Below are 67,362 nucleotides of genomic sequence, written 5' to 3' on the forward strand. Positions count from 1 at the left end.
TGGGGTATTTTAAACATAAGTTTACTGATCACTTCTGGCCGTGGGCAGGTCTTTGTCGCTGCGTGGGCTTTTCCCCGGGGGGAAGGGATACTCCTTGCTTGCAGTGCTGGGCTTCTCATCGGGCGGCCTCTCTTGTTGCAGAGCCCGGCTCTAGGGCACGTGGCTTCAGTTGCGGCTCACGGGCTCCAGAGCACAGGTTCAGTGGCTGTGATACTCGGGCTGAGCTGCTCCTCAGCACTCGGGATCTTCCTGGGTCAGGGGTCCATGAACAGTTTCAGACAGTCTCCTGCATTGGCAGGCAGACCCTTTAGCACCGGGCCGCCAGGGAAGTCCCTGCCTTGGGGTGTGACTGATGCTTTGCTCATGGCTAGCCTGGGGTCCGGGTCTGGGGGAGGAAAACCACGGAAGTAAAATGCCAATCTCCTCGCCTCCCATCCAGGCTGCAGCCTATCAACAGGACTGTTGATGCTGACCTTGAATTCCTGGCGGAGGCAGGGCTTGTCAGGTTTCTTGGCTACAAACTTACTCTTTTCTCTCACTTTCATACTGTTCCTTTTAGAAGGATGTCATCGTGCTGAACCCACACTTAAGGAGTAGGGAGTTGTGCCCCACCCTTGAGGGTAGAGTATCCACATCAGTTATCTAGAATTCTTCTGCACGCAGAATTTGCTCCTTCTCTCTCATCTATATCTTACTTTATTCGATCAATTATTTATATCATTCTGGAATCACAGCCATTTATTTCTTATTTGGGTTATGATCCAATACTACTTTATTGTGTTGCTCTAATTACAGCCCTGGGCTTCTCAGGTGGCGCGCATTAAAGAATACACTTGCCAATGCAGGAGATATGGGTTCACTCCCTGGGTTGGGGAGATCCCCTGGAGGAAGGCATGGCAACCCACTGCAGTATTCTGGCCTGGAGAATCCTGTGGGCAGAGGAGCCTGGTGGGCTAAAATACATGGGGTCGCAAAGAGTCAAACAGGACTGAGCAACTATGCATAATTATGGCCTTGCCCTTTTCTTTTTGCAACATTTTATTAAGAAAAGTTTCAAATAGGCAAAAAAGTTGAAAGAATGTTACAGTGGGAAAAAAAACCCCACAAATAATCTAATTATAAAATGAGCAAAGGACCTGAACAGACAAGTTTCCAAAGAACCCTATACAGTATTATATATCAATAATATCTCAATAAAGATGAAACATTAAAGAATGTTAAACTGAATAGATAGATACCCACGACCTAGATGCTACCATGAGTATTTTGCTTTATTACCTGTCTATCCCCCTGTCAATCCACCTTATTTATTTTTTTATCCATTTCTGATCCATTTCAGGCTTCCCTGGTGGCTCAGAGGGTAAAGAATCTGCCTGCAATGCAGGAGACCTGGGTTCGATCCCTGGATCGGGAAGATCCTCTGAAGAAGGAAATGGAAACCCACTCCAGTATTCTTGCCTGGAGAATCCCACAGACAGAGGAGCCTGGCAGCCATGGAGTCGCAGAGAGTCAGACACGACTGAGTGACTAACATGCACACTGATCCATTTCAAAGGAAACTGTAGACACCTCTAAACTTGCCCCCATACTGAAGCGTGCGTATCATTAAATGGTTCTTTTTTTTTTCCCGTTGGGGTAAAATTTGCAGTGAAATGCAAAATTTGCCCAAATCTCAAGTGCATTGCAAAAGAGAAGCAACCCTTGTGCAACTCAAAACCTTACCAAGGTATGGAGCGATGGCGTCATCCTCAGAACCCATCCGCCCTCCCACCAGGCAGCCCTGTCCCCGCTGTTCTGATGGCTGTTACCCCCAAAGGCTAAGTCTGCCTGTTCTTGAGCATCATCTAAATGGACTCGTAACCATATGTACTCACAATCAGTCCATGAAACAGAAGGTTCTCCCAGAGTGTAAGTCACAGGGAGCACAGGCTACACTCTTTAGCCAGGACCTGCCCTTGTCTTTCATCAAGAGAGACTGATCAGGAGGCCTTCCTGGAGGAGGTGGCGGTGTTGCCTCCCCAGGCTTCCTGCCTGCCTCTTGGGACTGCTCCTTCTCAGCCTCTTTGCAGGCCCATTTCCCTCTGCTTGCCCCTTCCACAGCGATGCTGCTCAGTGTCTGGCTAGACCAGAGCTTACAAAAACCAGCCAGCTCCAACCCACGGACAGGTTTTATTTGGCCCACACAGTATTTTTTTGTATTTGAATTAGCTTTAACATTTAAAAGCTGAGGGATTTTGCTTTTAAAAATATCCGCATTTCTGTAGTCTCTTGAAAATTTGGAACATCTGGCGATGCGGTGTCCCGCTCCCCGCACGGCAAGAATTGGCTGGGACAAAGTAGCAATGACCTATGCTCTGAGCCCTCCCCCCATGGCGGGGGTGGGGGGCAGTCCTCATGCACCCAAGCCCTGAATTAGACGCCTATAGAGTCTGAGATTGTACTGGGATGCTTTTTCAGCCTAGGAATGCTCGGGGACCACCCTGGAATAACCATAGTCTTCTGCAGGAGAAGCAGACCTGGAGAGCAATGGCAGAAGGTCAAGGAGAACAAGTCTCTATCAGAGGGCATCTCAGATTGCCCATTCATCAACATGATCACCATCCTCACCTTCATCACCATCACCTTCATCCTCACCTTCATCATCATCACCACCTTCACCATCACCATCTTCACCATCACCACCTTCACCATCACCTTCACCATCACCTTCACCATCACCATCTTCACCATCACCACCTTCACCATCACCTTCACCATCACCACCTTCACCATCACCATCTTCATCATCACCACCTTCACCATCACCTTCACCATCACCTTCACCACCTTCACCATCACCTTCACCATCACCATCTTCACCATCACCACCTTCACAATCACCTTCACCATCACCTTCACCATCACCATCTTCATCATCACCATCTTCACCATCACTACCTTCATCATTATCCTCACCATCACCTTCATCCTCAGCTTCATCATCACCACCTTCACCATCATCACCACCTTCACCATCATCACCACCTTCACCATCACCACCTTCATCCTCACCCTCACCATCATCAGCAGTCACTATTATTACCATCCTCCTCACCCTCACCATCCTCATTGCAGCATCACCATGGGCAGCCCCATAATTATCACCATTGTCATTACCATCCTGACCCCCCCAACCACCACCATCACCACCACCGTTATCTTCCTCCCTGGTCATGAGATGGATAACTGCCCCCCCCCCCAGGCCTTTCTCACCAATCTGAAGCAAAATATTGGGGCCATATGGGTGGAGCACCACCTCCCCTTTCTCCAACCCCCCCACCCCAGCCCATCCCATCTCCCCACTTCAAGAGAGACCGTGTATGGGGACCCAGGTAGCAAAACCTAGCTAGCCCAGCTAAGGTCTGGGGGAACCCCTAGGACAGTTTCCTGGGAACTTAACTTCAGCAGTGACTGGCTGGGTGGTGGTGTTGAGGTGGTCGGGTCATCTCTGCTTCCGCCTGTATCAGTGTGACATCGGTGGTTTCCTGTTAAGACTCAGCAGACATAGTGGCTGGAAAAATACTCCATAAACTGTAAAATGAATGACAAAGGGCAGGGCGATCCTCACACACATGGAAGTAATGGTTAATCAGTTTAGAGAGGTTCTTTAACACATGGGAGGCATCCTTATAAAGATGGGAGGGGTCCCCAAATGGGTGAGCAGGGTTGTTGTTTGAGTGGGAAGAATCCTTCTACACTTACACAGACATGTGGGTGCACATGCCAGACCCCTAGCTCCAGAGTGGTCTGTACACAGTCACGTGGGTGCGCACTCCGGAGGGGTCTGTACACAGTCACGTGGGTGCGCACTCTGGAGTGGTCTGTACACAGACCTGTCGGTTCGCACTCTGGAGTGGTCTGTACACATAGGGAGGTTTGTGTAGAGAAGCTGTGCCCTTATACAGACTTGAGTGGGAGAAGGCTTTTAACCCAAATGGGTTGCAGGTGAGAATACGCTCATAGCAGTGAGGAATTTTACTGATGCAATTGACCATTCTTGGTAACTGATTTGTAAAATGCTGTGCAAATACTGGCGACCCAGATCCGAGGGTTCTTCCTGAAGATAAAGGGATCGTGGAGCTGTAGGGTGATACGACAGTACGCGCGGCCCTCTGCTGGATGTCGCTTTTCAGCCCAGCCCTGCTGGGCGCCTCCGGGAGCGAAGCGGTGCCGGAGCGCGGGCCGCAGGTGGCGGTGGCCCCCCGAGGCGGGGGGCGCGGGGAGCCGGGCTCGCGCTGCCGCAGTGCGCCCCGCGGCCGCCAGGGGCAGCACCGGCCCCGCCCGGCCGCGCCGCCCCCCTCCTCCCCCAATCTCCGCCCCCCACCCCCTCCCTCCCCCCGCGCGCTCCCCCGAGCCCGGAGCCCCGGCAGACCCCGCTCAGCCCGCGCCCCGCTCCGCAGCCCAGGCGCCCGCAGCCCCGGCGTCGGCCCCGCGGAGCCTTCCCCGGGGGCCATGGGGGCGCCCCCGGGCTACCGACCCTCGGCTTGGGTCCATTTGCTCCATCAGCTGCCCCGCGCCGACTTCCAGCTCCGGCCGGTGCCCAGCGCCTTCGCGCCCCAAGAACGAGAATACCAGCAGGTGGGAGCGGTCAGGGGGTCTGTGGGAGGGGGGTCGCCAGAGCTTCTGGGTCCCGCGGGAGAAGGGGCTGGGGGCCGATTCCTGTGTTCTCTGGGGGTGGGGGCCGGGCCCGGACTTTGGGACCCGAGGGAGCAGGAGGGTGGTTACCCGTAGCTGGAGGTTCCCCTGGGATGAGCGCAGGGAGCCAGACCCCTAGCTCCTTAAATAAGGTGGGGGCTGGGGCCTGGGCCCCAGGGTCCCAGAGGAGGGAGGGGACAGGGGACCGTGGATTCCCGGGTCTCAGAGAGGATGCCTGGGAAGGTCGTCATCAGAGGGGTAGGTCCACCGCGTCCTAAAGGATGACCCTTCCCTCCTGGGATCGGGGCAGTCCAGTTAAACACGTCCCAGTTCAGGCGGGACCCAGGAGACAGGCGCTGGCATGGTGGAGGGGAAGAGGCTGGGGGTTGCCGCGCTTCTGGGACCGAATCGAAACCTGAAATGGGGCTGGGGGTGTGAGGGGTCTTAGGGCCAGAGCTGGGAAAATCACTTGGAGATTCTGGGAGAGGAGACCTCCAGCCAGTCCCGGGACGGGAGGGGCGGGCTGGGGACGAGGTTCGGTTTGGGGTCTGGAGGGAGACAGAAACGCGGCCAGAGGGTGGGGCCGGGTGGGAGCCTTCAGGAAACCGGGGTGCCTGGGGAAGGGGGCCCAGCCTGGGTCACGCTCCACTCGGAGCGAAAGAACGGGGTCCCCTGACCCAGTTTAATTCAAGTCCTTGACTTTGAGATTAATGAGCAAGGCTTGGCTGAGCTGGGGGCGGGGCGGGGGTGGGGAGGATGGTGGAGCCTCGGGGTGGGTCCCGGGCTCTGCCTGTGAGGTCTGGACCTCTCCGATCCGTCCTGGGAAGCTCCCGGGACAGGGGGCTGGGGCTTGGCCGGCTTCGGAGGAGGGGGGTCCCAGGAAAGCAGAGCGGGGATGAGTGCTGTGTTCTGAGCTATTTGGGTCATGGCTGGACTGAGCCGGCCGTAAGCAGCTCCTCCCCGCCCGCTCCCCGCCACCCTCTCCCCCCAACGCGGCGACCGCCAGCCCCGCGCCCACGGCCTCCTGCTTGCCCAGCCCGGCCCACGGACACCTGCTCACGGCCAAGCAGACCTTCCCGCGCCGGTGCCCACTCGGCCACCGCCAGAAGCACTCGGGGAAACCCACTGCGCCCCGTTGTCGACAGCACTGGAACCCGCGGGCAGGAGGGGACATCGCCCCCTAGGGAGAGCACCCTGAGGAGACAGCCGGGAAGATAATCAGGGGCTGGGCGCCACTGTGCTGGGGGCACACACTCACACCCAGCCAGACACGCATTCGCACACATGCATGCACACAGACATACACACTCACATATGCACACATATACACCCATATACAGGCCTCCCAGGTGGCGCTAGTGGTAAAGAACCCGCCTGCAATGCAGGAGACATAAGAGACCTGGGCTCGGTCCCTGGGTCGGGAAGACCCCCTGGAGGAGGGCACAGCAACCCACTCCAGTATTCCTGCCTGGAGAACCCCAGGGACAGAGGAGCCTGGCGGGCTACAGTCCCTGGGGTCACAGAGAGCGGGACACGACTGAGCGACTTAGCAAGCCAGCAAGCACACCCATAAACAGATAGATATTCTTGCAACACTCACCCATGCACACACATGTACCACTCACGTATGCACACATTCACACACTCGTGTGTTCACACAGACACACTGATGCCTGCATTCACATACTACCTCTCTCTCACATACACACACCCCATCACCACCAGAGACTACTCACAGATTCAAGGAATTGTGCTCAGAACCGCACAAGTGCACACAGATCACCCCCTCACGCCTGCAGACGCAGGCGCTCCCATAAAAACACACATGCACACTCACCGACATGCCCAGAACGCACACCCCAGCATGAGGACAAGGCAGAGCCAGGACTCAGCGCTCGAGAGTCCAGAAGTCTGAGCGTGCTGCCGCTCTTGTCCCCGCGTGCTGTGTGGCTGAAGGGAAAGCGCGGCCCCTCTCTGGGCTTCTGGGCAGAGCCCAGAACTGCGGTGGAAAAGCCTGCCTCCGACAGGAGAGACCCGTCTGTGCAAGGCTCCTCTCCCCACCCCTGTCCTCCCGCCTTTGGATCTGTCTCCGTCTCCATCTCTCTCATTCCCTGAGTCTCTCCTTCCCGCCCCCCGCACTCCGTGTGAGTCTCCCCCATCCTGTCTTTCTCTCCCCTCCCCCTGCTGGCCCTCACCCTCAGCCTCCCTTCCCCATCTCTGAGGCATGTGCACACGCACACTGTCAGGGAGGCTGTCATGCCCTCCCCCTGAGGCCCTGGGTGACAGACTCACTGCGGTGGGTGTGCAGAGCTCAGCCTCGGGGGAGAGTGGGGAGAACCAGCGGGAGGAGGGAGGAGGAAGCCTGCCACCCCCAGCCTCAGACACACCACCGGGAGTCCGCAGCGCCCCCACCAGCCCCCTGAGCCACCACGGTTCCGGGGTCCAGGTCTCTCCATGTCCTCACATGGAGCTTCGTTCCAACTACCTGATTTGGCTGGGGAGGAAACCGAGGCTCAGAGAGGGGACGGGCCCTCTGAAGGTCACACAGCCTTTGGAGGGCAGAGCAGAACTGGAACCCAAGACCTGGGTCTTCCAGCTGGAAGCTCCCTCCAACCCTAGGTTGCACAGCCCCAGCACAGACCTGAAAACCACGGGGTGGGCTTGCCCCTCATCTCACCAGGATGCCCGCCACCTGCACTGAGGTCTCAGACCCAGCATGTCCGGCCACTCGGGGAGGGCGCACAGAGCCCCTCTGACGCCCTGTCACCCACCTCCTTCCCCAGGCCCTGCTGCTGGTGGCGGCCTTGGCAGGCCTGGGCTTGGGCCTGAGCCTCATCTTTATCGCTGTCTACCTCATCCGCTTCTGTTGCTGCCGGCCTCCCGAGCCCCCCGGGGCCAAGAGCCCCCCGCCGGGGGGAGGGTGCGTCACCTGGAACTGCATCGCTGCCCTTCTCGTCGGCTGGTAATGGGGCCCCAGGGTGGGCGGGCAGGGGGACAGGGCCCCCCAAGCTCTCTATCGTCAGACTGCCTGGTGGTGTCCCAGCAGGGACACTTGCTCTCCCATTTGATGGATGGAGAAACTGAGGCCAGGAGAGGAGATGTGACTTCCCTGGCAGGATGGGGTAGGGGCTGAAGGCTGGGCAGTGAGACCGCTGGGGTTGATGTCTCTGAGTGGACTAGCTGTGTGACCTGCGGGAGTGATGTAACTCCTCCAGGCCTCAGTTTCCACATCTCTAGAATGGGCACTATTGTCATACCCACCTCCCAGTTGTGGTGAGGGTGAGTGACATGTCTGGTGCCTGGTCCCCAGCTGGGCTCTGGAAATGTGAACTAGTGATGTCATTTGTTAACTCATTGACCCTCATTCAGCAGTTATTTCCTGAGTATCTACAACAGTCCCAGGGGAGCCTGACCAAGCCAGACAAGGGCCCTGCCCTCATGGAGCCAGTGATGGCCCCGTCAGGGACGGTAGGGGATGCCTGTGACCCCAGAGCAGACCCGAGCTGGCCTGACTCCTCCCCACGGTGACCTGGCTGGACTCAGAGTTGTCATGACCGATTCTGAAGAGGGAGGCTCAGAGAGAAGCAACTTTTCAAGGTCGCCTGGGCCAGGTGGCAGACTGAAGTTTCAGACCCAAAAGCTCCTAGGAGCCCAGGGCCGCCTCCTGGGGTACCACCAGAGCGGAGAGGGACAGGGCACCTGAGGACACACTGGGTACCCAGGGCTAGCCTTGAGGGCGGCCGCCTCCCAGCAGGGCACCCCCCACCACTCAGGACAGACCAGGGCGCTCAAGACCTGACCCTCGAGTGGGGGCTGGGGGTCAGCAGGGCGGACAGTGGCAGAGAGCTGGCACCCACTTCTCCCCGCAACAAGCTGGGTTCTGCCACCCTGCAGGGAGCCCCCGTGTGGGGCTTTAGGGGTGCGGGCGGGGGCGAGGGCTTCTCCTTGGGATCTCTCGAGTCGGGGTGGACTGGGGAGGCGGACAAAGGCCCTGCGGGGGAGCGGCACAGCCAGCCCCGCAGCCTGGGAACAAGAGCAGCTTTGTGGGACCGTGGACAATGGGTAGCGGCCGGTGTCCGATCCCAGGGCTGGGGGCGGGGCGGCGGGGCCCGCGCTGGGAGCCGTGAGGGCGTGCGTCCGGGCCTCCTCCACCCCAGCGCGGCCCTGGCTCCCCTCCGCAGAGGGACACAGCACGTTGGGGGTGAGGGGAGATTGGAGACCGTATTCATGCCCCACAATGGAGCTCTGTCTGCTGGCAACTGAGGTGGGGGGGGAGCGCCCGGCTTCTGGCCCATCGGCCCACATTCCCTTGCTTCCCTCCCAGCTGTCCAGACACTTGGGTCCCCAGGGGAGGGGGAAGGCTGGGAGCTCCAGGCTCCGGGACCCCCAGGAGGTGGTGGCCCCGTGGAACCCCCAGGAGGCGGGGCAGAGGATGGCTGGAGCCTGAAGGGACAGGTGCTGAGGGCCCTGGATGTTTGGGTGAAAGAAGAGAGGGGCTGTGTGTGGGGCTGGCAGACCCCAGAGCTGAGAACTTCCCACTCTGGGGCTGGGCACGACAGGGGTTCACTCCGGGGAGGTGCGAGTTAAATCTGGGGGGCCCCCCTCCCCGCCACCTCTCCACCCACCATTAGCATCACAATGACGTCCCTGGGCTGGGGGAGTGAGACCTTCTCGGTTACCTTGGCAACCAGTGGGGGCCAGGCTGGAGACGTTCCTTTCCCACGAAGGGCTGGACCAATGGGATGGGGTGGGAGGCGTGATTGGGTGTGTGAGGAGGTTGGGGGGGCGGCCCCCAGGGTCCCAGGACCGGTTGTGATTTCCCTTCCCTCCTCCTCTTAGCGCTGGCATTGGCATCGGTTTCTATGGCAACAGTGAGACCAGCGATGGGGTGTCCCAGCTCAGCTCTGCACTACTGCATGCCAACCACACGCTCACCGCCATTGACCACCTGGTGAGGAGACCAGGCACGGGCCAGACCCCAGACCCACACCCAGACTGCTTCCCCACACCTGGCCAAAGGAACCCCCACCCCGCCCCCCAGGAGACAGGATCTGAACTCAGAGCTGAGATCCCAGGTTCAGAATGTCAGGTTCCAACATGCAGATCTCAGACTGTCCACCCAACCCCCCAACCCTGACAGCCAGTCAGGACTCCACGCATGGCACCCTCAGAACCTCAGCCCAGATCTGGGACTAGAGACTTAAACCCAGGCCCCCAGCCCCATTGCATCCAGCCCTGGACTTCAATTCAGACCTTTCAGAGACCAAACACCAAGACCCTGCCCTCAGGGCAGATCCAGGGCCAGAGACCTGGCCCCTGGCCAAGTGCGAGGCGGGAGACCTGAACGCTGAGACCCAGGACTCAGCCAGGAAGCCTCGCTCTGACCCCCACGATTCCAGATGCCAGGCCGAGACCCAGCCCAACCTCAGACGTTAGACTTCATGTCCAGTTGCAGCCCTGGGCCGCGGAACCCAGACTTGCGGCCCCAGCCTCAGTCCTAGGATGCCAGGCTTCATCTCAGCCCTGGGGCTCACCCGCTCACCTCTCCAACTCCTGGAAGAAGCCACAGAAGCGCACGTGCCAGGCAGGGTCCCCTCCTTCGCTTCCTGCATCCTCAGATGCCCTAGTGCCCAATCCCAGGGAGCCGGCCTGGCTCACTCCTGCTTCACCCCCACCACCCTGGCCCTGCCCTCCTGCCCAGAGGACACCCTCCCCTGACTCCAGATGCCCCCCTCCTTCTGTCCCTGCGCCCAGGTGCTGGAGATGGTGGAGAGGCTGGATGAGGCTGTGAGGACTGAGCTGACCACGCTGGAGGAGGTGCTGACTCAGCGCATGGAGCTGGTGGCTGCCGCCCGGGGCGCCCGGCGGCAGGCGGAAACCGTGGCCCAGCAGCTCCAGGGGCTGGCCTTCTGGCGGGGGGTGCCCCTGAGCCCCCTGCAGGTGGCCGAGGATGTGTCCTTTGTAGAGGAATACAGGTGGGTGGGCTCTCTTCCTGTCCTGGGTGGAAAAATTAGGTAGGAGATGAGAACAGGAAGGTCTGGGGACAGAGACTGGCAGTTTTTGGATTGGGGGGTGGGGGACGGGGACCGGTCATTCCAGGAAGGCCACAAGGAGAAGGTAACATTTGAAGGAAGGGAGGGAACGAGTTATTTGGACATCAGACAGTCACCCATCCCAGTGGCCAACACGGCGGAGTCCTCGTCGCTTCGTCCGCTAGGAATGATTTCTTTTGTTCATCCAACACCTGGGGCCCCGACCAGACTTAGGGGCAGAGAGACAGGGAAGACTTTTGACCTGGATTCTGTGCTCCAGAGGGGGAGGCATACTTGGGTTGAAGCAGCCCATAGTGCGGACGCCCACGATGGGCATCAGACAGGCCTGTGTCCCAGTGAGTTCAAGTTCTGGGTTATGACCAAGTCCAGAGGCCACAGCTCCATTTCAGGGAGGCTGGGTGTAGGAGTGTAGGCTTTGCCAGGGTGAGCCAGACCCACCATCTACAAGAAATAGCTGCTGGATATACCCAAGAATCAACCTGCAATGCCGGAGACGCAGGGGATGTGGGTTGGATCCCTGCATGGGGAAGATTTCCTGGAGGAGGGCATGGCAACCCTCTCCAGTGTTCTTGCGTGGAGAATCTCTTGAAGCCTGGGGGACTACAGTCCACTGGGTCGCAAAGAGTCTTACATGACTGAGCAACTACGCATGCGTGCACGCGTAGTCATGCATGCATGTGAGACTGTCCGGCACTCCGGAGTCCTTCAGGGGGTATGGCTGGTTCTCCCAGAGAGAAAATTTTGCTGGAGTTCACGGAGGGTTAGGACAGAAGTGCCGCCTGCCCCTTACAGAAACCAGAGTGAGGCTGGAGCACGTTAAGTGGCAATGTAAGGAACCTGGCGGTCAGCTGGAGCCACTGGGCCCAGCTTCCCCCTCCTGGAGACAGCCTGACCCTCCCACGGTCCGGGGAAGGAGCACAGTCAGTCCCCACGGGGGTCTGAGCAGAGGCTGCCATGGAGAAGGTGGGGGCTCCCTTGCTACCCTGCCCACGTGGGGACCGCTGAGAATGCTGCTATTTATTGAGCGTCTCCCATGGGCCAGCACTGTGCTGTAGGCTCACCGGCTTTGTCCTCTGCAGTCAGCGTGTCGATCATTAACTAATACTGAATTCTTCAGTACCCTGATTCGCGTTCAAGCCAATGTTTAGGCGCGCCCACGTGCTCGGCATGCTCCTCGGTGCTTTCTGGGTTCTCGGCCTTACGACAGCCTTAGGAAGTAGGCGCTGCTCTTCTCCCCAAGAGCTACCGGTGGGGAAACCGAGGTACAGAAGTCGCAGGCAGGCAGGAAGCAGAGGGGTGGCGTTGCGGCCCAGCCCACCGGCCTGCAGACACCAAGCCCTTGGGTTGTGCCCTGGGATGCTGGATGCAGGCCTGGGAACAAGTCCCGCTAAGACTCTCCAGCCTGGGGTGAAGGGGCTGGGGCTCCGAGAGGCCAAATCATGGGTGCCAGTCATGGGGCTGTGCGTGGCTTCGTGTGGGTGCGGTTACAATGATCTGCCTCAGGCCCTGTGCTCTAAATGGCGATAGTGACCGGCCCCCCGTGCACCCGTTTCACAGATGAGCTTGGCTGAGGCCTGGAGACTGGGCATCAGGGAGATCACAGAGATCCAGGCAGACGTGGGCCATCGTGAGGGTGCTGTCACCTTCTGCGTGTCCCAGTCCAGGAGCCTGGACGCCCGAAAGGCTGGGTTGACTGCTTCTGCCTCCCCCCTGTCGCCCCCTCCCCAGGTGGCTTGCCTACGTCCTCCTGCTGCTCCTGGAGCTACTGGTCTGTCTCTTCACCCTCCTGGGCCTGGCGAGGCAGAGCAAGTGGCTGGTGATCGTGTAAGTCCAGGTGGCCTTCCTGGCGGTGGCGCACGTCACAGGGCGAGATCCCACGGCACTCTTGTGAGAGGGGCCGCCGTCTTTCCGAGGCTCACGCTGGTTTCATTCCCTTGTCCCACAAACCTCCAGAGAGTTCCTGGGTGGGCAGGCATGTAGGGGCCCAGAGTGGCCCAGGAGGGGCTGGGGCAGCAGACTGTCCTTGTCACAGGGAGTGCACCAAAGTCCCAGAAAAGCAATAATAGTAATAATGCTTCTGCTGAGGACGGGGGTGATCACTGCCCCCTTTGGTTGCCATGAGAACACTGTGACCCAAGGTGCTGTCAGAGGTCTGTCTGGCAGGCAGATGAGGGCCGCGAGGCAGAAGCCTGTCTCGTGGTGCATGGAATTAAGGACCACACTCTTACTGAAATGTTCGTTCTGTATGCCTGATGCTCTTCTGGAACCCTCGCGTTGACCTTACAAAGAGGTCCTTCCCATTTCCCCATTTAACAGAAAGGTAGACTGGTGATCAGAGAGGTTAGGTAACTTGCCCAGGATTGCACAGCCAGAAAGTGCTGGAGCTGAGATTCCACCCAGGCCAGCCTATCCCACTCAGAGGAGCCCTTGTATCCTCTCTGGCCCTGAGGGGGCCCACACTGGTGCCCACCACCACCCCCACGCTCCCCCCTGGGGTGAGCGGGCCTGCTATCCCATCCAGGCCCTCCTCTGAAGCTTGGGGATGGTAAGCATGGCGGGTGGTCTGGGACTTGGGGCTGGGCCTTCAGTGTGACCCCCTACAGGCTCCCTTCTCGCTCACGGACCACCTTCCAATGCTGATCCATTCCCCTACAAAGAGAAAAACCAGGAGGTGTTTTCAGCCCTGAGCTGAGTCCACTCCTGGGCTGAGCTGGAGTCTGATCAATGGGTGAAGCTGGGAGCGAGCTCCTGCGGAATTCAGAGCTGGGCACCGGGGCCCAGGGCCAGGAAGTCGCCCTCCCATGGTCCCACAGTCCGGAGCAACCCCCACCTCCCAGAAGGGCCAGATGTTCAGTTTGACGTCAACACCTACAGGCCCACCCTCCCCCTGCCCACTGCTCTGCCCCTAACTGTTATCCCCTTGGCTCCAGAGATTGGTGGGGAGGGGTGGGGCTGTGATGTGATCTGGGGTGGGAAGTGGTGAGGTGGGAGATTAGGAACCCCAGAACTCCAATCCCACCCCTCCTCCCCCACTAGGATGACGGTGATGAGTCTCCTGGTTCTGGTCCTGAGCTGGGGCTCCATGGGCCTGGAGGCAGCCACAGCCGTGGTGAGCACCAGGGGGTGGGGGTGGGGGTGGGGTGGGGACAGGCCCCTGGGCTCCAAGACTCCAGGGGCTGAAGGCCCGTGACTCCCAGACCTGGGGAGGAGGGGGACAGAGGCCTCAGACCCTGAGAGACAAGACTTGGGAGACAGGCTCACAGGTTCTGCGGTTTGAAGCCAGTGTTCTAGGTGCTGAGGGGCTGGAGTCCTGGACCCCCAGGTCTGAGGGAGGAGGGGCTGGGGGCCTGGATCCTGGGTCTGAGGGAGGAGGGGCTGGGGGGTCTGGACCCCCGGGTCTGAGGGAGGAGGGGATGGGGTCTGAGGGAGGAGGGGATGGGGTCTGGACCCCCGGGTCTGAGGGAGGAGGGGCTGGGGTCTGGACCCCCGGGTCTGAGGGAGGAGGGGCAGGGGTCTGGACCCCCGGGTCTGAGGGAGGAGGGGATGGGGTCTGGACCCCCGGGTCTGAGGGAGGAGGGGCTGGGGTCTGGACCCCCGGGTCTGAGGGAGGAGGGGCTGGGGGCCTGGATCCTGGGTCTGAGGGAGGAGGGGCTGGGGGGTCTGGACCCCCGGGTCAGAGGAGGAGGGGCTGGGGACCTGGATCCTGGGTCTGAGGGAGGAGGGGCGGGGGGGGTCTGGACCCCCGTGTCTGAGGGAGGAGGGGCCGGGGTCTGGACCCCTGGGTCTGAGGAGGGACTGGGGGCCTGGACCCGGTGGCGTGTGGGGCGGGGGCGTGTCTGTCCGAGCCCCTTCTGTGCCGCTCTCAGGGCCTCAGTGACTTCTGCTCCAGTCCAGACAGCTACATCCTGAACCTGACCCAGGAGGAGACCGGCCTTGGCTCAGGTGATCACACCTCCGGGGGCGCGCCCTGCATCCTCAGGCCTCTACGCCTGGGGTGGGGTGGGGGTGCCAGCCCTGCCCAGTTCTGCCCAGCAGAAGCTCTCAGCACATGCCCTGGCGGGCTGGAAACGAGGGAAGGGATAAAGACGCTGAGAAAAAGGGTCAGGGAGAGGGGCGGGCTGGGCCACTTGAAGAAAGTGGGGGAGCACAGTTGGGTCAGGGCAGGTGCAGAAGCAGCACTGTGGGGTGTTCAGATCAGCGCATTCGGGCTGTGGCTGCAGCAGAAGGGAGTCCGCTGGAGCAGAGTGGGGGCGCGGAGGGCGAGGCCAGCGGGACCACAGGAGGGCCCTCCCTGAGCGGGGAGGGTGGAAAGTGTGGCCCCGCCCCGCCGCCTGTCCGCGGGGTGGATCCCGGGGCTCACGGCCTCCCTTCTCGTCCTTCCCGCTTCAGACATCCTGAACTACTATTTCCTCTGCAACCAGGCCGTCTCCAACCCCTTTCAACAGGTTAGGGCTGCGGGCGAGGCAGCCGGGGGAGGAGGGCGCGGCTGAGGCCTGGATTTAGGGGCCCGGGTGTGGGAGGAGAGGGGACGGGGGAGGGTCAACCGCTGGGCCTTCCTCCCTCCCTCCGTCTTCTCGCAGAGGCTGACTCTGTCCCAGCGAGCTCTGGCCAACATCCACTCCCAGCTGCAGGGCCTGGAGCGGGAAGCTGTGCCCCAGTTCCCTTCTGCGCAGGTCGGCGGGCCGGGTGCTACCCCTGCACCCCGACTCCCAGGCGGAGGAGGGGGCGGGGCCTGGAGCGGTGGGCGGAGTCTTAGGAAGGGGCGGGTCAGCGATCGTGGGCGGGGCCCACGAAGGGGCAGGCCGAGGCTGTGGGTGGGGCCCCGGGGCGTGGGGCGGGCGGAGAGGGCGGGGCCTAGATGTATGGGCGGAGTCTTAGGAAGGGGCGGGCCGGCGTCTGTGGGCGGGGCCCAGGGCGTGGGGCGGGTATAAGGGGCGGGACCTGGCGCGGTGGGCGGAGCCCGGGGAGTTCCTGGTATAACCACCCCCCTTCCCTCCGCAGAAGCCTGTGCTGTCCTTGGAGGAGACGCTGAATGTGACAGAAGGAAGCTTCCACCAGTTGGTGGCACTGCTACATTGTCGTGGCCTGCACAAGGTGACCCCTGTCCCCCTCCCCAAGTTATGCTGCCAGGGGAGCCTCTGCCTGGACCCGGAAACCTAGGCCTCTTCTTGTGGCTTCCTGCCCCTACCCTCCACAACCCTTCCTCCAGCAAGTCCTTCTGGACTCCAAGCACAGCCCACGCCGGCACCTCTGCTCCTGACGGCCGCAGAGCCTCTTCCCTCTCCCCATAGCAGCCGGGAGCTCAGCGAGTCTTTTAAACGCAATCTGGTCTTCTTCCTCCGCTTAGAAGCCTCCAGCAGTTCCCCCAGCCTGCAGATTAAAGTCCTGGTTTCTCGCCTGACCTCCGGGGGCCCGTGTGGTTAGCCCTGGCTGGTTTCCGGCCTCAGCCCTTTGCACCCCCATCCTCCCGGCCCCCTCCCCCTCGGGGAGCGGTCAGGGACATCCCACCGCAGGGTTCCTTCCTGCCTGTACCATCTCTGCTTTAGCGGGGAGGGGAGGGGCGCCCAGTACTACTCTCCAAACCGCCGCTCTCATCAGCTCCTCGTGGTCTGAAGTGACCTTCTGGGGCTTGGTTACCGAAGTCACCCCGGCGCTTGGAGCAGCGCCTGGCTCCGAGCAGGCCGTCTGTCATTCAGGCCAGTTCCTGCTGAATGACTGAGAGCCTGGCATTCAGGAATCGCTGGTTTCTAGAGATGACGGCCGTATCAGCCAGTGTTTACTGAGCAGGCATTACCGTGCAGGGGGGCAGGTCTACGCCAGTTGTTTTGCTAAAGCCTTCTTCTCAGTGTTGTTCTAAACCAGGGATTTTTGCCCTGGGGGACAGTTGGCAGTGTGTGGAGACATCCTTGGGGGTCTCAGCCCCGAGAGAGGGTGCTGTGGGCGGAGGCCAGGGATGCATCCCGCCCCCCCAAAAAAAAACACACAGTGTGGGAAGTGTCCGGGACGAGAAGCCCGGCACTCAATCAGGGCCAAGCTGCGGCGGCGGCTGGGCGTGGGATGGTGGGTTCTCAGTGATGGACGCATGACTGCGGTCATGCCTGCAGGTGTGATAAACGACAGTGACCACAGCACCTACCGTGCGCTGAGCGCTTCCCGTGACAGGAGAGAAAACTGTGGCAGAGAGAGGCTGAGGGGTTTTCTCAGTGAGGCACAGCTGGGTGGATGGCCTGGGCCGTGGGCACTGCCCGCTGACCCCTCCCATCTCTCCCGTCCCAGGACTATGGCGCAGCCCTGCGCGGCCTGTGTGAAGACACCCTGGAAGGACTGCTCTTTCTGCTGCTCTTCTCCCTCCTGTCTGCCGGGGCCCTGGCCACCGTCCTCTGCAGCCTGCCCCGCGCCTGGGCCCTCTTCCCGCCCAGGTCAGGGGGGAGGGGGCTGAGGTCCTGGGGGAGGGGATGGGGAGCACCATCGAGCCACTGCTGGGGACCACGCCCTCACGGGTCCCCCTTCCTGCTTCTCTGCTACTCCCCTTGTTGCACCCCAGTGACGACTACGAGGACACAGACGATGATGACCCTTTCAACCCTCAGGTACCGGACCCCCGGGGTCTGAGGGAGCAGGGGCTGGGGGCCTGAAGTCCTGGTCTGAGGGCCCACATCGCCAAGCCCAGTTCCCTAGTCATGCCCTCCCCTACCCACATCTCCCTGGCAGGAATCCAAGCGCTTCGTGCAGTGGCAGTCATCAATCTGAGCCCTTTCTCCAGTCCAGACTGGAGCCTGGTCTCCGTTTCTGGTGAGCGTCTAGGCTGACACCGGCCTCCAGCCCCTGACCGCACCTCCTTCGCTCATTCCTTCCCTCCCTCCCACCTGCATCTGGTCCGTTTTTGCCTCTCTCTGCAGTTCCTTCCCCGGCTGCCGGAGAAGACCCCACTAACCCAGCTCACTGCGCTCCCACCACTAACAATGCCCTGGCCACGGACACCTTAAACAGGACTGCCTCCCTGCCCTGCCCCTCTCCATGTACTTAGCCCTGGAAGTAAGCCCAGGGGGCAGGCCAGGGCCTGGAGGCTTGGTGGGGAGAGAGGAGAAAGCCAGCCCCATCACCCCTCATCCCTGAAGGGATGAGAGTGCCCTCCAGCCCCCCGCCACACCCCAGAGGACTTAGGGCCCCTGCTCTCCACTTGCAGCACCCAACTTGGGAATGGGCTGATTTGAAATAAAAGGGAAGACTTTATTTTACAAGCAGCTGGGTCCTTATTTCTCCCTGATCTGGCCTCACAGTTGGGGGTGGGGGTGGGCAGAGCCCACCACCTCTGCTTCCAGCTGGCTTCCTGGCCCCCAGGTGTTTCTGCTCCTGTCCCAATGCTGCACCACTTTCTTTACAAAAAATATCCCCCCTCCCCTGGCCCCCGATCTAAAGCAGCACACATGTCCTGACACAGGAAGAGACAAAGATCCCTGGAACAGAAGACAGTCTAGAAATAGATCTCAGAGTGTGTGTGTGTATGACAGAAGACAGATTTCAAGTCAGGGCAAAAATACTGGTTTCAAAGGAATGCTGATATGATTAGCTTTCCATCTGGAAGAAAACAGTCTGCATACAATATGGGCAAAAAAATCCAAATGCAGACGAGTAAGGGGCTTCCCTGGTGGCTCAGATGGTGAAGAATCCGCCTGCAGTGCGGGAGACCTGAGTTCCATCCTTGGATCTGGAAGATCCCCTGGAGGAGGGCATGGCAACCCACTCCAGTATTCTTGCCTGGAGAATCCCATGGACAGAGGAGCCTGGCGGGCTACAGTCCATGGGGTTGCAGAGTTAGGCACGACTGAGTGACTAAGCAGAGCACAGCACAAGGGGACAGAAGTATTTCAAGAAAAAGGAGGAGACTCTTGTATCTCTTGGTTGGAGGGGGAGGGCTTTCAGTGAGATATCCTGAAGACAGAAATGAAAAAGTAACTTATTTGACAAATTGTGGAATGAGAAAAACACCATAAAATCCAGGGGGAAAATTAAAACAGCAACAACAATGAAATAGATAATTTTTAATACATACATATAAGCTGCAAAGTTACATCCACAGATCAAGAAAAAGACCACCCAACATAAAAATAAGCAAAGGAGACCATTCAACGAAATGAAAATCCCAACACCAGGGGACAGACTAAAAGGCATTCAAACCCTGATGATTACGAAGTGCACTTTGAAACTGGGCGTCTCCGGTGGCTCAGTGGTAAAGAATCTGCCTGCAGTGCAGGAGACCTGGGTTTGATCCCTGTGTCAGGAAGATCCCCTGGAGAAGGGCATGGCTACCTGCTCCAGTATTCTTGCCTGGAGAATCCCATGGACAGAGGAGCCTGGACTATACAGTCCATGGGGTCGCAAAAGAGTTGGACACAACTGAGCAACTAAACAAGAAGTTGCCTGTCTGGTGTGAATGTCCATCTATGTCTCTGTGGGAACACTGATGGGGTTACTCCTGATGCTGAGCAGGGTACTGAGGGTCATGTCCTCTGTGGAAAATAAACCAAATGTTCTCTCTTGGCAAAAGCCCGAAGGGTTTCAGATCAAGGCCTGCTGGCGCAGAGCACCAGATGCCCAATGTGGGGCCTGCCATGGGGGGACTGCTCAATGCTTGCTAATCATTTCCATCTTGTGCACTGCAAGGAATGGTCAAGAAAGCCCTTGACGTGTGGGCCTGAAGCTGGGAAAGAGAAATGGACCATGGTTTCCAAAGAGGGACACCAGGGCCAACCCGCAGGTCACTCTCATGACTGCGAGCTGTTTGGTGCCCTGTTGAGGGGTTGGCCTGGAGGCTCTTCTAGCCGCTTTGCTCTCAAATGCTGCCCTCTAGTGCCTCTGAGTCTGTGTTCAGAAGCCGATGCCCCTGGATGTGTTGGACATTCACAGAGCACTCTGAGATTCACGCTGCTTGATTTCCTGGGAGTCATAATTAACTGGGAAGCCTGGTGGCTCAGATGGTTAAGAGACTCCCTGTAATGCAGGAGACCCAGGTTTGATCTCCCCTGGAGAAGGGAATGGCTACTCACTCTGGTATTTGTGCCTGGAGAATTCCATGGATAGAGGAGCCTGCAGGATGCAGTCCTAATCAAGGAAAAAAACCATTTTGGCTAACTTTAACAAAAGTTAAATCTATTTTCATTTTCTGGGCAAAGTGGTGAAATTCAAACAAAGTCTGCAGTTAACAATATTGTGCCAACGTTGGTGTCTTAAACAAACATACTACAGCATTGCAGGGAAACTGTAGGGTAGTCAGGACTGTGAATTATCTTTGCAACATTTATTGTAAGCCTATAAATTGCTCTAACACGAAAATTTTAATTTAAAAAGTGAAGGGATAAAAAAAAAGATCAACTGTGCTAGTACTAACAAAATGACACGCAATTATCAACAGAAAAGTTTTTAAGAATAGAAAATCGGAAAGAAATCGCTGCTTCGTAAATACCACCTACTGCAACTACAGTGACCCGACCGTGAACTGCAGTGGATAATTCTATCATTCAGAATCGTGGGTGGGAACAGGATTACTGAAAAGATTACTTGCAAGGAATCTAGACGGGCCTTTTTAAATTGTGCGTGTGTGTGTCAAGTCGTTTCAGTCGTGTCCGACTCTTTGAAACAGTCTACCATGGACTGCAGCTCTCTGGCGTCCTCTGTCCATGGGATTCTCCAGGCAAGACTACTGGAGTGGGTTACCATGCCTTCCTCCAGGGAATCTTCCCTGACCCAGGAATCAAACCTGTGTCTCTTGTGTATCCTGCATTGGCAGACAGGTTCTTTACCAGTAGCGCCACCGGGAAAGCCCTCTTTAAACGGGAGGGTCCCAATTCTTCAGCCGGACAAGGATGGCCTTTCAGGACCTGCTACCTGCAAACATCTACAGACCTTTCTTTTCTTTTATATATATAATTTATTTTTATTAGTTGGAGGCTAATTACAATATTGTAGTGGTTTTTGTCATACATTGACATGAATCAGCCATGGATTTACATGTATTCCCCATCCCGATCCCCCCCTCCCTACGGACCTTTCTTGACGCCAGGACCCCTCACTTCTGTTCCAGAGCCACCGCCGCAATCCCCAAGCTACGCATGCTTCCCGCCCCTGTGTTTGCACACTTCATAGTCTCGGCCGGGTGCACCCTTCCAGTTTCATTTCCTAGGAAGTTCCTCTTTCCGGCCGGAGGCTGTTCTCAGGCCTTCTTTGGGTCCATCGTCCCACATCACTGCGCGGTGAGGACTCTCAGAACTACTCAGCACACCGATTAACACCTAGAAATAGTAATGGCTGCCACCAGCTGGGCCAAAACGAGGATGCACGGGAGGGCACGGGGCCCGAGCCCTCTACCGAGCGTGTCCCCTCAGGGCCACCGTCCACAGCCCTGCTTCCGCCTTGTCTTAAAACGCTCACCCCCTCCCCGTGGTTGCGTCACAGGAGGGCAGGTTCTAACCAAGTTCGCGGCGTCTATTGGCTCCCTGCGGTGACGGGAGGCGGGGCGAAGCATCGGCGTGACGTCAAGACGCCGCGGTCCGGACGTCGAAACTTAAAGACAGGAGCCAGCCCGGTCGAGGGCAGTCGCGGAGCCCTGTTGCCGTCGCCCGGAACCGCCGCTGACGAGTCCCGGGGTCGTACGGCTGAGGTGGGTGTGCCGAGTGGGGACGGCCGGGCGGGCGGGCGGAGACGGCGTTTCCTTCTGGCCTTCCGCCCCGCGGCCCCCGAGGCCTTGGCGGCCGTCGCACCAACGGACGCCGCGCGCGAGCGACGACAGGGTGTGGCGGGGGCGCGGGCCGTCAGTGCGCCTGCGCATGGGGAGCGGGGCGGGCGGCCGCGCACCCTCGCGCCTGCGCCCTTGGGCGCCGCTCCCCGCCCCCGCGCTCGGAATTCCTGGGCCCCGAGCACCCCTTCAACTCCCATTGACCCGGCGATTCCACCGGAGGACCGCGTTGCCCCGGGCGACGGGCCCCCTTGCTCTTTCTTCGCCGCCTCGCCGCGCTCCCCGGGACGTGGTGCGCAGGCGCGGCGCTGCCAGGGCGGTGGCTCTGGGGCCAATGGCTGGGATCGGGATCTGGGCTGGCTGTTCCTCCGCCCGGCGTCCTCGTTTGCTTTCCCTGGGCTCGTGGGACGGCCAGGTGCCCCGCTCGCATCCGCGTCTCCTTCCTTCCCTTCAGACCTGCCCGGAAACCTCCCTCCCGAGTTGCACCAGACCTTACCCTAAGTCTTCCTGTGTGGGGTCCCCCTCAACCCTCCACAACCTCTCGGGACCGCTGACCTCCACGCCCCCCACCCTTTCGCTCACCCCCGTTCCGTCTCTTCTCTGAGACCCTTTCTTCTTTAGGACTTTTCCCGGTTCCAGACTCCTGTTCCTGTCACCCCACTTGTAGGACTTCCGGGTTCCCCAGCGGGACCTGGTTTGAGGCACACCCATCCTCAGTTATCCCCTCGAGTCTGGGTCCCTCCCACCCAGTCTTCGCCCCCAGGGCGCTCCTTCACTTTCTTGCAGTCCTCCCCCTCCCGCTCTTAAGTCCCTAACAATGTTAGGGGTCTTTTCGGGCACCCGCAAAACTTTCTGTCCAGACCCCCAGCCAAGAGGATTTGATGGCTCTTTTCCCGACCTACTGCTGTTTCTAGGAACCTCCCGTGTAAGAGTTTTCTCTGTCCTTAGAGGACCTTCCGGAAATTAGTCTCTTTAAGAGTTTTCTAAGAACTCATTTCTTTACTTCAGGGCTCTTCTCTTTGCCTTCTTCTGGCTCCAGGAGTAACTTGCAGAAATCCCCATTTCCTTCCAGGTTTCTCCGTTCTCCAGTGTTTTCTCCTCTTCTCTCAAGACTCCCTCAAACATTTCCCTCTTTACAGGGTTTTTTTCAGAAGCCTTTCCCAGCCTTAAGCTTCACTCAGACCTTGTTCATTAGCGCTTCCTCCGTATCCCTTGCCTGAGGTCCCCCCACCCGCCCTCCGACCCTCCTCCAATCTGTCTCATGGTTTCCCTTGAACCTTTCCCTTTCTTCATTTGGGTTTCAGATCCTTCTTTTTCTCTTTGGGAAATTTCTTTCAACATCTTTGCTTTCAGATCCTTCATTTTCATCTAGAGTGCTGCAGGGGGCGGCCAGGGTCTTTCCTTGGGACTGTAGCCCATTTATTTATTCTCTTCAGGCTGTTTACCCCACTGGCTCCTTCCTTCTCTGGCTTCTTGTGAGTCATCTGCTTCTCTTTGCTGGTTTGTGACATGTTTCTTGCTCCTCCTTGATTCTCCCTAATTTGTTTTTTGCCTTACAGACAGTGAAAAAGCATTCTGGCTCCCGAGGTCCACCCCTTACACCCCAGGGTGCAGATGGCGGCCAACGTGGGTGATCAGCGCAGCACAGATTGGTTAGTGGGGCTGGAGGGATGGCATGGGTGTGGGGGCCGGTGAGAGGGAGCAAGGCCCAGTGTTGGGCTCTGGGTGGGCCCTCACGCAGCATGGGGGTCATGACGCTGTGGTCCCTGTGCTTGGGCTGGGGGTGAGGCACTTGTGTGAGCTTTCATCATTCACAGTACAGTGCTTGAGTCACAAAACACTGATGACTCGGTCTATCAACTGTGATTAAAGGGGCAGCCTCTAACACTTCACACTCAGTTTATTTTTTTTTTTGTTCCTTATTTTTTCCAAAACAGTGTGGTGATTAACTTTCTGACTGAGGTGGTATCAGACACCACTTGTGGATTCCTAAAACATTTAGGCCTGCTTGGCCCCAGGTCTTACGTTCTGTGGACACTGGGCATCTTTTTGTTTGACTGTTAACAGCTGTGTGTAGCAGGCGTCTGGTGAAGTACCTTAGGTAGGCAGTCGCCTTCATGGCTCGCGGAGAGCTGTGAGCAGGCACTGTCAGCACATCTCAGCTTAGACTCTGAGGCTGTGGGATTCCAGCCCTGGCGTTTGCTGGTCTCCATCCTGCCCAGTGTCCGTGGTGGGAGCGGGAGCTGACTCCACGTGCTCTTCCTGCAGGTCCTCTCAGTACAGCATGGTGGCCGGGGCAGGCAGAGAGAACGGCATGGAGACTCCCATGCACGAGAACCCAGAGTGGGAGAAAGCCCGCCAGGCCCTGGCCAGCATCAGCAAAGCGGGAGCCGCCGGCAGCTCTGCCAAGGCCAGCAGCAATGGGCCTGTGGCCAGTGCACAGGTGAGAGAAGTCCCCGCAGGACTGGGAACCCTGAGCGGGGCGGGAGCACAGTGGTGTCCTCTGGGATCACCAGGGCAGGGCGCTCTGAGGATGCTCCCGGAGCCCTTGAGTGGGGATGCTCGGTCTGTCTCCTGGAGGAGTCTAGGGCCAGCCTGAGGAGGGAGAGGGGCCTGGGTGGGGTGGCTGAGGGGGTGGCTCTCCGTGGAGAGGTGCGGGCCTGGCTCCGTCCGGGAAGCGGGGCTCCCGCCTGCAGCCCTGAGGTCCGCCCCCTCTGCCCGCAGTACGTGTCGCAGGCAGAGGCCTCGGCCCTGCAGCAGCAGCAGTACTACCAGTGGTACCAGCAGTACAGCTATGCCTACCCCTACGGCTACTACTACCCAGTGGTGAGTGCCGGCCGGGGCGGGCTCCGGGGGCTGGGGACTGACCGCAGCGGGGTGAGGGCCCGGACCCACCCTGGGCTCGGGGCCAGCCCCCCCAGACAGTGCTCACACTGCCACAGAGCCGCCTCCGTCTCCGCGCACCGCACTCCCTGCCCTCTTCCTTGTCCCCACGCTCCTTGCCGGGGGGCTGCCCAGAACAGGTCTCCTTAGAGCAGCAGGCCCGCCGCCCACCCTGCCTGCCGCTCTGCTCTCTGCTTGGCCTCCTTTCTTCGCTTACTGGGGGGAGTGTTACGTGTCTGCAGCTGACTTCATCGGCACTGGGTTTCTGTGTGTATGGTTGTTCTGTTGTAGTGTTTAGACGGGGTAGCGCTCAGTAGATAGCTGTTGAACACGGTGAGATGTGGGACAGAGGGAGCTTTTCATCTTACCTCCTCACCTGTAGCATGAGTCAGTTTGGTGCATTTATGAGGTAGAGAGGGGAGGGCTGAGAGGTCAGTGGCGGATTGCCGCTGAGGGCTGGGAGAGAGCAGGCCAGGGCCAGGCCCCCCTCCCTGGAAGGAGCGGGCCTGCGGCTGACCCCTTCCTTCCTGCCCCGGCAGAGCGTGTACCAGAGCTACGGCTCCCCCTCCCAGTACAGCATGGCCAGCTCCTATGGCTCAGCCGCGCCGCAGCACCAAGGGCCTCTGAGCCAGGTAACGCCTTGCCCAGCCCCGGGCCGGCCAGGCCGGGTGTGGTGGGAGGGAGGCGGAGCCTGGGCTGGGGTGGTGGGTGGGCCTCGGTTTCCGTCTGGTGGGAGGGCTCCTACATGTGTGTGCACCAAGCGTGCGTCTTGACAGCATGTGACCTGTGCCCAGGCAGTCACCGCTGGGGGAGGTGCTCCCCAGGGTGGGGATGGTTTATGCCGTCCACACTCGCTGAAGTTGAGCGGGTAGACTGGGAAGCAGGACTTAGGATTACTTCATGTGGAATAGTCTTGCTGAAAAGATTTTAAACCCCATTATTCCTTTCTGGAAACTTATCTGGTACCTGGAACAGCAAAGCAATCATATTCTTTATTTTTAACGTGACCGACATAAAAAGAAAGATGTAACATATTTTTAAAATATGTAAAATAATAGGTAATTTTTTAAAATAAAACGAATGGACTTCCATCTGTCACCCAGCTTGAGAAACAAACAGAGAGCATTAATGTGTTTAAGGTCACCTGCCACCGGGGCAGCTCTCAGAGAGAGGGGACTGCAGTGTAGTACGTGCGGGCAGCTCGGAGCCTTGGGCAAGCAGCCCGGGGCGGAGCCCGGGCCCCCTGGCGGTCAGCAGAGTGGCTGTGGTAGCTGAGTCCGCACCAGAGGGTCGCTCTGAGGTCGGTGTGGGGAGAGTTGCATACTGAGGGATGCGACGGTGAAAACCGGAGCGAGGGCCGGCCAGGAGCGCCCTCTCCGCCCTCAGCGCCCGCTTCCCCCACAGCCCCCTGTCCCTGGCATGGATGAAGGCATGCCCTACCAGGCGCCCCCTCAGCAGCTGCCTGCGGCCCAGCCCCCCCAGCCCGCCAACCCCCCACACGGTGCCCATCCTCTGAGCAGTGGCCCCCAGCCTGGGACAGCCCCCGCCACCCAGCACAGCCAGACGGGACCCACGTCGGGTCAGGCCTACGGGCAGCACACCTACAGTGAGCCTGCCAAGCCCAAGAAGGGCCAGCAGCTGTGGAATCGCATGAAACGTGAGCGCCTCGGGGTGGGGAGCGGGGGCACAGGGCGGGGTCCTCACTGATGGGAGGCACGCAGGGCTCTGACCTCACTTCTGCTGTTGGGACCGCCCAGGCTGTGGGTGTGGCTGCTCGGGAAGGGGGCGGGATTCCCGAGCTCAGGTGCCCTGTTCCGAGGGGCGGGGCCAGCTGACCCCAGCTTTTCCTGCCCTCACAGCAGCCCCTGGGACTGGGGGACTCAAGTTCAACATCCAGAAACGGCCCTTTCCCGTCACAAACCAGAACTTCAGCTCCACCACGGAGGGCCAGCACAGCGGCTTCGGCCCCCAGCCCAACCCCGAGAAAGCCCAGAACCACAGGTGACCACCCGCCCCATCCCTGAGAAAGTGGACGGTGCTCCCTCTCTCCTGTAGGCTCCCTGGGTGTTACGAGGGGGGCTGACGAAGTCCTGGCCCAGGTGTGGGGGCTGCTCCCCAACCGGCTGTGCATGCCCGCCCTCCGCCAGGGGGAACCTGTCTGGGAAGCCGGACGACTGGCCGCAGGACATGAAGGAGTACGTGGAGCGCTGCTTCACGGCCTGCGAGTCGGAGGAGGACAAGGACCGCACGGAGAAGCTGCTCAAGGAGGTGCTGCAGGCGCGGCTACAGGATGGCTCGGCCTACACCATCGACTGGAGCCGCGAGCCCCTGCCCGGGTGAGTCAGGGGAGGACACAGGGGGCCTGGGGCTGAAGGGAGCCCCGCAGAGAAGTAGGCAGGAGGGTTGGGTCCCGGAGGGGCAGTTGGCTGGGGCCAGAATCCCTGGGGGTGCGAGCTGGGGACGTGTTATTCAGCAGTCCGGAGTACCTCCCCTTTCTGCACTGCGTTAGCCGCGTCTGATGCTTGGGGAGGTGCCTCCTCTCCTGAGCGCGTCCCCGGGGCGGGGGATGCCAGGCTGTGACGCTCTTCTCTGCTGTGTCCTCAGGCTGACTCGGGAGCCTGTGGCCGAGAGCCCAAAGAAGAAGCGGTGGGAGGCGCCCAGCACCCTCCATCCTCCCAGGGGGGCAGCCTCCGCGACCAGGGGTGGGGGTGCCCAGTCCCAGCGAGGGACGCCGGGGGCTGGAGGTGCCGGCCGAGCCCGGGGCAGCAGCTTCGCCAAGTTCGGCAACCGCAACGTCTTCATGAAGGACCACAGCTCCTCCTCCAGCACCGACTCCCGCTCCCGCTCCTCCTCCCGCTCCCCCACCCGCCACTTCCGCCGCAGGTGCGGGGGTCCCTGGGGCGGGGGACGGGGGGGCCCCCCGGGTGCCGGGCCAGCCCTCACCTTCCCGCCCCTCCCTCCGGCAGCGACTCGCACTCAGATTCCGAGAGTTCCTGCTCAGGCAACGAGTGTCACCCTGTGGGCCGCAGGAACCCACCCCCGAAGGGCCGGGGAGGCCGGGGGGCCCACATGGACCGGGGCCGGGGCCGGGCACAGCGGGGCAAGAGGTGAGCCTTGGGCTGACAGCGGGAGGGGCCGGTTCAGGGGTCCTGGGAGGAAGAGGGCTGTGTCTCGGGAGCGTCGGAGAGGGCAGTGCCACGCCCCCTCACACCCCCCACCGCGTCCCCCAGGCACGACCTCGCGCCCACCAAGCGCAGCCGCAAGAAGTTGGCGGCCCTGGAGTGCGAGGAGCCGGAGCGTGAGCTGAAGAAACAGAAGCGGGCGGCGCGCTTCCAGCACGGACACTCGCGCCGCCTGCGCCTGGAGCCCCTGGTGCTGCAGGTGGGGAGCCTGGAGGGCGGCGCGGCCGACCCCGACTGGCAGGAGCTGCAGATCGTGGGCACCTGCCTGGACGTCACCAAGCACTACCTGCGCCTCACCTGTGCTCCCGACCCGTCCACCGTGCGCCCGGTGCCGGTGAGCGCCCGGCGTGGGGGCGGCGCCTCAGGGAGGCTGGGCCGGGGAGGGCCGGTGATGGGCAGGGGGCTGGCGCACGCAGGAGTGCCAACCCAGAGCTTGCATTCGAGAGACAGCCTGGGAGGCGGGGCCGGCCCCGAGCCTCTGTCCCTACTGAGGCAGTGGTCCGTGTCTCAGGCCGGTGCCTGTGAGACCTGGTGCATCCCCGAGGCCCTCCCAGGGCACGGGTGCGGGAGGCTGAGGCTGGGAGCGCTCTTACTGTTTGCGGTCCTCGTTTCTAATGTTGACAGGCAGTCACTGAGGGTCTGATGTTGGAGCCCCCACTTTGGGACTCAAATCCGTGGGCCCCCGGTGGGTTTTAGCCCTTCCGGCTGGTTCTGCCCAGGTCACACTGAGCCTTACTTCACCTGTCCCAGGTTCTGAAGAAGTCGCTGTGCATGGTCAAGTCCCACTGGAAAGAGAAGCAGGACTACGCCTTTGCCTGCGAACAGATGAAGTCCATCCGGCAGGACCTCACGGTGAGGCGGGGGCCGGGGAGGGGACCGGGGAGGGGGCCGATGCGTGATGCCAGCTCTGCTGTGACGCCCGCTCCCTCACCACCAGGTGCAGGGTGTGCGCACCGAGTTCACGGTGGAGGTGTACGAGACCCACGCGCGCATCGCTCTGGAGAAGGTGAGGGGCGCGCAGGGCACCACCCCGCCCCGGGCTTCCAGCCGTCCCCTCGCCCAGCCTTGCGGGCCTCACTCTGCCCTCTCACGCCCTGCCCTCCAGGGGGACCACGAAGAGTTCAACCAGTGCCAGACGCAGCTCAAGTCGCTATACGCCGAGAACCTGCCGGGCAACGTGGGCGAGTTCACCGCCTACCGGATCCTCTATTACATCTTCACTAAGAACTCGGGAGGTGAGGCGCCGCCCCGCGGGACCGCCACCCCGCTCCCCTGACGCGGCCCCCCACCCCCTGACCCCGTGTCTCTGGCCGCAGACATCACCACGGAGCTGGCGTACCTGACCCGGGAGCTGAAGGCGGACCCTTGCGTGGCCCACGCGCTGGCGCTCAGGGCCGCCTGGGCTCTGGGCAACTACCACCGCTTCTTCCGGCTCTACGCTCACGCGCCCTGCATGTCTGGCTACCTCGTGGACAAGTTTGCAGACCGGGAGCGCAAGGCTGCGCTCAAGGCAATGATCAAAACGTATGTAAAGCTGAGCTCCGCCCCGGCCCTCCGCCCCTCCGCCCCGCCCCGGCCTCAGGCCCCGCCCAGGCTGCGGCCACCATGTCTCCTCCCCCACCTGTGCGCTCCGCCCTCGTCTGGACCCGCCCCCTCTGCACAGCCGTCCCCTGCCCTCCTGCCGCTCTCTGCTCAGGGCAGCCTGCACCCCCCGCATCGACCCCTTGTCCAGGCCCCCTTCCTCCGAGGCCTCCCACCTCCCCGGCCCTCATGAGGCTGAGCACCCCCGTGGGGCAGCCTTCAGAGCCGTCTCCGCCCTCGGCGCCTGTGGGCTCAGGGACTGGGCCTCGCCCCCTCGTGAGGGCTCAGATGAGTGTAGGGCCGGGTGTCACGGGAAAGCGAGACCTGACGGCCCCCAAAGAGGGTGCGCTCTGCCCTGAGTGACGGTGTGCTCGCATCTGTCAGGAGGGAGGCGCCCCAGGTGGGCTCAGGACACCCCTTCTTTTGTCACAGCCGGGGTCGCCCGGCTTCTAGGGCTGGAGGCCGGCGATGCGCTGAGCGTCCCGCGGTGCCCAGATCACCCCCGGCAGGGCCATCTCCTGAGGTGACAGGCTGCCAAGCCCTGCTTAGAGGTCCCGGGGCGCGGTCTGGGTGGGGACGGACACCCACTAGAGGTTAGGAGGCTCCTTGTGGGCTGCAGTGTGGGTCAAGAGCGTTGATGGGTGAAGTAGAGGGTGGGGCCACGGAAAGACAGGCAGTGGGGCGGACTCTGCGGAGGGGGCAGGGCGTGGCTGCTGCCCGCCCAGAGCACCGAGGGGCCTGTGTCTGAAGGGGCCTGCGTCTTTGGCAGAGACCGTCCCCAGTCCCAGGGCCAGTCCCGCAGACGGCCAGGCAGGAGGGGTCCCATGTGCCCCACCAGTGCGCCCTCAGTGGCCGTGCCCTGGAGCCGTGCTCCTAGGTGCGTTCAACTGGGAGGGCCCGCTGCTGAGAGGGCGCACGCACAGGGCTGCTGGCCCGTACAGGCCCAGCCTCCTCTGACCAGGGTGAGGCAAGCAGGAAGGGTGGTCCCCAGATAGGGTCAGCAATCACCCCCCGCCCTCCCCCCGGCCGCGGTGGACCCTCTTGTGAGGGTCTGCGCAGGCCCCCAGCCAGCAGAGGAGCCAGCTGGCCCTTCCCTCCCACCCCTTCCTCCTGTCCCCCGCTCAGGTAAGTGAGGGCGAGGGGGGGCGCAGCCGGGGCTGGGGTCCCGACCCCACCCCGGGCCCCCCCGAGCCGCTGAGGTGGGGAGGCTGCGGGTGGGAGCGGGGCTGGCAGGTAACGCGCTGAGGAAGCCTCTCGGGCGCCCGAACGGGGGCGCTCCCTCCCTGCCTGTGGGGCCCTCCCACGTCCACCGCCGCCTCATCACCTTCTCCTCTTGTCTCCGTAGCTTCCGCCCAGCGCTGCCCGTCTCCTACCTGCAGGCCGAGCTGGCCTTCGAGGGCGAGGCCGCCTGCCGGGCCTTCCTGGAGCCCCTGGGCCTGGCCTACACGGGCCCGGACAACTCCAGCATCGACTGCCGCCTCAGCTTGGCGCAGCTGCCGGCCTTCTGAGCACCAGCGCCGCGGGGGCGGGGGGCCGGGCTGCAGATCTTGTCTTTGAGCCATGGACTTGGGGTGTAAATTAATTCATGGGGAGAGGGCTCCAGGAAGAGCCCTCGTCCCTGCCCCCGTTTTCCCACCGGGGAGTCTGTACAGAGATTTTTCTACGTTTTTATTTTTGGCCTCAGAGGGTCGGGCTGGGGAAGGAGGGGATGGGTAGCGGAGGGCCGGGGGCATGGTCTGTAGGCTGGTCTGTCCGTCTGGCCCTCCACTAATGCTGTCTCAGTGTTTTTTCTCTCTCTCTCTCGAGCTCGTACTCCGGTACCAACCCAGCACCCTGGCCCGTCCCATGCCGGGGGGGCAGGGCAAGAAGACAGGCCGCTCCGCCCGCGCCCGCCCACGGCGGGGGCACGCCCGCCGCCCGCCGCCCGCCCGCCGCTCCACAGACTCTTGTTGCCAGCCCTCCGGGGCCTCAGTTTTTTGGGCGAGGGGAGCCGCGTAGAGACTGTGCCCTGCCCTCGGCCCCCGAGCCCAGAAGCCGCCGCCGCCGCCACCCGCCACGCCGCCGCCACACTGAGGACCCCGGAGGCCGCCGCGGGACCTCGCCGGCCGGGCTGCCTCGTCTGCAGTTGTATTGAGTTGTCTCCGTGTCCCCCTCCCCCGTGTCTCCCCTGCCCCGTCCTCCCCCTCCTCGCACTCTTCCCTCGGTTCAGCACAGGTAAAGCGGTTACCCTCCCTCCCCGCCTCATGGATCACCAGCTCACGTCATGTTTCCTTCTCTTTTCTTTTTGTGTGTGTTTATTTAAGTTATTTTTCTTCCTCCCCTTTTCTTTTCCGTCTCCCTCCCTCTTCTGCCATGTAACTGGAGGGCGCGATGAGTTGCGAACAGCTGGACTGTCAGGCTGCTTCTCTTGCAGATGTCCTCCTCTGCCTCCCTCTCCCCCTCCCCCCCTTTCCTTCCTTCATTCTTTCCTTGGAGCGCTGAGCACCACTTGGAAGCTTGAGAGAAACCAAAATTAAAGAGAGAGAGAGAGAAGCCGAGTGCCCGTTTTGTCTTTGTCTGGGGCCGGGCCCTTATTTCTGGGGTTGACCTCCCAGGGGGAGCTCGGCCTCGGCCTGGTAGGTGGCCCCGGCCCTGCCCACGCGGCACAGCCACAGTGTCCCCAGGGGCTGGCTCCCCAGCTCCTGCCGCGGGCTGACCTCGGGGAGGCAGACTTCGGCGCCCTGGGGCACCTTGGCCAGGGTGAGGTGGGGGCGTATCCCCCCAAGGGGCTGCAGCACTGTGAACCCCTCGGCCTCCAGCCTCTGGCTCAGCCTTTGGGCCAGGCTCTCCAGCGGTGGGGACGGGGGAGCGCAGAGCACGTGGGAGCCCAGGCGCACCAGGCGACTGAACCTCAGCCTCGGAGGGATCGCAAGCCCAGGGTCCGAGAGCGCGTCTCGGAGCGCAGTGACAGCGGCCGCTGCCTCCCCAGGGCCCGCCAGCCTCAGCAGGGCCAGGGTCAGGTGCAGGGCCTCAGCCGGCACGGTGAAGGCCGCGCAGGCTGGTGCGTCCCGTACCAGGTCTTCCTGGACCTTGGCCACCTGGGCCCGCAGCTCAGGCTCCGTAACCATGAGCGCCACAAAGTGCGTGGGGCGGGGGTGGCGAGGGCCCACAGCCCTGGCCGCTCCTCGGTCCACAGGCCAGACCCCGGGACCCCACTCCGTTCCCATCTCAGAGAGTTCTTCCGAGGGCTCCCCTCCCCGGGTCTCCACGGCCCTGGCGGTGGCGGCAGCTGGCTGCAGCGCCCTTCCTGGCGCCATCCACGGGGAAGCTTGGCCTCCAGGGTCCGCCGACTCCCGCTCCTGAGTCCTCGCTAATGCGCCTGCCAGCGTCAGGCACCCAGCTTCGGGACTTCCCCCGTCCGAGGCCAAGGCTGCCCGGAGTCGCGTCTGGGCTGGCTGTACGGGCCCCCCTGCATCGGTGCCAAGGCGGGTGGCAGCTGCGCCGTCCAGTGCGCCTCCGGTCCCGTCTGTATCCTCACCGCCGAGCGCATCTCCGACTGAGTTGGCATCTTCGCCGTCACTCGCATCCCCGTTCCCGTGCGCGTCCCCGCCCCGGTCTCTGCCGTCGTGCACGTCCCCGGGCCGGTGCACGTCCACGCCGTCGCTCTCACCTCCGACTCCGTGCGCGTCCCCGTGCCGGCGCGCGTCCTCGCTGTCGCTCTCACCTCGGACTCCGTGCGCGTCCCCACCGTCGTGCGCGTCCCCGTGTCGGGGCGCGTCCTCGCCGTCGCTCTCACCTCCGGCTTCGTGCGCGTCCTCGCCGTCGAGCGCGTCCAGGATGGTGGGCCCACGGCCGGCCGCCAAGCCGGAGCCAAAGACGAGGTCGGTGCGTGAGGCGCGGTCCCAAACCAGGCGGCCGCGGAAGCGGAAGTAGCGCAGCCGGTGCTGCGGCACGGCCAGAACGCCCGGCCCGAGCGCCGCTAGCGGCTCGTCCCAGCAGAAGGAAAGGAAGGGCTCCTCGCGCACGCCCAGGAAGCGGTCCACGTAGCCCACGGAGAAGTCGGCCGGGTCGAGGCGCGGGTCCCAGCGGATGCGCTGGATGACGGCCTCAGCCGTGCGCAGCGGCGGCTTCTTGGCTTTGGCCTGTTCTTCGGCCTCGCTTCTAGGCTGCGGCGGCGCCGGCGCCCCGGGGTGGGGCTGGCGGCAGCGGGCGCCGAAGCGGCAGCGGCCCTCCAGAAAGAAGCGGCAGGCCGGCGGGGGCGCGGGTTCCGCGACCAGGACCCCCGCGGGCGGCTCCGGCCCTCCGGCCGCTTCCATAGGCTCCTCGCGGGGTCAGCCCTGCCCGGCCCGCCGTGACGTCACGGGCGCGGCTTCGGCCCCGGCCCGACCTGGAAAGCACCCCGCGCGCGGGCCCGCCCGGCGCCGAGCCTGGGGAAGTCCGACACCTGCGGGCGGTCGAGTTGTTGTGGCCCCGCCCCGGCCCACGCCCCTACCGCGTGTGGCCCCGCCTCTCCCGGGCGCGTAGCCAGCGCCGCTCGTCTCCCGTAGGGTTCGCAGGCGCCGCTCGGCTCCCCTAGGGTTAGCAAGCGCCGCTCGGCACTCGTGCGCCCCGGAGAACCTGGCTGCCCCCCCCACCCCCCGCCAAGGATCTGCGCTGCTGCCACGCCCCTCCAGGCCCCGCTCGGGCCTCGCCTTCCGCGGGAGAACCGGACACCTGCGGGCTCAGCATGAACTTCGCAGCCCGAACTCCGGGCACCCCTGTCGGCCTCGGGGCGTCCCTTTCCTAGGGGTCCACGCCTCCTCCCGGCCACTTTTCCTGCGCGGCCGCTCCCGGGGTAAAGGGCAGCCAGCCTGGGCGGGATCCACCGGCGGTGCGGAGCTCCCGGGTTCACAGCCCTCGGCCGGCCTCCAGGAGGCGTCGGGCCGAGCCCGGGACCGCGTCCGGCTGGCAGCGGCGCGCGGCCCACTTTGCTGAAGGAACCTGGCGGTGGGAGCGATCACGTCGGGGCCCCGCCCCTGGCCCTCTTAAAGGGGCCGCATCCCATTACACCAGGATCACCGAGTTTCTACCTTCATCCACCCGGCGGGTACCAGAACCTCCCCGCGACACTCCTGGCTCTTAGGGGCGCCGGGACCCCGTCACCCCGTCCCATTACCGCTCCCCACGTGCAAAGTGAACAGACGAAACCCGGGACACAGACCTTGTCGGTTTATGTAGAAAGAAGTGGGGCGCTGGGCGGTAAGAGCGCAGGGAATGGGGGTCCCTACAGGCCGATGACGTCGTCCGGCTCGATGTCCGCGTTGGCGAGGCAGCGGGCCCGGGGGTGCTGCGCCCCGGGACCGGGGTCCACGTCGGGCTTGGCGGCAGCGGCGCCCGGGCGCTCCGCGTCCATGACACCCAGCACTGCGTCCAGCATGGAGGGGCCCAAATCCAGGTGGAAGGACAGCAGCGGGTCAGCGGGCGCAGGCGCGCGGAGGGCGGGCGGCGAGGCCTGCGGCACTGCGGGCGGCGGGGCGGAGCGCGGGGCCCCCGCGGGCGGCGACCGGGGCTCGGGGGGCGGCCCGCCGCCGTGGCGGCTCAGGAACGAGGTGTCCCCGAAGGCGTCGCCGCCGCGTCCCACGTGCAGCGTGTGCCGGAAGTCGCCGAGCGGCGCGGAGATGGACAAGGCGCCGCGCTCCGGCCGCTTCTTGGGCTGCGCGGGGCCCAACTGCTTCAGCACCGGCATCTGCGGGGTAGCGGGCGGTTAGCACGACCTCCCCCAGGGGCTGCTGCCGCGTTCCCAGCCCTGACCTAGCCCGCGGTGCAAAGGATGCTCTAGACACGCACAGCACGACCGTGGTGGGGGTACGGGGGTTACTCCAATTTTACAGCTGGGGAAACTGAGGCCCGAGGTCACAGCTGCTTGATTCAAAACTCAGACTCAAATTTAGGTCTGCCTGTATGTTAACTGCGCTTAGAACTAACGTTTGAGGATTTCATACTCCAGAGAAGGAGCAAAACACGCTTCACCAAGCCTGCAGACTGCTTCCCAAACTTGGCAGAAACTCCTCCCTGAAGACCGGCTCCCCCGGTGGCTCAGACAGTAAAGAATCCGCCTGCAATGCAGCAGACCCGCGTTCGATTCCTGGGTCGGGAAGATCGCCTGGAGAAGGGACTGGCAACCCACTCCAGTATTCTTGCCTGGAGAATTCCCTGGACAGGGGAGCCTGGCGGGCTAAGGTCCATGGGGTCACAAAGAGCTGGACATGACTGAGCTACTATCACTCCACCCTTAAGACAGAGCTGCCCCTGTCCTTTAGGGGAAGAGACACGGTGCCCAGTGCCTGCCACACTTCTAGAGGCCCGCACACAGTTTTAATATATTGTTATTACCTTTCTGCACTGCTGGTCTTTAACTGAGGCCGCTGGCCGCCAGATCGCGCAGGGCGGGTACAGGCGCGGGTCTTCTCCGATGCCACCTTCCGGGCCCACAGAGCTCACACAGCCCAGAGGATGGCAAAGGAGACCCTCTCAGACGAGGGGAGCCCCCCACCCTGTCAATACACAAGGTACAGAAGCCCCTTCTGAGCCGAGGGATGCTGTGTTTTGATTTATTTCAAAATGTCTGGATTGTGTTTGTCTTTATACCAACGCGGTCATAAAATATAATTATAACATATATAATTATGTCCATGAAAGCTTTGCCTGGGACACACAAAAGTCATAATGTAGGCTGGCCTGAGGATTCTAATTTGGGAGGTTTAGGGTGGGCCTGGGAAATCTGTATACTTGCACATGTATGTGTGTGTGCGTGTGTGTGTGTCCACATGCACGCTCAGTCGTGTCCGACTCTTTACAACCCCATGGACTGCAGTCAGCCAGGCTCCTCTGTCCATGGGATTCTCCAGGCAAGAACCCTGGAGTGGGTTGCCATTTCCTCCTCCAGGGGATCGTCTCCAACCAGGGATCAAACCTGCATCTCCTGTATTTGTAGGTGGACTCTTTACCCCTGAGACCATCCCCCCCACGCCCACAGCGTTTTACACAGTGTTTTACAGTCGAATTATCTGGTTTTGAAATAAGCCACATAATATCTTACTTCTTGCTAAGAGTAACAGTAATAATAATGCAAAATTTCCTGTGTCAAAACATGGCAAGAATGGTATAAATTCCAATCTGGCAGCTCATGAACTATAAACCAGGTGCCCTGTGGCCACATGACTGCATGCAGACTTGATGGTAAATAGATATGTCCACCAACCTTTGCCCATATCCTGGAACTTGACTGTTTTTATCGAGCTTCTGGGAGGGACTTTGATGACCTTGTACTTTTGTTTTAACAGTCACTGTTATAATAATAATAAACATTATTTCTATTTGAATTGAAGCCCCACCTTTGCCAACTGTAAGAACTGAGATAAATGATGTGATCACTTGGCTTGTTTTCTATCTGAAAATGGGTAAAATAACACTACCTTCCTTGTAGAGCACACAGAAACACTCAAAGAAAACTATATTTGTAATATCACCAGTCAATTGATAGTGATAGCACTGGGGGTGAGGGTGGGGGGAGAGGTATCCCCAAACAAAAGTGTGGAACAAAATTTAGATTTGATAAAATCCTCTGAAGCAGGCAAAGCATTGCCCTTTTAGTAACCACCACCCTCAGAAATGCTGTCGATAATGTGGAGAAAAATTAAAGCCAAAGGATTTGAAATAATTATAGATGGCTGTGGTCTAAGGGCTGTCCACTCCCCTACTCAAACACACACACACACTTTACATTTATTTCTCTTGAAAAACCAGTCTTGCTTGACCACCTCTATAGTGCTTCTCAAAACTCCCTAACCTCCACCCAGGTGAATAAATATATTGTACTGCAATCTGAAACACAATCACCATTCCTTCCCCACCCCACCCAGTATATAAGGGAAACAACATTTTATTAAATGAGACTACTCAGCACATGCTAGGCACTTAGATAGTTTCAATTCTAATCTATATTATTATTATTATTTTGGCCATGCTATGCAGGACCTTAGTTCCCCAACCAGGCATCGAACCCACACCCCCTGCAGTGGGAGCCCAGAGTCCTAACCACTGGACCACCAGGGAATTCCCTGTCTTTTTTAATGCTGACCTCTGCTCATTAACGAATCTCAATCCACAGTTTAAAAAAAAAAAAATCTGTCTCAGAGCTAGCAGCACCCCCGTCTCACTGAGCTGCCTTGAATTATATAGGTGAAAAAAGCAGAACTCAGAAAGCCAGCTGCCCAGACTTGGATCTGACTGTGCACATTGCTGGCTGGCTTGGGCAAATTACTTACCCTTTCTGACCTCACTTGCTCATCTCAAAAATGGAATGGTACTCATAGGATAGTTCATAGTCGCTTTGCAAGGAGTGAGGGGGAATTCCTTGGCAGTCTGGTGGTGAGGACTATGAGCTTTCACTGCCAAGGGCACTGGTTCAGTCCCTGTTTAGGGAACTAAGACCCTGTTAGCCAATCAGTGCAACCAAAAAAAAAAAAAAAAAAATGGTGAGATATTGCCCCTGGGAAAGTCTTGGCATGGTAGCCAGTACACAGAAAATGCTGTGTGCTCCATGGTCCAACCTTAGATTATCCTCGCCTGTCCCAGAGAAGGAAACAGATGCTCAGAGAGGGTACGTGACTTGCCCGAGGTCACAAAGCAGCTCTGCGGGCCTCCAGAGCCCAGAGGTACACCTTCGGCTGACAGCAGCCCCAGGCACTGGCCCTCCCTGGTATCACTGCTTCCTCTCCCTGCCCACCCCCCACCTTACCCTCATCCCGTCCTCCCACCACTCTACAGGGTGATAGCTCTGCCATTTTCCAGCACTTAGCAGCTCCTTAAGATCTTGGTCTCTGGAAATTCCCTGGTAGTCCAGTCATTCGGACTCTGCACTTGCACTGTGGACGACCTGGGTCCCATCCTGGATCCAGGGAACTAAGATCCCATAAGCCATGCAGCCAGAAGGAGGGGGGAAAAAAAAAAAAAAACCAACTTGTTTTTTGACGCCGAACACACCTGGAACTAACTTCCTCAACCTCACACCTCAGTTTGCTCCCCTGAAAACTGGGAAATCGGAATGCCTGTTTGCAAGGGGCTGTCCTAGAGCGTGTTCATGGTGCTGACATTGTTTCCCAAGCACTTATCCTGGGCCAGGCAGGGGTCCAAGCGCTTCAGGCACATGAAGGAACTCATGTAGTCATGGTAAGAGCCCTTTGCGGGGAGCACTCTGCTATTCTGTTCGTTTTAGAGATGTGGGTGACAGCTTGAGGCACAGAGAGGTGAGGTAACTGGCCGTGGGTCACACAGCACAAATACTGCTTGAATCTGGATCGCAGGCAGATGAACTCCGGAGTAAGGGTAGGGCGTGCAGACCCGTGGGAAAATAATAATAATGCTTTCATATCAAGGCCAGGGACCCACACCCTTGACCCTGTTTGTTTGCTTTTCTTTTTTTACGTTCCAGGTAAGAACAACCAGTTAGAAATTGTTTTTGAAAGCCACCGCTCCTCCTGACTAGTTCTGAGAACTCGGGGTGACCCGGGGTGGGCTGGGATGGGGTGGAGGGGGTGTGGGGAGCAGTCTGTCCACTTCCCTGAGCCTCAGTGTCCCCTGAAGTAGAAGGCTCGAATCTCTCTTGTGTGTCTGATGCAATGAGGTCATGCTCGGAAAAAGCCAGTGGCGGGCCAACTCAGCACAGAGGGGCTGTTGTGTGTGACGACCTCGGGCCGGGCAGAGAGCAGGAGCCGGGACCCTGGATCCGCGCGCCCTGCCTCCCGCCTCCACGCGCCCCCCCTTTCCTGCCGAGGCTCCAGCTGCAGGGGGGGTGGGGATGCACAGCTGGCTCTGCTCCGTCCTCTCCGGGCCCCAGCCCGCCCCACATCCAGCCTGGCTGGTTCTCAGCCCCATGGGAGAGGCGACCAGGCGGGCGGCACCCGGACGGCGCAGGGGGACCGGGTACCGGGACCCCACACCGACCCCCTTGGGGCTCCAGAGCGCGCTTCCTGAGGCCACGTGGCTGCGGCCCGGGCTTCAGCGGCCGCGGTCCCTTCTGCCGTCTGTCTGCCCCGCTCCTCTCTGGACCTGCCTGGGGACCCCGGGGCCGCCAGTTCCCCCCTTACCTCGCGGTCCTCGCCGAACCGGGCGGGCGCGCTCTCAGGCTCCTGCACCGCCCGGGACCCGCTCCTCTCGGTTCGGGCCCGCCTCCGCCTCCTGGTCCCAGGCCCGCGCCTCTCTCCGCCTTCCTCCGGGCGGGATCTCACCTGCGAAGGGCCCGTCAGGCGGAACCTGGAGGGGCACTCACGACCCGGGCGGCCGGCCCGCAGCGCCCCCTCCTTCTCTTCTGGGTCCCGGGAGCCCTGGCTCCTAGTTCAGTTCCTCCTCAGCCTCAGGACGCGAGGGGGTCCCAGACCCACCCCCCCGCACCCCGCCGGCCTCCCCTCCACCAGCCCCGGGAGTCTGAGCCCCACGCCCGCCGCCAGACCCTGCCACCGGGTCCCCTCTTTACCTGCACCGGGAACGGAAGCGTCAGCCCCTCTCGGGGGCCATGATGGGAGCCCAGAGGGGCGCAGAGTCCCCGCCCAGTCCAGCTCGCCCGTCTGGGGCCGAGAGGGTTAAGGCAGTAGGCCCCTCCCAGGCCTCCCTTATTCCCCCCCTGCCCCCCACCCCCCCAAAAAAGTTGGCCTCTAGGATTTAAGGACTAAGAAGCCGCGGCGGGAAAGCAGAGGCCCCGCCAGGCTGAGTGTGGGGGCGGGAAGTGGCCGGGACTGGATGTGCGCGGGGAAGGACCGCGGAGGGGGTGGGGGATTGGATGGACTGGGCGGCCCCCCAGCCCGGCCCCTCCCCTGCCAGCCTGGAATTTCCTGCAAGTGGGGAAGTCTGGCTGTTTGGAAAGAGTAATTTCTTCCAGATTGCAGCGGTTGGGGGAGCGAGTGTGGGGCCTGGAAGAGAGAGAAACCCACAAGGTCAGGCAGTGAGACCGGCGGTAGGAGGGCGGCTCCCTGCCTGCGTTGCGGAGTTGAAGGTCCGGGCCTGGGCGTCACCTCGCTGGGGGCCCGCGCCGAGCGGTGACCGGGGGTGGGGGGGGGGGGTGGGGGGGGGAGACGATCCCCCAGGGTGTGAGTGCGGGGAGAACCCCACCCGGGGAGAAGGCCGGCTCGGTTGTGAGCTGGGATGGCGGGCCTGGAGAGGAGGGAAAGAAAGAGAAGGCGCTCAGTCGTGTCCGACTCTTTGCGACCCCATGGACTGTAGCCCACCCGCCTTCTCTGTCCTTGGGGATCCTCCAGGCAAGCATACTGGAGAGGGATCTTCCCCATCCAGGGCTCGAACCCAGGTCTCCGACATTGCAGGCACACGCTTTACCGTTTGAGCCACCTTTGCAGCCAAGAGCAAGGAGGGTCCTGGATACGGAGGTGTGGCTTGACCTGAATCTTCCGAAGCAGGAGGAGTGCGTGTTTACAGGGCCGAGGACCGGAGGGAGCGGGCCAGGCAGCCAGGTGGAGCCCAGGGCCCCGAGGCCGCGGGTGGAGCCTGGTTTGCCTGGAGAGATCGGGATTGGAAGCCACTGGGAGCTTCTGATTTGTCCTGAGACGGGTATTAAGCGGGAAAAACAGGGTCAGAACTTGAAGGAGCAGAGAATCCACTTCACAGTCCAGAAGGGGGATGGGCTGGAACAGGCTGGGACGGTGGCTCAAATGGTAAAGAATCCGCCTGCGATGCGGGAGACCCGGGTTCCATGCCCGGGTGGGGAAGATCCCCTGGAGGAGGGCACGGCAACCCACTCCAGTATTCTTGCCTGGAAAATCCCACGGAGAGAGGAGCTTGGCGGGCTACAGTCCATGGAGTCGCAAAGAGGCGGACACGACTGAGCGACTAACACTTTTTTCTTTCACATCCAAGGCAAAATTTAACGTGGGGGTGGGAGAGCAGTCACCCAAGATAAATGTTTAAATAACTACAGCATTTCAGTTAGTTATTTTCTATTGTTTGGACTCACGTTACAATGCATCATTTTAAAGGGATTTAGTATATTCTCATGGAGAAGGAAATAGCAACCCACTCTTGTGTTCTTGCCTAGAGAATCCCAGGGATGGCGGAGCCTGGTGAGCCGCCATCTATGGGGTCGCACAGAGCCAGACACGACTGAAGCGACTTAGCAGCAGCAGCAGCAGTATATTCTCAATGTCGTACAAATATCACCTCTATCTGATTCCAAAACACTCATCACCTCAAGCAGACAAACAAAAGACAAACTCCCCCACCTATTACGCTGTCGTCGGGGGCTGGCCTGCTGCGACAGGCTGCCTGTGTCCTTCTGCATTCACTGTCTCTCCGTCTGAGTCCCTCTTAGGCGTCAAACTACCTGATTCGCAGGCCTGCACCATTGTCCTCCTGCCTCTGGCCAGAGAAGGTCCTCTGCTTTCAGGGCTCACGTGATTACGTGAGGGCCACCTGGACAACAGGGTAATGGCAGACCTAATGCGTCACTCCGGCATCAGCACAGGTTCCATGCTGCTGAGCTGTCTGTGCCTTCCCAGGGGCTCAGTGGTCGTGAACCCGCCTGCCAGTGCCAGGGACAGGGGTTCGGTTCCTGATGCAGAAGATCCCACGTGCTGCAGAGCAACTAAGCCTGGAGCCACAGCCACTGCGGCTGCGCTCTAGAGGCCGTCGGCCACAGGCACTGCGCCCTCACACGGCAACCACTGGGGACCACGAGCCGCAGCCCCTGCTCTGCAAGAGCACCCGCCGCGACGGGAGGCCCGGCAGCTGAACCAGAGAGTAGCCCTGCTCACAGAAACTAGAGAAAGTCCGCATGCTGCAACAAAGGCCTAATGTAGCTAAAAATAAATAAATAAACAGAATTCAGCTGCAGTACAGGAGACACGGGTTCGTTCCCTGGGGTGGGAAGATCCCCTGGGGGAGGAAATGGCAACCACTCCAGTATTCTTACCTGGGAAATTGAACGGACAGAGGAGCCTGCCGGGCTGCAATCCATGGGGTTGCAAAGAGTCACGACTACATAGGTTTCAGGGACTCGTGCCTGGGCATCTTTAGACGTGCGTTCTGTCTACCCCAGGGACCTTCAGACGGCAGGTCCCAGGGGATGCTGGGGCGACCACCAAGCTGGAGAGCCTGGGAGGCGGAGCAGGTGGACCAGAGACCCAGGAGACCCTGACCCAGAGCAGAGGGAAGGGCAGTCAGCCCCACCAGAGCAGACGGGAGTGCCTGTACAGTCCCTGGCGGCTCCATGCCCAGCAGGGCCCGGTACTTGTTTAATGGTTTGCTCTATCTTGAAACTATTGATTCTTTTGAACAAGGGACCCCGCCATCTTCCTTTGCCACGCACCCTGAAAACTATGTAGCCGGTTCTGATTGAAGTGGGAAGAACAGAGGCCTAAGATGAAGCGGCAGTGAAGGGTGACACTGAGAGATAAAAAGGGGAGGAACTTGGACCGGAACCGGGAAGCATCAGACAAGGAGGAGGCGGATGGGTCGTGGAAGGCCTGGGAGGACACACACGCCCCCTCCCTGCAGGCTCAGAAGCAGACCAAGTCTGATCTAAAAAATAAAATTCCACTGGATTTGATAACAAGCCAGAGGCCACCAGTGGCCTGAGTGAGAACCGCCCGTGGGGGTTGGGTGGGTGGGAGCAAGTTTGCTGTGGGGGAGGGGAGGGAGACAGGGAGGCGAATTTGGGAATCCAAGGAAGAAGTAGGAAACAGCGTATCCAGAGGAAGAGGTAGGGCTCGGAGAAAGATTTTTGTTTCTTTGCTTGGTTTGGATACATTTGCTATTTTGTTTCTTTTTTCAAAGAAGTAATTTTTAGTTACATAAAGGATACCTGAACACATCCTCCTTGAAAAAGAGAAAAACGCTAGCTAGTAAGGTTTGGGGAGAAGGCAATGGCAACCCACTCCAGTATTCTTGCCTGGAAAAGTCCATGGATGGAGGAGCCTGATAGGCTGCAGTCCATGGAGTTGCTAAGAGTCAGACACAACTGAGCAACTTCACATTCACTTTTCATTATCATGCATTGGAGAAGGAAATGGCAACCCACTCCAGTGTTCTTGCCTGGAGAATCCCATGGACAGAGGAGTCTGGTGGGTTGCAGTCCATGGGGTCGCTAAGAGTCGGACATGACTGAAGTGACTTAGCAGCAGCAGCAGCAGCAGTAAGGTTTTGATGATCTTGTCCAGTCCAAGGCCATGAAATTAGTTTGAGGTATATACCTTCCAGGGGCTTCCCTGGTGGCTCAGACAGTTAAGAGTCTGCTGCAGTGCAGGAGATCCCTGGGTTCCATCCCTGGGTTGGAAGATCCCCTGGAGAAGGAAATAAGAACCCACTCCAGTATTCTTGCCTAGACAATCCGATGGATGGAGAAGCCTGGCAGGCTACAGTTCATGGGGTGGCAAAGAGTTGGACACGACTTAGGGACTTCACTTTATACACCTTTCAAGGGGCTTCCCTGTTGGCTTAGTGGTAAAGAACCCACCTGCCAATTCAGGAGACGCAGGTTCGATCCCTGGGTCGGGAAGATCCCCTGGAGAAGGAAGTTGCAATTCAACTCCAGTATTCTTGCCGGGGAAATTGAATGGTCAGAGGAGCCTGGCGGGCCACAGCCCATGGAGTTGCAAAGAGTCACACATGACTGAGCAACTAAGCAGCAACAATGCGCCATTCAGCTGGGTTGAGCTCTTACGCGTAGACCGGTGTTTTGGCACTGGGAGCTACTGGCATCTGGGGCTGGGTCACTGCTGGTGGTGGGGGCGGCCTGTGCACTGCGGGATGCTTGGCAGGGTCCCAGGGCTCCACGCACCAATGCTAGTAGCTCTCCCTCCCCGTGATTTAGACTCCTCACTGTTATCCCCCGGTATAACGCCCCTGGTTGAGAACAGCCGATCAACGTGTTGCTCTAAGAAAATACATTTTAAATACACGAAGGAGGGGCTTCCCTGGTGGTCCAGGGGCTAAGACTCTGTGCTCCCAATGCAGGGGCCCCAGGTTCAATTCCTGGTCAGGGAACTAGATTGCACATGCTACAGCTAAGACCCTGTGCCGCCAAAGAAACAGATGTTAAACACACACAGAGGAACTTTCACTGCATGACTTGGGGCTACCACTTCTTTCCCGCTTGGCAGATTCTTTTGGAACTCATTCATGCAGATTTTGAAAGGGGGCTATGAACTTATTTCAGCATCTTGAAGAAAGTGCATAACAACAACAATAGCAGCTAATGCTCATGGAAGGGTTGGAATCATTTGGGAGTGGTTCTAAGCTCTCTCCTTACATAATCTTAATCTTTGAAATAACTCTATGGGTGAGAGGAGGGTGGTATTACTATTCCCATTGGGTTTTCCACTTTGTTTTGTCTTAGGAAACTTAGCTCATGCAGCTGTAAAGCTGTGTGGGTGGGATTTGAACTCAGGCAGGCTGACCCTGAGGAGAAACAGAAAATACAGGAGAGGAAGGTTCTATTATGGACAAGACCTCGGAGTGGGGTAGGGGCGGGGTGGGGGTGAGATCTGTCCCACAGAACCTTCAGCACAAGGTGGAATCAAGATTGCTGGGAGAAATATCAATAACCTCAGGTATGCAGATGACACAACCTTTATGGCAGAAAGTGAAGAAGAACTAAAGAGCCTCTTGATGTGAAAGAGGAGAGTGGAAAAGTTGGCTTCAAACTCAACATTCAGAAAACTAAGATCATGGCATCCAGTCCCATCATTTCATGGCAAATAGATGGGGAAACAGTGGAAACAGTGGCTGAATTTATTTTGGGGGCTCCAAAAATCACTGCAGATGGTGATTGCGGCCATGAAATTAAAAGACGCTTGCTTCTTGAAAGAAAAGTTATGACCAAACTAGACAGCATATTAAAAAGCAGAGACATTACTTTGTCAACAAAGGTCCATCTAGTCAAGGCTATGGTTTTTCCAGTAATCATGTATGGATGTGAGAGTTGGACTATAAAGAAAGCTGAATGCAGAAGAATTGATGCTTATGAACTGTGGTGTTGGAGAAGACTCTTGAGAGTCTCTTGGACAGCAAGGAGATCCAACCAGTCCATCCTAAAGATCAGTCCTGGGTGTTCATTGGAAGGACTGATGTTGAAGCTGAAACTCCAATATTTTGGCCACCTGATGTGAAGAGCTGACTCATTTGAAAAGACCCTGATGTTGGGAAAGATTGAAAGCAGGAGGAGAAGGGGACAACAGAGGATGAGATGGTTGGATGGCATCACCAAGTCAATGGACATGAGTTTGGGTGGACTCCAGGAGTTGGTGATGGACAGGGAGGCCTGGCGTACTGCAGTTCATGGGGTCAAAGAGTCGGACACGACTGAGCGACTGAACTGAACTGAACCTTCTGGAATGATGGGCATGTCCGGTACAGTAGCCACATGTGGCTGTCGGCACTTGAACTGTAGCTAGTGGGGCCAGAACTAAAATTTTAATGGTATTTCATATTCATTCTACAAGGAAATCGCCACTGGGCCAGTGGTCCAGGTATCGGGTAGCTCCGTCTAGAGCAGCTGAGGAGCGTTTAGCTCCCCAGTGCGGGCTCTGCTTGGAAAGCAGGAGGGAGGGCGGAGGGGCGGCTGCAGTCTGGACTGGTAGGCGGGGGTGCTTGTGGGGCTCTGCCCTGCTGGCCCGGGCTTGGGTGAGGAGGTTCAGCTGTGCTGGGAAGGGAAGGGAAGCTGGTTCAGATGTGAAAGTGTCAGTCGCTCAGTCGTGTCCGACTCTTTGTGACCCCGTGGACTGCAGCCCGCCAGGCTCCTCTGTCCGTGGGATTTTCCAGGCAGGAATACCGGAGAGGGTAGTCATTCCCTTCTCCAGGGGATCTTCCCGACCCGGGGGTCGAACTGCAGGACAACATCTACGGAACACCTTGCGGTGTGCAGGCTCTGTTCCAAGCCCTGCTCCCATGTTCTCTCATTTAGGCCTTGTACCAACCTACGAGGCAGGAGCTGTGCATTAGGTCCGCTGAACGGATGAGGAAACTGACTCAGCGTGGCGGGCCCTCTACCAAGGGCCCGGGAGAGTCAGAGGCCGGAAGTGCTGTGACCTGCACCGGAAGTGCGCTGCCCTACACCGGAAGTGTGGGATTTCCCCTGCCGTTCAGGGATGCGAGCAGAGGCTGCTGATGGTCGGGGGGAATGACCCAGGGTTCGCCGTTTGCCATCAGGAAGTATTTACGAGAACCAAAAGGACTTTGAAAGAGCCTCCTTCTAGAGGCAGAGCGGGAAGGGAGGGATCCCGGGAGGGTAGGGACAGACCGGGTGAGACTGAGAGCAAGGGAGGGAGGGAGGGACAGAAAGAGACAGAAACCCGGAGAGAGGCGGAAGATCGCGTCCGCGGTCCACAGGTGGAGCCCTAGGGCTGCGGGCAGCCTCCGGAGCTCCCCCCTCCTTCCAGCTGCTCGCTCTCAGGGCCGCCTGCAATCCCCCAACACCACCCGCCTACCCCCTCCCTACAGTTCAGATGCAGTTTTCTTTCTTTGGTTTGGATACACCCACTGCTATTTTTGTTTCTTTTTTGTAAATGTGCTTTTCAGTTACATAAACGATACTCTTTCCTTGTAAAGACAGAAAGGAAGGATTTTGGGGGGGTGGTGGGGAACCGCACCACACAGATTGTGAGATCTTAGTTCCCCACCAGGGACTGAACCCAGACCCTCAGCAGTGACACTGCAGAGCCCTACCCACTGGACCGCTTGGGAAACCTTCCCCCCCCCCCGCCCCCCGCCCCGCCCCCGGTCCCTGTAAAGGGGGAAAGGAAAAATAACCCTAACCAATAAGGTTTTGATGACCGCATCCAGTCCAATTCTTGTGAAACTGGTGTGAGGTATACACCTTCCTATTCTGTGTTGGTCTCTTACAAACACACAGACCAGCCTTTCCACACCCAGAGCTATTGGTATCTGGGGCCGGGTCGTTCTTTGTGGGGTATAGGGTCTTGTGCACTGTGGGTGTGGGATGCTCAGCTCCGCCCTAGGGCTCCGCCCACTGGATGCCAGAGCTCCTCCTCCCCGTGGTTTGGATAACCGACAATATTTCCAAATGACTGTCTGCAGTTCCCGCCTCCTAGTTGCAACGCCAGCATGAAAAGCTCCTGGGATCCATTGCAGGTTCCATGAAGGAAGGGCGTATCCGGGCACAATTGGCAATGGTGAGGAAATAGAGACGGGCCGATAGATAATTTGTGCAAACTTCTGGCCAAAGTGCCATGAGCCCTGGTCTTCCATCTGGGGGTGGGGGTGGGGGATTCCTAAGGTTCTTCCTGCCTTGCTGCTAAATGCTGGCAGGTGGGACAATGCATTGCTGTCAGACGGCCTTGATCGGAGCTCCAGTTTCCTAGGCAAGTCACTTTTCAGCTTGTAGCTTTAGTTTCTTCATCAACGTCAGAAGTTTAAGGACCCTCACAAAAATCCTAAGAATAATTCATAAAAGCAGCACTCATTACCAAACAGAAGCAGTTTATCAGACTGTGTCTAGGTGCTTGGTGTTGATGGTAATGGTAATAGCAGTAATAACAGCCCACTTTCTTGAATGAGTGCTAAGTAACTGCCAGACATTTTACTCCACGCATCACATGTAAACCATTTAGTTTCTCACAAAAACCCTATAGAGCAGGTCCTGGCATTATCTTCATTTGATAGATGACAAAGTAGTGGCATGACTTTGTCTAAGTCACAAAGTTAATAAAAGGCAGTTGTTGTTCAGTTGCTAAGTCGTTTCTGACTCGTTGTGACTCCATGGACAGCAGCATGCCAGGCTTCCCTGTGCTTCACTTCTCCCAGAGTTTACTCAAACTCATGTCCATTGAGTCGGTGATGCCATCCAACCATCTCATCCTCTGTCGCCCCCTTCTCCTCCTGCCTTCAATCTTTCCCAGCATCAGGGTCTTTTCCAGTGAGTCAGCTGTTTGCATCAGGTGGTCAAAGTATTGGAGTTTCAGCATCAGTCAGAACTCTGATACAATCCCAGGATGCCTGCCTCCAGATCGTGCCTGTTAGCTAAACTGCTCGCCTCCTATGAGAAACAGAATATAATAGTCTCTGACCATCTGCTTCCCATGAAGCAGACACCATTGTTATTGCCATTTCACAGAAAAGCAAAGTGAGCCTCAGGGAAGCATAACGACGGTCTCAAGGACACAGAGCTAGCGAGAGGCAGATCTAGGTTTTGAAACCTACTTTGGTGTGAGCCCAGTCTGTTATCTTTGGGCCATACCTAGATATCTGGTATGCTGACCCTGGTCTGGTAGAAGACAGTTCTGAAGGGGAAAATGAACATCATATGACCCCCCACCCCGGCTGCTCCAGCAGTGGTGATACTGAGCGCGGCACCAGCACCATGAGCTTCTGCACTGGATTCCTCTTCAGGGTGCATGGATCACGAGCGGAATTTGAGTCACTGTCAACTACTACAGCCCTCCTGGTGTTTGTCCAGTTTACCCGCATGCTCTGGTTGGATGTTTTGTTTGACTCCTGCGTGGAGAACACACAAGAGGACCACGGATGGGGCTCAGCTGATGAAAACTGGCCAACGGAGACAGCAGGAAATGGTGGAGGCTGCCTTGTCTTCATAGACTCTGACCGTGGTGCTGAAACCAGACAACCGTCGAATCCCGGTCAGCACCGCGGACAGCAGCCGCAGAGCCTGCCTCCCTGGAGTTGGGTCCCGGCAGGTCAAAGAGAGACGGTGTCCAGATACAGGTCGGAGGGTACGGGGGCCACCCAGAGGAGGCGCCAGAACTGTTCAGGAGGGAGGGAAGCTCAATAATGCAGGATATGAGGATCAGACTGACCACATAGTACCGCCATCAGAAGACAATTCCTTGGACTTTCTGCTGGTCCCGTGGATAAGAATTCGCCTGCCAGTGCAGGGGACATGGGTTCGGTCCCTGGCCCTGAGAGACATTCTACATGACACGGAGCAAATAAAGCCTGTACGCCACAACTACTGAGCCCACGCACCCTAGAGCTTGTGCTCCACAATGAGAGAAGCCGCTGCAGTGAGAAGTCCACGCAATGCGACGAAGAGCAGCCCCCACCTCCACGCCTGGCTCAGCTCCCTGAGCCTGGTCTCAGCTGAACATCACGGGGGCCTGGACGCTGAACCCCAGCATCGGTGGGGAGGCGCACAGACCCGACCCTGCTGGGCTGCTGGGGAGTGGGCGTCCGGAGATGGGGGAGACAGGCCCCTTCAGGGGAACCTGTGTCTTGTCCCCCAGACAAGGGTCAGACTGTGTGGCTCCTCCAGGCCGAGTGTCCCCGTGTTGAGATCCACCCTTCACTGGGCAAGTCACAAGGTCCAGGGGACCCCTGACCAGGTCTGGATGGCGCTTCAGGGCACCTTTGGGGTGAGGCCGTCCGTGTCCTGTGTGTGGTCAGCCCCCAGGGTGTCCTGGAGTCGGGGTCCGTCCAGCACACTCTGACCACCCCCCTCAGAGGAGGTCACCATGAAGAGTCTGGGCAGTGATACGGGGCACAGCTCCGGGAGGTGCAGAGGGTGTGACCCCAGCGCGATGGAGCAGGGGGGCTCCGCCTTGCCTGGCCCCGGCCCCATTTTCTCAGGAGTCTCGGGGTGTTGTCCGGGGTTGAGTGAAGGCCGTGGGTGGCCGGCGGTCGGATGCTCAGGATGGAGAGGCGCCAGGCTGAGTGGGACAGACCCTGGGCAGCCCACACACAGCACCAGCCTTTCTCCTGTCCCCCCACCGTCACAGGACCCCCTGGAGGCGGCAGCTCCTCCACCGCTCAGTGCTGCTCCTCCGCTGGTGAGTAGCTGACCCCCGCCTGGAGGGGTGTCTGGCGGGGCGGGATCTGTGCTGGGATCAGGGCGCAGCCCTCTCCCGGGCTTGGCTCAGGGACTGTGGGAGCTCAGCACGGGCTGGCAGGCGCAGGGCACCGGGGTGTCTCTGACTCCTAAGCACCCCGGGAACAGCACCCACGAGGCTGGATGACCCTGCACCGGGCCCCTGATGGAGTCATACCAGGACGGCCCATCGTGGGCGGCACTTCCCGGACCTTCTCAGAGCCTCCGCCCCTTTTCCGAAAGGAGCTTGCAGGTTCTTGTCCAAAGGCCCAGGGATTGGAAGGGAGGAACCAGCCCAGGGCAGCCAGACTGGACCCCAGACTCGGGGGTTTGGCTGCCGCTCCGCACCGCCCCCTTGTGGTCAGGTCCACGGCGGGCCCGGCTCCGCGCTGAGAGGGAGGGAGGCTGGGAGCCAAAGGAAGGGACCGCTGATGGTTATGCCTGAGCAGCCCAGAAGGGAAGTCACTCTTGCAAAAGTCTAAAGTGGACCCTGGGAGGGTTTCCCTGTGGAATCATTCCTTTCTGGAAAGTCATCTAGTCAATTCTGCTGCAGGCAAGAACTAGAGGCCTGAGACCCGCAGTCAACTTCTAGGAGATTCAGTATCCTGTGGTCCCTCTCCCGCAGTCAACTAGCTCCTTGGAGAGAAGGTGTAGCACTTGTTTCCGGAGACCCAGCTTTGGTGCTTGGCTGTTTCCAGAGACCCAGGTATGGTGCTTGGCTGTTTCCAGAGACCCAGGTGTGGTGCTTGGCTGTTTCCAGAGACCCAGGTGTGGTGCTTGGCTGTTTCCAGAGACCCAGGTGTGGTGCTTGGCTGTTTCCAGAGTCCCAGGTATGGTGCTTGGCTGTTTCCAGAGACCCAGCTATGTCCCTACAGCTGCCCAGTGGACTTCAGACATGTCCTATGAATCTTCCACTGGCCCTGGAGATCTGTTTTGTGTTCTCAGCTGGCTCTACAAACCTTCCTAGAGTTCGGGTGGTGATCCTGAATCTGGGATGCACTCACACAGCTGGTAGCTGATGCCCAGTTTTCTGGCTCACACTTCACCTTGTTCATCAGTCAATGTTCTCACAGGTCCAAGTGTGTTAGCCCTTCATGAGGCGCTGGGTACACAGGTTCTAGGTCCCAGTCTCTGCCTCCACCGTCCCCCAAAACTCAGTGAGGGAAACAAGACAAAAACAAGACAATCAGTGTTTTCTGACCCAAGAGTGTGTCTGAGGGGACTTGTGTCTGGATGTAGGCACAGAGCTGCCCTACCTGCATACAGCTCCCATCCCTTCACAAGCACACAGCCATGCATGCACAAATGCACTCCTCTGTACCCAAACACACCTGCACAGTGTAAAGGGTGTACATGCATACATACCCCCTGAATGCACGTATACACACACAGACATATATGCACACACTGTACACACGCATACACTCATGCAGACACCCACACGCGTGTACACGATGGGCTGGCCGAGGGAGCTCGTGAGGCCATGACTGCACAGGGAGGGCCCCTCAGGCTTTAGGTCCACCCCGAGGAACAGGAAGGCCCCCATCTCCCACCCCACCCCAGTTCATCCCTACTGGATGCTATGCATTCCCCAAACAGGAGAGGCCCCAGCAGGCGTAGGACACTGTCCTTGACCTGACCTTCACCCCTCACCGGGCTAATGCCCGTCAGATTTGGGATTGGAGGTCATTCATCCCAACAAGCATATAAGTGTTGCTGTAACAAATTACCACTCACATAGCGGCACCAAACAATGCAGCGTATTACCCTACAGTCCAGGACGTCAGAAGTCTGAGATCAGTTACAAGAGGCTGAAATCCGGGGTGGGCAGGGCTGTGTTCCTTCTGGAGGCTCCAGGAGAGGCTCCATTCTGTTACCTCTTGCAGCATCTGGGGGCCATCTGCACTCCTTGGCTCATGGCCCCTTCCTCCGTTTTCGGCTCCTCCCTCTGACTAGGACTCCTGCTTCTGTGGTCTCGTCTCATCTCCTCACTCTCTGACCCTCCTGCTTCTCTCTTGTAAGAACCCTGGTGATTACATTGGGTCCACCTAGAACATCCAAGGTCATCTCCCCTGCAATAACCTTAAGACTGAGCCTTAACTCGGTCACACCTGTAACGACCCCTTTTGCACCTAAGGTAACACAGAAGCTAAGGTAACACAGCAGCTGGTTCCTGTCTACCAGAGTGGGTGTCCATCTGCAGCACCACCTCCGTTCGTGGGCTCCTCTGGGCTTGAATGCCTCACTCTGAATTCTACGCATCTCCTTGCAGGGATGTTTCCTTCTGTTTCCACTAGCTTGTGAAAGAATAAATTTCTGAGAGTCTATTTCCTGTGTCCCTAGAACCGCCATGTAAGAGGAGGTCAGGTAGGAAGCAGGGGAGACTAGAAGCACGCCCACCGTGTGACCCGCAGGTGCCCATAGGGCCAGGTGGGCCCGTGTGGCAGGACTGTGGCTGCCCAGCACCGTGTCTACCCTTCCTGGGCTCCCAGCGAGACGATCTCCCAGCCTCCTTGCGGTTATGTGTGTCCTGGGATGGCGTTCACAGTGAGCCTGTGCACGGAGCTGCTTCCAGGCCTGGCCCCGAGCCCTCCCTCACGAGATGCTCACTGTTGGTCCTTCTGCTGGCGGACGCGGATGCCCTGGGCGACCTTGGCGGCACACACCGAGTGTGGTGCCTGGCTGCCTGGACGCCGTGGAGTACAGCTCCCCGTACCTCTTGTATTAGGCTTGTTCCGGGTTCCTGTAAAGTTGCTGCTTTAACAGGTGTGATACATGTACAGTAAAAATGAATTGAAAACGGAGTTGGGAAGCCCTGAGGCAGAGCTCTTTCACTGTTGCCCTCTGCTGCAGCTTACCTTACTTTCCTGGGTAGAAGGATGGTTACTTTACAACCCAGCAGAAAAATGATGATTTTTTTCTTCTTGTCCAGCAACAGCCACCAATGAGAAGCAGTCACAATACAGTCAATGAAAAATAGGCCGGCAGGACAATGAGAAGGAGTTCAGCCAATGGGACACAGCCACAGCCCAGCCAATGAGAAACAGGGACTTTCAGCCTATGAGACACAGTGAATGTCCAGCCAATGAGACACAGCGACAGCCCAGCCAATGAGAAACAGGGAGTTTCAGCCTATGAGACACAGCGAATGTCCAACCTATGAGTCACAACCACAGTCCAGCCAATGAGAAACAGCCATCACTGCCCAGCCAATGAAAAAGAGGGAAATTTCAGCCAATTAGACATGGTGAATGTCCCACAAATGAGAAACATCCACAGTTCAGTTCAGTTGCTCAGTCCAACCAACTCTTTGTGACCCCATGGACTGCAGTGCATCAGGCCTCCCTGTCCATCACCAACTCTCAGAGCTTGCTCAAAACTCATGTCCATCCAGTTGGTGATGCCATCCAACCATCTCATCCTCTGTCGTCACTTTCTCCCACCTTCAATCTCTCCCAGAAACAGGGTCTTTTCAAATGAGTAAGCTCTTCGCAGAAGTTGGCCAAAGTATTGGAGTTTCAGCTTCAGCATCAGTCCTTCCAATGAACATTGTGGACTGATTTCCTTTAGGATGGACTGCTTGGATCTCCTTGCAGTCCAAGGGACTCTCAAGAGTCTTCTCCAACACCACAGTTCAAAATCATCAATTCGTCGGCACTCAGCTTTCTTTGTAGTCCAACTCTCACATCTATACATGACTACTGGAAAAGCCATAGCTTTGACTAGACAGACCTTTGTTGGCAAAGTAATGTCTCTGCTTTTTAATATGATGTCTAGGTTAGTCATAACTTTTCTTCCAAGGAGTAAGTGTCTTTTAATTTCATGGCTGCAGTCACCATCTACAGTGATTTTGGAGCCCCCAAAATAAAGTCTCTCACTTTTTCCATTGTTTCCCCATCTATTTGCCATGAAGTGATGGGACAGGATGCCATGATCTTAGTTTTTTGAATGTTGAGTTTTAAGCCAATTTTTTTCACTCTCCACTTTCACTTTCATCAAGAGGCTCTTTAGTTCTTCACTTTCTGCCATAAGAATGGTGTCATCTGCATATCTGAGGTTATTGATATTTCTCCCAGCAATCTTGATTCCAGCTTGTGCTTCCTCCAGCCCAGCGTTTCTCATGATGTACTCTGCATATAAGTTAAACAAGCAGGGTGACAATATACAGCCTTGAAGTACTCCTTTAATGATTTGGAAACAGCCACAGCCCAGGCCATAAGAAAGAGTGAAAATTCAGCTAATAAGAAACAGCCTCAGATGAGCCAATCAGAAACAGCAAAATTTTAGCCAATGAGAAACAGCCACAGCCCAGCCAATGAGATACAGCCACAGACCAGCCAATCAGAAGCAGCCACAGATGAACCAATCAGAAGCAGCAAAATTTTAGCAATGAGAAACAGCCACAGATGAGCCAATCAGAAACAGCAAAATTTTAGCCAATGAGATACAGCCACAGACCAGCCAGTGAAAAACAGCCACAGATGAGCCAATCAGAAACAGCAAATTTTTAGCCAATGAGAAACAGCCACAGTCCAGCCAATGAAATACAGCCACAGACCAGCCAGTGAAAAACAGCCACAGATGAGCCAATCAGAAACAGGAAAATTTTAGCCAATGAGAAACAGCCACAGCCCAGCCAATGAGATACAGCCACAGACCAGCCAATCAGAAGCAGCCACAGATGAACCAATCAGAAGCAGCAAAATTTTAGCAATGAGAAACAGCCTCAGATGAGCCAATCAGAAACAGCAAAATTTTAGCCAATGAGAAACAGCCACAGACCAGCCAATGAGATACAGCCACAGACCAGCCAATCAGAAACAGCCACAGATGAACCAATCAGAAGCAGCAAAATTTTAGCCAATGAGAAACGGCCACAGTCCAGCCAGTGAGATATAGCCACAGACCAGCCAATCAGAAACAGCCACAGATGAGCCAATCAGAAACACTGAAATTTTAGCCAATCAGCAACAGCCACAGTCCATCCATGAGAAACAGCTACATTCCAGCCAATGAGAAATCATCCCACCTGCATAGCTTGCTTTTCTCTAACAGATTTGTATTTAAAGCCTATCCCTTCAAGCATCCTCATTTTTTCTGTATAAAGTAACATTCCTCTCCATTGCTCTCTGGACTTGATGCTGGTGTGCCATAGTTTGAATGTCCTGAATTGCAATTCCTCAGCCATTCCTAAATAAATTCATTTTGCCTGAAAAATAACTGGACTTTTAATTTTAGGGTTCAAACTGGACACACCTATTCCTGGATGAGCCAATAATATGTCTGAGTCACTTGCCCCCTACTTCCCTAGCCGCTTCTTAGCAGGAATCCTCTTCCTGGTGCTATTATCAAACTGTTGTCATTTAGTTGCAAAGTTGTGTTAGATTCTTTTGCAGCTCCATGTAGGTTCCTCTGTCCATGGGATTTCCCAGGCAATACTGGAGTGGTTTGACATTGCCTTCTCCACGGGGCCTTGCCAGCCCAAGAATTGAACCCAAGTCTCCTGCATTGGCAGAGGGATTCTTTACCACCCAGCCAAGCAATTATCAACCACAAACCAGTCAATCCAGAGTCCACACCCCCATCACCTCTTTTACGGGCCTCCACAGTCTGGGCCACTATCCACCTGCCCTTGACACTCCGGAGCCAGGTACAGGCCAACGAGGGACACCTCCTCCACCCAACAACCTGCTGAAATCATTAAACCAGCCAATCCCAAGATGCTTACCTTTTTTTGTCCATTCCTTCTTGTGGCAACCACAGTAAAGACTCTTGCCCACATTCCCCTCTCACTCCATCTCCTTTCCGTCTCTGAAACTTCCTCATGTGACCCTGGTGGGTGGCACCCATGCCCCCTCCTCCTGGGAACTGTGAGTTGCAAAATATCTTTTCAACAGCCAGGCGTCTCCTAATGGCTCCCTCACAAACCCTCACATTTTAACAATAACGCAGTATTTTAAATCACCACCGAGCTGAGCCGGAATCAGCTTCACCTGTTTACTGGGGGAGGAATTAATTCCGATCAAGAGGCCTTAGACTTTGGGGGTCTATTGGCTGTAATAATTACACAGCTGAAACACACATTCTGACCATGAGAGTGGGTAAGGGGTGACCCGGCCTTGGGTGTGCAGAAAGCAGACTCCCGTCTCTGCCTGAGTCAGAGCTTCATCTTCCATTCCTCGTGTACTATGTCAGCCTGCCCAGCGCTCTCTGAAATCCACACCTGGGCGATCTCATACCTTTCTCCCTGACCCACACCCACACCCACATCCCCACCGCCATCACTGACACGTGGACGGACCTCACGTACGTGTTACAGGAACGGATCCCCTCCTTCCTCTCCCAGGTCTCTGCGTTCTTTCCTAACGTCACTTCCCGCAGATTCAGTTCCGGCCACAATTGCCCACTTGGCCACTTCGCGTCACTGCTGAAGCTACAGGGCTTCTAAACGAGGCCGCTCCACGCTGTCTGAATAAAGAAACCCTTGGGGTCCGCATGACCACGGCCCCGGAGCGGGACCAGCGGTGCCGCCAAGAATGTGGGGTCACCAGGAGCCCCCCGCCAGGAGAACTCCGATCCCACGCGTGGTCACTGTCCTGCTTATTGTGCAGTCAGACCTGCGGTTCCCGCTCAGTGCAAATGGGAACGTTACCCTCAAATTCCGCTAGGGGACAGCAGAGTTCAGTTCGCAATTTTTGCGTCTTTTACTATTTTAATAGCAACATAAATAAGCCAGCCTAACAATGCAGGAAGTTCAAGAGACTCCCGTTGGATGCCTGGGCCGGAAAGATCCCCTGGAAGAGGGCATGGCAACCCACTCCGGTATTTTTGCCTGGAAAACTCCACGGACAGAGGAGCTTGGAGGATATCGTCCATGGGGGTCGCAGACTCGGACATGAATGAGCACAGACAAGAAACCTGCATGCCTGTTACAGGTCTGGTATTTTAAATGTCCTTATACATCTGAAGCATATTTTAACAATTCATCCTAGATTCAGCTAGCTCCTGCTGATGCTGCTAAGTCGCTTCAGTCGTGTCCGACTCTGTGCGACCCTATGGACAGCAGCCCACCAGGCTCCCCGTCCACGGAATTCGCCAGGCTCCTCAGCCAGCTCCTACCATGGCTATTTTAGTTCTGTGCAAACACTGGCACATTTAACCCTGGTAGAACCCTCCACAGAATGTCCTACTCTCTTCTCCACTTTTCTGCAAGAAGCGAGGGACTGAAACATTAGGTAACTTGCCCAAGGTGGGCCAGCTCTGAGTGACGGGGCCACACACCCACGTGGACACCTGCCCTGCCCTGACCGCATGGCGGGCTGTATCTCCACAGCCGGGAGGTTTCTGTCCTGGCTCAGAGGCGGGTGCCCAGCCCCCAACTCATTATTAGTACTGATCTTTCATTTCTTATTTGCACGGGAGGTCAGTTCCTGCAGATATGCGTCCTAACTCGGGAGTCCATCTGTGGTTCCTCCGCTTCCATTCTTGTGCGCAGTTTCTGTTTCACTCTCTGCCTCCCTCTGCTCCTCTCTGTTATTTTCCCACCACTCCCGTATTATTCAGCACTCTCCAGGCCCGACAGGTCATCACACGGCGGTATGGGGGTTTGTGAGAGGAGACCATCACGGGACAGACTCTCGGGGTTCAGGAGGTGGCGAGTCCGCCCCAGGCCCGCCCTCTGGAGGAGCAGACCCAGGAGAGCGGTGACGGCGTCAGTGTGCGTGTGAGACGGCGTCAGCGTGCGTGTGTGACGGCGTCAGTGTGCGTGTGAGACGGCGTCAGCGTGCGTGTGTGACGGCGTCAGCGTGGGTGTGTGACGGCGTCAGTGTGCGTGTGAGACGGCGTCAGCGTGCGTGTGTGACGGCGTCAGCGTGGGTGTGAGACGGCGTCAGTGTGGGTGTGTGACGGCGTCAGCGTGCGTGTGTGACGGCGTCAGTGTGCGTGTGTGACGGCGTCAGTGTGGGTGTGTGACGGCGTCAGCGTGGGTGTGAGACGGCGTCAGCGTGCGTGTGAGACGGCGTCAGCGTGCGTGTGTGACGGCGTCAGTGTCCGTGTGAGACGGCGTCAGTGTGGGTGTGTGACGGCGTCAGTGTGCGTGTGAGACGGCGTCAGTGTGCGTGTGAGACGGCGTCAGCGTGGGTGTGAGACGGCGTCAGTGTCCGTGTGTGACGGCGTCAGTGTGCGTGTGAGACGGCGTCAGCGTGCGTGTGTGACGGCGTCAGTGTCCGTGTGTGACGGCGTCAGCGTGGGTGTGAGACGGCGTCAGCGTGCGTGTGTGACGGCGTCAGTGTGCGTGTGAGACGGCGTCAGCGTGGGTGTGTGACGGCGTCAGTGTGCGTGTGTGACGGCGTCAGCGTGCGTGTATGACAGCGTCAGTGTGCGTGTGAGACGGCGTCAGCGCGGGTGTGTGACGGCGTCAGAGGGGGTGTGTGACGGCGTCAGCGTGGGTGTGTGACGGCGTCAGCGTGGGTGTGTGACGGCGTCAGCGTGCGTGTGTGACGGCGTCAGTGTGGGTGTGTGACGGCGTCAGCGTGGGTGTGAGACGGCGTCAGTGTCCGTGTGTGACGGCGTCAGCGTGCGTGTGTGACGGCGTCAGCGTGGGTGTGAGACGGCGTCAGCGTGGGTGTGTGACGGCGTCAGCGTGCGTGTGTGACAGCGTCAGTGTCCGTGTGTGACGGCGTCAGCGTGCGTGTGTGACGGCGTCAGCGTGGGTGTGTGACGGCGTCAGAGTGGGTGTGTGACGGCGTCAGCGTGCGTGTGTGACGGCGTCAGTGTGGGTGTGTGACGGCGTCAGCGTGCGTGTGTGACGGCGTCAGCGTGGGTGTGAGACGGCGTCAGTGTCCGTGTGTGACGGCGTCAGCGTGCGTGTGTGACGGCGTCAGCGTGGGTGTGAGACGGCGTCAGCGTGGGTGTGTGACGGCGTCAGCGTGCGTGTGTGACAGCGTCAGTGTCCGTGTGTGACGGCGTCAGCGTGCGTGTGTGACGGCGTCAGCGTGGGTGTGTGACGGCGTCAGAGTGGGTGTGTGACGGCGTCAGCGTGCGTGTGTGACGGCGTCAGTGTGGGTGTGTGACGGCGTCAGCGTGCGTGTGTGACGGTGTCAGCGTGGGTGTGTGACGGCGTCAGCGTGGGTGTGAGACGGCGTCAGCGTGCGTATGTGACGGCGTCAGTGTGGGTGTGTGACGGCATCAGAGTGGGTGTGTGACGGCGTCAGTGTGGGTGTGTGACGGCGTCAGCGTGGGTGTGTGACAACGTCAGTGTCCGTGTGTGACGGCGTCAGAGTGGGTGTGTGACGGCGTCAGCGTGCGTGTGTGACGGCGTCAGTGTGTGTGACGGCGTCAGCGTGGGTGTGTGACGGCGTCAGAGCGGGTGTGTGACGGCGTCAGCGAGCGTGTGTGACGGCGTCAGAGTGGGTGTGTGACGGCGTCAGCATGCGTCTGTGACGGCATCAGCGTGGGTGTGTGACGGCGTCAGCGTGGGTGTGTGACGGCATCAGAGTGGGTGTGTGGCAGCGTCAGTGTCCGTGTGTGACGGCGTCAGAGTGGGTGTGTGACAGCGTCCGCATTCATCTGTGACGGCGTCAGCGCGGGTGTGTGGTGGCGTCAGTGTCCATGTGTGACGGCGTCAGCGCGGGTCTGTGATGGCGTCAGCGTGCGTGTGTGACGGTGTCAGTGTCTGTGTGTGACGGCGTCAGTGCGGGTGTGTGACGGCATCAGCGCGGGTGTGTGACGGCGTCAGCGTGCGTGTGTGGCGGTGTCATTGTCCGTGTGTGACGGCGTCAGCGCAGGTGTATGACGGCGTCAGCGTGCGTCTGTGACGGCGTCAGCGCGGGTGTGTGGTGGCGTCAGTGTCCATGTGTGACGGCGTCAGCGCGGGTCTGTGATGGCGTCAGCGTGCGTGTGTGGCGGTGTCAGTGTCCGTGTGTGACGGCGTCAGTGCGGGTGTGTGACGGCGTCAGCGCGGGTGTGTGACGGCGTCAGCGTGCGTGTGTGGCGGTGTCATTGTCCGTGTGTGACGGCGTCAGCGCAGGTGTATGACGGGGTCAGCGTGCGTCTGTGACGGCGTCAGCGCGGGTGTGTGACGGCGTCAGCGTGCGTGTGTGACGGCGTCAGCGCGGGTGTGTGGCGGCGTCAGCGTGCGTCTGTGATGGCGTCAACGTGCGTGTGTGACAGCGTCAGCGCGGGTGTGTGACGGCGTCAGCGTGCGTGTGTGATGGCGTCAGCGTGCGTGTGTGGCGGTGTCAGTGTCCGTGTGTGACGGCGTCAGCGCGGGTCTGTGATGGCATCAACGTGCGTGTGTGACGGCGTCAGCGCGGGTGTGTGACGGCGTCAGCGTGCGTGTGTGATGGCGTCAGCGTGCGTGTGTGGCGGCGTCAGTGTCCGTGTGTGACGGCGTCAGCGCGGGTGTGTGACGGCATCAGCGTGCGTGTGTGACGACGTCAGCGCGGGCGTGTGACGGCGTCAGCGTGCGTGTGTGACGGCGTCACTGCGGGTGTGTGGCGGCGTCAGTGTCCGTGTGTGACGGCGTCAGGCAGGTGTTTGACGGCGTCAGCGTGCGTCTGTGACGGCATCAGCGTGCGTCTGTGACGGCGTCAGCGCGGGCGTGTGACGGCGTCAGCGTGCGTGTGTGACGGCGTTAGTGTGGGTGTGTGGCGGCGTCAGTGTGGGTGTGTGACGGCGTCAGCGTGGGTGTGTGACAACGTCAGTGTCCGTGTGTGACGGCGTCAGAGTGGGTGTGTGACGGCGTCAGCGTGCGTGTGTGACGGCGTCAGTGTGTGTGACGGCGTCAGCGTGGGTGTGTGACGGCGTCAGAGCGGGTGTGTGACGGCGTCAGCGAGCGTGTGTGACGGCGTCAGAGTGGGTGTGTGACGGCGTCAGCATGCGTCTGTGACGGCATCAGCGTGGGTGTGTGACGGCGTCAGCGTGGGTGTGTGACGGCATCAGAGTGGGTGTGTGGCAGCGTCAGTGTCCGTGTGTGACGGCGTCAGAGTGGGTGTGTGACAGCGTCCGCATTCATCTGTGACGGCGTCAGCGCGGGTGTGTGGTGGCGTCAGTGTCCATGTGTGACGGCGTCAGCGCGGGTCTGTGATGGCGTCAGCGTGCGTGTGTGACGGTGTCAGTGTCTGTGTGTGACGGCGTCAGTGCGGGTGTGTGACGGCATCAGCGCGGGTGTGTGACGGCGTCAGCGTGCGTGTGTGGCGGTGTCATTGTCCGTGTGTGACGGCATCAGCGCAGGTGTATGACGGCGTCAGCGTGCGTCTGTGACGGCGTCAGCGCGGGTGTGTGGTGGCGTCAGTGTCCATGTGTGACGGCGTCAGCGCGGGTCTGTGATGGCGTCAGCGTGCGTGTGTGGCGGTGTCAGTGTCCGTGTGTGACGGCGTCAGTGCGGGTGTGTGACGGCGTCAGCGCGGGTGTGTGACGGCGTCAGCGTGCGTGTGTGGCGGTGTCATTGTCCGTGTGTGACGGCGTCAGCGCAGGTGTATGACGGCGTCAGCGTGCGTCTGTGACGGCGTCAGCGCGGGTGTGTGACGGCGTCAGCGTGCGTGTGTGACGGCGTCAGCGCGGGTGTGTGGCGGCGTCAGCGTGCGTCTGTGATGGCGTCAACGTGCGTGTGTGACAGCGTCAGCGCGGGTGTGTGACGGCGTCAGCGTGCGTGTGTGATGGCGTCAGCGTGCGTGTGTGGCGGTGTCAGTGTCCGTGTGTGACGGCGTCAGCGCGGGTCTGTGATGGCATCAACGTGCGTGTGTGACGGCGTCAGCGCGGGTGTGTGACGGCGTCAGCGTGCGTGTGTGATGGCGTCAGCGTGCGTGTGTGGCGGCGTCAGTGTCCGTGTGTGACAGCGTCAGCGCGGGTGTGTGACGGCATCAGCGTGCGTGTGTGACGACGTCAGCGCGGGCGTGTGACGGCGTCAGCGTGCGTGTGTGACGGCGTCACTGCGGGTGTGTGGCGGCGTCAGTGTCCGTGTGTGACGGCGTCAGGCAGGTGTTTGACGGCGTCAGCGTGCGTCTGTGACGGCATCAGCGTGCGTCTGTGACGGCGTCAGCGCGGGCGTGTGACGGCGTCAGCGTGCGTGTGTGACGGCGTTAGTGTGGGTGTGTGGCGGCGTCAGTGTGGGTGTGTGACGGCATCAGCGTGCGTGTGTGACGGCGTCAGTGTCCGTGTGTGACGGCGTCAGGCGGGTGTTTGACGGCGTCAGCGTGAGTCTGTGACGGCATCAGCGTGCGTCTGTGACGGCGTCAGTGCGGGTGTGCAGGCCGAGACCCGGAGCTCAGCGGTGTCAGTCCCGGCCCGGGGCTGGGGAGGCGGGAACCAGGGGTCTGAGTCTGCGGGCCAGAGCCGCTGGGCGTCCCAGCGCAAGAACAGGCGGGAATGCACCCCCTGCCCCTGCTCGGTCTGTGGGGCCCCCGAGGGATGGGGTGGGGCCGCCCACATTGTGAGGGTGGACCCCTTCTCTCAGCTCATCTCTTCCAGAGTCTTCTTCGCAGACAGGCCCAGAAATTCTGCTTTTACCAGAACTGGAGGCTCCTTAGCCCAGGCAGGTTGACACATAAATTAGTGATCACAGTTAGAATGGTGCATTTCCCCTAAAAGCTGGCCTGACCCTGACCCTAGGCAGACAGGCAGATAGGTGGGTGCTTAGCAGAGGGAAGTGTGGAGGGCTGGCATTCCCAGAGAGGTTCCTGAATATTCTTTGCTCATGGATTTGAAAATTAATATTGTTGAAATGAGTATATTACCCAAGGCAATCTGCAGATTCAATTCAATCACTATTGAAATACCAATGGGATTTTTCACTAATGAGATGAACAATTCTAATATTTCTATGGAAATACAAAAGACCCCCTAATGGCCAAAAAAAAATACAGAGAAAGAGGAATAACACTGGGGGAATTATACACTCTGATTTCAAACTATACTACAAAGTTACAGTGATTGGATCAGTACGGTAGTGTCACAAAAACATACTTCAGCACAAATCACTGTGGTGGTGCAGCAGAATGTGCACTGTTGGGGAATGGAAACTGGGGCAGCCACTGTGGGAAACAGCACAGAGGTGCCTCAGAACATTAAAAATAGGGCTGCCACGTGATCCAGTCAAGGTCCGTTCCGGTGTTGACCCAAAGAAAAACACTAATTCACAAGGATATATGCATGGCAATGCTCAATGCATCATTATTTACAATAGTCCGGATATGAAAACAGCTAATTGAGCATTCAGCATACGAATGGACAAAGGAGATGTGGTGTATGTCTGAGTCTCTTGCACTCATTTTCTGTGAGTAATAGTCCTTTATACCTATATAGTTCTTGTTTTTTATGACTGGGGTTTCTCTGGTGGCTCAGCTGGTATAGAATCAGCCTGGAATGTGGGAGACCTGGTTTGATCCCAGGATTGGGAAGATCCCCTGGAGAAGGGAACAGCTGCCCGCTCCAGTATTCTGGCCTGGAGAATTCCATGGACTGTATAGTGCATGGGGTCGCAAAGAGTCACACGCGACTGAGTGACTAAGCACAAACTCTCCTGTCAACTTCATGTTATTCCATCAGGAGGAGTACAGACAGGCTCTTTCACTTTTTCTATGACCAAGTAATAATGTTTTATACATATGTGTGTATATATGTATAAATCTCGGCATTTGTAACAACATTTGTGGACCTAAGTGAAACAGGTCAGATACAGAAAAACAAATTCCTATATGATCTCATACATGGAATCTAAAATACAAAACAAAGAAAAGAGTCTGAGAGAGACCCAAAGAAACAGAGAGTGAATGGGTGGCTGCAGGAAGGAAGGGGGCCTGGAGGGCAAAGCACTGCAGAGGACAAGCATGCAGTTACAGATAAGTCATGAGCATGTAACTGCAGCATGAGGAATACAGTCAGTGATGCTGTAATAAATCTGTGTGGGGATGCATGGTTATCAGACTTACTGTGGTCCTCATTTCAGAACATATGCAAATGTAGAATCCTTATGAGGTGGACCTGAGACTAACAGAACACTGCACATCAGATATATTTCAATAAGATAAGAGAAATGAGGAGACTTCCCTAGTGGTCCAGTGGTTACAACTCTGTGCTTCCACATCGGGGGACAGAGTTTCTGGCTCTCTGGTTGGGGAACTAAGATCCTCACACACCATGTGGGCAAAAAAAAAAAAAAAAGCGAACCTCCCCTAGAATAGGAATATCCACAATAAAGACATCTGACAAAAAGTCACATGCCTAATAAGAAAGAGAAAGCATCCCGTTATTTAGTAAAAATAATAATAATAAAGTTAGTTAACCAAATTTTTAATTGAGAAAATGATTCAAATAGACATTTCACAAAAATAAAATTAATGTCCAAATGGCCAAGGACAGATGGAAAATTTCACAAGTTCATTAGTTACCAGAGACATGCAAAGTAAAACCACAAAGGTACCACCGCCCCTCACAGCAAGGCAAAAATAAGAAGATGGGAAAGCGGAGGGGCGGGTGAGGATGTGGGGTAACCAGAATGCTCAGAGTGTGAACTGATGCTATCACTGTGAAACATATTCAGAAGTGCCTACTAGAACTGAATAAATGCACAGCCCAACACACGGCAATTACAGTCCGAGGTTTATTCCAACAGAAACGCACATATACGCTCACCACTGGACATGAATTAACACATTCAAAGCGACACTTTCCATCCTAATGTAAACTGGAAGCTAAGCAAATGCTTCTTTACACTAGGGGGGATGTACGCGTGGTGGTGATTCACACAATAAAATACTCCACAGCACCCAGGGTGTTGGACAAATCTTAAAATATTCGGTTGAGCAGAGGAAGCACCCCCCCCCCCCACACACACACACACACAAAGAGGCTGCACAGAATATTCACGCTGAGATAAAGAACCATAACACGCAAATTTAACCCATGCTGTTGAAGTCAGCAAAGTCATTAACTTTGGAGAGAAGTTACTGGAAAACGTGAGTACTCAATTTGTGAAAATTAACCAAGCTGTGCATTCAACATGTGCAATTTTTTGTGTATTATACTTCAATAAAAGTCAACACTCACACACACAGGAACACATCAGTGAAAAACTGCTGAAAAATCCAAAGACAAAACCTTAAAAGCATGGGGAAAAGACATATAATTTTCAAAGAAGCAACAAGAGGAGGTACAGTTTATCTGAGCAGAAGTGATTAATGTCATATTTAATGTGCTGAAAAAGCTAACTTCCAACCTAAAACTCTAGGACACGGGGAAACAGCCTTCAAAACTGGAAGGGAAATAAAGACATTTCAGTGGGCAGTGAGAAACTGTATTCGTCGCCAACAGACTGCCAGGTTTTCTCAGCCCAAACCGCATCCTCTCCACTCTCCCTTCCCCAGTCCAGGGTGGGAGCACAGCCCCTCAGACAGAACTAGGCTTCTGTTAATAGGAGACTGAGCCCCGGCTGCTGTGGAGACCGCCATCACCGTCTGGCGGAGCTCCTCCCAGGAGAAGCGGCTGTTCCCTGGCCTCGGGGACAGAGGACAAGGGATTCCACGACGGGGCTCCTGTCCTGCAGGCTCCGTGGGCACACACGCCCTCCCACCCCCCGGCCCTGCTCTCATTTCAGCACCCAGCTGGGGGCCCCACCGGGTCCCAAGCCCAGGGCCAGGTCCCGAGATCTGTCTCCCCATCACTCAGCTCTGGGATTTTGTGTGTGCTCATGGGCCAGCCCCGCCTCCCCCGGTTCCAGCACCGCCTGGGAAACGGGCAGAGAACCCACGTGATAAGATATTTTTAATGCACTAGATCCCTCCGGGAATGTACCATATATCGCAATATTAAACACTCAGAGGAGGATGTCGGGGTTCTCCATTTTCAATACGAGGAACTGTTGGCATAAAGTGATGTAACTCTTTGCCCAAGAACAGAGTCGGGACTGACGGTCAAGTCGGCGTGCTGCACAAAGCGTGTTCTGCTCACGGGTGGAGAATGGGCTCCCCCCTCGGGGTGCGCCCGGAGAGAAGTTGAACCTCGTGGGGGCCCAGAGGGAGGAACAGCTAAGGGGCGCTGCGGCCCCTGAGCAGGAAGTGTGCTGGGCGGGGAGGGCGCTCTTCCCCTTTGTGTGAGGCTGTTGGTGTGGAAACGGCCCCAGAAAGGCCAGCGGCACATCCCCTTCTCCCGAGGGCTGCAGGCTCCGTCCCTCAGCACCGACTCCAGGACGCCCCGGGACAGGGCTGGGCCATGGCGCCCGGGCCCTCCACCCTCCTGGGCCTGGGTGAGTCCGGGGGTGCCGGGGCCGGATTCCAGGGGCAGAGGGGCTCCGCTCAGCCCTGACTCCAGCCCAGGAGATGCCCGGGTCCTGGGGGACAGCACGGTTCCCCCTCCATCCCCAGGGGCGCCCTCAGCTTTGGCCCAGACCGAAGTGAAGGGGAAGGTTCGGTCCTGGACGTGGGGTCGGGTGTGGGGTGAGTGCAGACTGAGCCGGGCTGGCCTGGAGGAGGGTCGGGGCTGTCTGAGATTACTTCAGAGCGAGGAGACGGCTTGTACTCAGACATAATGTTGGGGGGTGGGGGGGCGTTGGGACATCATGGGAAGATGCCTGCCCACCCCATGGCTCCTCGAGGCCCCGGGACTGCAGCCCCCGAGGAAACCGCGAGGTGGGCATCTTCTCACTAGCGCTTCTCTTCCAGTGCTCTGTCTGGCCCAGATGGCCTGCACCCAGCAGGGTGAGTCTCCCCCAAACCCCTGTCTCCCCAAGGCGGACCTCGATGAGAGCGGAGTGGACCCTGGGGGTCTGGGGGCCTTGGCTTATACCCCGAGATGCTAACAGCCCTAGTGCGGGACCCTGGCCCGGGTCTCCCCTGTCCCCTCTCTGCCCTCGATGGCCCCACAGGGACGACCCAACCCTCAGGACCGGGCGCGAGCTCACCCCGGGTAAGCCCAGACCACCCCCCGCAGCCCCAGGCAGAGAACAGCGCTCGCCGGGGCAGACAGCCCTCCGACTCTTCCAGCCTCCCCTGCACACCCCCCTGAGGCTGCCCGTCTCCTCCACCCTCCCCTGGACGCCCCCGTGAGGCGAGGCTGGCCACTCACTGGGTTTTCTTTCACTTTCTGAATCTCCCTGCCCAGCCCGGCCCTCCCCACGGTGACCCCTCCACCCTGCCCCTCAGCCCGGACCATCCTCCACGTCTGCTCAGCTCAGGAACCCCCTCCCTTGACCCCTGAGGGGGCAGCTCGGCCTCCCGTCTTCCCCCCTCCCCGGGATTCCCGCACTCACCCTGAGGGCACGCATCACTGCTCCTACCCATGGGTTTGCACAACTGTTTGTGAATGTCTGTCGTCCCTCTGGACTGTCAGCCCCAAGGTGGCAGGCGCCAGGGTGTTTCCCGTATTTGTGGAGCCAGAGGCACATGGAGGCGTCAGTAAACGGCTGGACGGGACTAGATGTGGTGGAAAGAAAGAGGAAGGGGGTGGGGGTGAGGAGTGAGTTCC

The 67,362-nt window shown here is 58.5% G+C and overlaps 5 protein-coding genes and 1 non-coding gene across 11 annotated transcripts in view; 4 read left to right on the top strand and 2 right to left on the bottom strand.

The window, feature by feature from the left end:
• The first annotated feature begins 4,491 nt into the window (after positions 1-4,491).
• TTYH1 (tweety family member 1) lies at positions 4,492-17,968 on the top strand. Of its 2 annotated transcripts, XM_061137036.1 has the most exons (14): positions 4,492-4,617; positions 7,458-7,636; positions 9,514-9,625; positions 10,429-10,649; positions 12,456-12,551; positions 13,764-13,836; positions 14,594-14,669; positions 15,117-15,172; positions 15,308-15,400; positions 15,729-15,821; positions 17,004-17,146; positions 17,272-17,317; positions 17,439-17,519; positions 17,627-17,968. In XM_061137036.1, the coding sequence occupies exons 1-13, from the start codon at positions 4,492-4,494 to the stop codon at positions 17,475-17,477; spliced, it is 1,353 nt and encodes a 450-aa protein (XP_060993019.1). In that variant the 3' UTR covers positions 17,478-17,519; positions 17,627-17,968. The 2 variants fall into 2 exon arrangements, with proteins under 2 accessions (XP_060993019.1, XP_060993025.1); XM_061137042.1 differs by lacking the exon at positions 17,272-17,317.
• Positions 17,969-21,258: 3,290 nt separating this feature from the next.
• LENG8 (leukocyte receptor cluster member 8) lies at positions 21,259-31,637 on the top strand. 2 transcript variants are annotated; one of them, XM_061140314.1, is made up of 16 exons: positions 21,259-21,384; positions 23,019-23,111; positions 23,728-23,902; positions 24,184-24,285; positions 24,882-24,974; positions 25,747-25,999; positions 26,202-26,343; positions 26,490-26,678; positions 26,947-27,225; positions 27,309-27,449; positions 27,573-27,858; positions 28,275-28,376; positions 28,462-28,530; positions 28,630-28,759; positions 28,841-29,048; positions 30,451-31,637. In XM_061140314.1, exons 2-16 carry the CDS (start codon positions 23,074-23,076, stop codon positions 30,611-30,613), a joined length of 2,370 nt encoding a protein of 789 aa, XP_060996297.1. In that variant the 5' UTR covers positions 21,259-21,384; positions 23,019-23,073; the 3' UTR covers positions 30,614-31,637. The 2 variants fall into 2 exon arrangements, with proteins under 2 accessions (XP_060996297.1, XP_060996296.1); XM_061140313.1 differs by lacking the exon at positions 30,451-31,637 and having other exon boundaries at positions 26,205-26,343; positions 28,841-29,438.
• Positions 31,372-33,415, bottom strand: LENG9 (leukocyte receptor cluster member 9). Its single transcript, XM_061140315.1, has one exon. It carries the CDS (start codon positions 33,398-33,400, stop codon positions 31,676-31,678), a length of 1,725 nt encoding a protein of 574 aa, XP_060996298.1. The 5' UTR covers positions 33,401-33,415; the 3' UTR covers positions 31,372-31,675.
• Positions 33,416-34,277: 862 nt separating this feature from the next.
• On the bottom strand, positions 34,278-40,087 carry CDC42EP5 (CDC42 effector protein 5). 2 transcript variants are annotated; one of them, XM_061140317.1, is made up of 4 exons: positions 39,598-39,736; positions 39,212-39,352; positions 35,457-35,617; positions 34,278-34,809 (listed from the first exon to the last, which is right to left on the bottom strand). In XM_061140317.1, the coding sequence occupies exon 4, from the start codon at positions 34,807-34,809 to the stop codon at positions 34,348-34,350; it is 462 nt and encodes a 153-aa protein (XP_060996300.1). In that variant the 5' UTR covers positions 35,457-35,617; positions 39,212-39,352; positions 39,598-39,736; the 3' UTR covers positions 34,278-34,347. The 2 variants fall into 2 exon arrangements, with proteins under 2 accessions (XP_060996300.1, XP_060996299.1); XM_061140316.1 differs by lacking the exon at positions 35,457-35,617 and having other exon boundaries at positions 39,598-40,087.
• A 3,951-nt stretch (positions 40,088-44,038) lies between these two features.
• Positions 44,039-44,111, top strand: TRNAG-CCC (transfer RNA glycine (anticodon CCC)). The gene has a single exon. It is a non-coding gene; the product is annotated as a tRNA-Gly (tRNA).
• Positions 44,112-65,822: 21,711 nt separating this feature from the next.
• The window catches only part of LOC133054910 (leukocyte-associated immunoglobulin-like receptor 2), a 7,300-nt gene continuing 5,760 nt past the window's right edge, over positions 65,823-67,362 (top strand). The window contains exons 1-2 of one of the 3 annotated variants that reach the window (XM_061140319.1): positions 65,823-66,145; positions 66,561-66,596. In XM_061140319.1, coding sequence (XP_060996302.1) covers positions 66,112-66,145; positions 66,561-66,596 — 70 coding nt within the window. In that variant the 5' untranslated portion in view covers positions 65,823-66,111. Of the gene's footprint in view, positions 66,146-66,560; positions 66,597-66,679; positions 66,805-67,362 lie in introns of those variants that run through there. The other 2 variants (XM_061140318.1, XM_061140320.1) reach the window with 2 other exon arrangements.

This window comes from Dama dama, chromosome 4 (genome assembly GCF_033118175.1).
Source record: "Dama dama isolate Ldn47 chromosome 4, ASM3311817v1, whole genome shotgun sequence".
NCBI classification, from domain to species: domain Eukaryota; kingdom Metazoa; phylum Chordata; class Mammalia; order Artiodactyla; family Cervidae; genus Dama; species Dama dama.

What these genes read in the sequence shown, in the direction of transcription:
- LENG9 (XM_061140315.1), bottom strand. Translation starts at nt 33,400, where the DNA reads ATGGAAGCGGCCGGAGGGCCGGAGCCGCCCGCGGGGGTCCTGGTCGCG.
- TTYH1 (XM_061137042.1), top strand. Translation starts at nt 4,492, where the DNA reads ATGGGGGCGCCCCCGGGCTACCGACCCTCGGCTTGGGTCCATTTGCTC. An exon ending in GCTGCCCTTCTCGTCGGCTG is followed by an intron (nt 7,637 to 9,513) that starts GTAATGGGGCCC and finishes TCCTCCTCTTAG; the next exon opens with CGCTGGCATTGGCATCGGTT. An exon ending in TGGGCCCTCTTCCCGCCCAG is followed by an intron (nt 17,147 to 17,438) that starts GTCAGGGGGGAG and finishes TCTCCCTGGCAG; the next exon opens with GAATCCAAGCGCTTCGTGCA.
- LENG8 (XM_061140313.1), top strand. Translation starts at nt 23,074, where the DNA reads ATGGCGGCCAACGTGGGTGATCAGCGCAGCACAGATTG. An exon ending in GCTGTGGAATCGCATGAAAC is followed by an intron (nt 26,000 to 26,204) that starts GTGAGCGCCTCG and finishes CCCTCACAGCAG; the next exon opens with CCCCTGGGACTGGGGGACTC. An exon ending in CGGGCACAGCGGGGCAAGAG is followed by an intron (nt 27,450 to 27,572) that starts GTGAGCCTTGGG and finishes CGCGTCCCCCAG; the next exon opens with GCACGACCTCGCGCCCACCA.
- CDC42EP5 (XM_061140316.1), bottom strand. Translation starts at nt 34,809, where the DNA reads ATGCCGGTGCTGAAGCAGTTGGGCCCCGCGCAGCCCAAGAAGCGGCCG.